At 49.6% G+C, this 72,089-nt stretch overlaps 1 long non-coding RNA gene across 2 annotated transcripts; it reads right to left on the minus strand.

Moving 5' to 3' along the window:
- Positions 1–6,222: 6,222 nt before the first annotated feature.
- LOC140428806 (uncharacterized) lies at positions 6,223–48,335 on the minus strand. 2 transcript variants are annotated; one of them, XR_011948891.1, is made up of 3 exons: positions 48,201–48,335; positions 11,075–11,181; positions 6,223–7,543 (listed from the first exon to the last, which is right to left on the minus strand). It is a non-coding gene; the product is annotated as an uncharacterized lncRNA (long non-coding RNA). The 2 variants fall into 2 exon arrangements; XR_011948892.1 differs by lacking the exon at positions 48,201–48,335 and adding an exon at positions 12,002–12,132.
- Between the last annotated feature and the right edge of the window lie 23,754 nt (positions 48,336–72,089).

Below are 72,089 nucleotides of genomic sequence, written 5' to 3' on the forward strand. Positions count from 1 at the left end.
GCGGGTTTCCCTCTGACGGTTACAGCGAGCCATTCAAACCCCCGTTGACTTTGGCAGGATCTACAAATCCTGCCGGTGGGAGAGGACAGAAATTCCTGCCCACTGGTACATGGGTAGACTTATTGGTGGTAGACTCAGCACAAGTAATCGGAAGGTAACATCTTCGGACTTAAGACCATATGACATAGTGTCATGTGAGGGTACCTTTAAGACATGGATGTTTAATCAATGTACCTTTAAGAAAACAGTGATGTCAGAGAGTGGGTGGAGCTGGGCTTCAGATCAGCCATTTTGCAGTTTTAAGTTTTTGCAGTTTAGTTTTGCAGGTTTGAAAAGAGCTTGTGTGTGTCTGTGTGTTTCCAGAGAGCTGCATGAAGAAAGCAAGGTGAAGTCAACCAAGCTAATATGTCTCTGCCACTCTACAGAAAATATATATAGCCTTTAACCTGATGTGCTTCTGTTTAAAGGTATTAAGTCTCATGGAAGTTTGAAGGAACACTTTAAGGAATTATTTACTGTTGCAATATTTTCTGAGTTATCTTTGAAGTAAGGGGTGTTAAGAGATCCAATGTTTATTTAAGATGTTAAGTTGAGTTCATGGAATAAACAGTGTTTTGTGTTTAAAAACCCATGTTCCATAATTGTAATCCCACACCTAGGGAACAGCCGTGTGCTAGGAAAAGCAACAAATACATTAAAGGGGGAGGTTGGTTGAACTCCATGATACATTTTGGGGTTCTGAAAATGGTTCGCCCATAACACATAGAAGCAGAATAAGGCCACTTGGCCCATCGAGTCTGCTCCTCCATTCAATTATGGCTGATATTTTTCTCATCCCCATTCTCCTGCCTTCTCCCCATAACCCCTGATCCCCTTACTTCTGGACATTGAGCGAGGTCTGGGAGAAAATATTCAAGGAATTTCTAAGATTGTTGTAGATGCGCCAAAGATGCAGCTACATCTTTTGTGGGCCTTTTGCATTCTCCGAAATAGTTAGAGGCATCTCATAGCCATCATCAGCTCCAGTACATCACCAAGGGCCACAGCCCAAAGAGGTAAATTCTCTTTATTCTCAAATCTGAGAAGGAATACTAAGGAAACCAATGCACATGTGGAAAATAAACACAGTAAATTAGTTTCTCTCCATGCAACCCATATCAGGCTCATCACAGGCACAGAGATATGCAAGGACACAGACTGGGATCAGTACAATGACACAATTATTGTATGAGAAATGTTGCCAGTAATTGAAGCATCACATTTTTTCCGTCTTCTCTGTAAAAAAATTAAAAACGGCATTAATTTATGATGAAGCCATACTGTTAATACGCAGTGTAGCTGCAAGAATGGACAATATGGTTCGCAGAGCAACAGTAATGCCACAGAATAGAATCAAAGAAAAAGAAAATCACCTACTCCAGCAACTGTTGTGCTGGCGTGATGCCTCTTGACACATGGGCAGATGTTCTTCCCCTCCCTTTTCTGTGTCTTAGTGCCTCTTGATCATTAAGCATCTGCCTGCTGATAGCTCAACTAACAGCAATACCTTCACCATCTTAGCCTTCTCAGGATCATCATTGAGGGAGACATCAGTCTTCCCCAGGAATCTGAAAAACTAATTTAACATATCAAAAGCCATTAGCACTATGGGATGGCTTGTAGTGAACTTTGCACGGCTGCAGAGACTGCAATGGCACATGAGCAATAGTTATCAAACTGGCAGTATCTAGCCATTTCTCCCCTTTGAATAGCTGAGCAAAGGTCAATCATCGCAGAATGTATTACTCGCGGTTCCACAGGTATGCTGATAAGCATGTAAAATATGGAGTCCGTAGTCACGGGCCAACTGTACATTCAGTGAATGAAAGATTTCCAATTTATACATGGTATGCTGCCCAAATAGTCATATAGGTATGAACTATTAATCCTTCAACCCTGGTGACCATGCTAGTTGCTAAAACCAATTCTGCCTCTAAAACTGATGGAGTTGATCAGTGCCAAATCTCATATATCGCTGCACAAAGTCAAGCGTTTTCTCTGCACCGACAGACCAGGAGTGCGAACCGTGTAGCAGAAATTCCCTGTGATGTCCCATTGTTGTACACGGAAGGACTAAGTATCAATCTGAGTGCCATATTGGGAACAATGCCCACTGAAGACTTACCTTGGAGTACTTTATTCAGAAAAATGCTTCCCTGAAAAGCCTTGGCCCTCGCAATAAATAATCCCTCTGTTACAACATTGACTGCACTTCAGAAGTAATCCATTGGCTGTAAAGCGCTTTTGGAGAGCAGGGGGGAGGGACTCTCCGGCCTCCCAGCCACATGTTTCTTGGCAGCAGGAGATGCCATGCCGTTCGCTGGTAGCAGGACTCTCTGCTCCCGCCACTGACAAAGGGAAATCCCATTGTAGTCACCCCATACCCCATGCCACCTGAAAACATGCCGGTAGGGGTGCACTGTTGGCGGGACCAGAGAATCCCGCCTCCAGTGAACGGCTGGAGAATTCCCGCCCAGAGGTTTTGAAAGGTGCAATATAAATGCAAATCTTTCTTTTATTCATTTGGTATAGTCATGGCTCTGGAGTTGCACTCAGAGTCTCTGGGTTCAAGTCCCACTCAGAAGATTTGAGCACATAATCCAGACTGACACTCCAGTGGGGGTGTTGTACACAGAGCTACCATCTTTTAGATGAGGCATTAAACTGAGGTCCTGTCTTCCCTGTCAGATGGACATAAAACATCCCATGACACTAGAGCAGGGAAGTTTGTCAAATGTCCTGGCCAATACTTACTGCTTAATCACCATAAAGCAGATTATCTTAACATTACGTCTTTGATATTTGTGGGAGCTTTTTTCCCGAATCAGCTGTCATTCTTACCTATATTACAAAAGTGACTACATTTCAAACAGTACTTCAATGGCAGCGTAATAACCCTCATGCGAACCATGGGGACGAGACAATTGATCGCCCTGTTGAGCTCGTGGAATACAAGCTTCTCCGCTGATGGCCCGGATTGAGACCGGCATGATCGGTAGTCCTGGTTTGGACCTATATGCTGTACAAAGCACTACAGCCTTTGTTTTTGACTGGAACATAAACCTATGTTTGGATCACCTTCTCGGGACACCTGAAGAGTTAAGAGGCAGCAATTGCCCTAGAATATCCTGAGGTCGTGAGAAATGCTATAAAACTGCTGGTATTTCTTTTTTTTCTTGAGAAATGGACGAGAATAATGGGTACAAAATTGGAGAGAAAAGAACCACAAATCTCTGTTCATTTCCCTGAATCATAGTAATCAGTGTGAAATAACATGCTGATGATGGACGACTGTTTATGTGGAGCACCGAATGACTGCCATCACGTGCAATGAATCTCCTAAACATCTTGAATGTGAGTAGAACCCACCATAATTGGGGATAGATCATGGGACATGCAGTTGTAGACACCATTCTACAGCAAATTATAGCAGGTGATCTTATGAGGAGTGGTTGAGTAGGCTGGGTTGTTACTCATTGAAGTGTAGAAGAATGAGAGGCGACCTTATTAAGACATGTAGGATCATCAGGGGGCTTGGCAGGATAGATGTTGAAAGGTTGTTTCCCCTTGTTGGAGAGTCTAGGACCAGACGGCACAATCTCAGAGTAAGGGGTCACGCATTTAAGACAGAGATGAGGAGGAATTTCTTATCTCAGAGGGTAATGAATCTGTGGATTCTTTACCTCCGAGATTTGTAGAGGTTGGGTCATTAAGTATGTTCAAAGCTAAGATCGACAGATTTTTAATCAGGAACGGAATAAAGGGTTATGGAGATAAGGTGACAAAGTGGAGTTGAAGATTATCACATTAGATCAGTCATGATCTCATTGAATGGCAGAGCAGACGCGATGGGCTGGATCACCTACTTTTGCTTCTACATTTTATGGACTTATAGATGACACCAGCAAGCCAGGGCACTTCTCCTTAGTGTTAGTTCCTCTTAGCAAGTGAGGAGCTATTGGGAATCACAAGACATTAGAAGGACTGTATGCAAAAATATAAGATTAAGAAGAAATGAAAGATAGCCAGTATTGATTTGTCAATTAAGTAGAATATTACTGAGAAAAGAAACACACTGTTGAAGATTTTCCAGAATACCAAATTTCAAAGGGACCAGCAATTTATACTGCACAAAAAAGAATATTGATTGATCAGCAAGTCAACTCTGATTGCTCAATGCATTGCAATGGAGAATGCATCAGGGAACTACTGTTGCCCATGCTTTTATTTAAATCAAAAAAGGCGCGTGCCTGGACATATTTCTTTTATTTGTAGATGACATGTCTGAACTAGATAGCACTTACATAACAATCCCAAGTGCATTAAGAATTACACTAACAACCAATTTAAGATTGTTAGTTGAGCTTGCAATGTGACTCACATGTACTTGCTAAAAGATACATATATTCATATGCACGGGAACTTCTGGGAATCAGAGAATGCTGGTCATTTGATTGGTTTACAGCTTTCGGAGGCAACACTTCCTCCCAGACAGGAACAGAAGTCTCACTCTGAGCCAATTGACAGAAATGTAAAATCAGCTCGGGCTTCCCATGCAAGGGGAGGCCAGCCTGTCCTCAATGTTTAAGCCCGGGGGTGGGGCTATTGCGTCCATGTAATATTCCACACATAGTGTGAGACTGGAGTCTCACATTGGGGAATAGTTGTAGGTACACTTTACTAAAGAGCATTCCTGAACCAAGTGCTTTTTGCAATGATTCAGCTGTATCTCTGGGTGGGACTTTCCAGTCCAGCCAACGGGGGGCATCGTTCGAAATGTTCCCGTGCATGACCAGAAAATCCCAGCCTCTGATCCTATTTCTTCAGAAGATATTTCTATCTCTATTTCAAATATTTACTCACCAGTTAATTTCAAATGGATGAAGGTCTCCAAAAATGTAATTAGTAATAATTTTATCTTTCTTTTTATGTTCGCAAACAACTGTTTGTTGGTTTTGCATCTTCACGCTTGCATTTTCCTCCTTTTGGGGAAGCAGAGGAAGTTTTGAAAGCACGAGCAGGCTGATCATCAACCTGTTGAACGACATTATTAACAATTTGTTCCTCACCCAACAGGAATATTGAGGGGGCGGCAGGAGTGCTATCTACTGCCTTTACAAGCAATGACACACGGGTATAAATCATGTTGATTGGTGTCAATATGAACTCAAAGACAATAATATGCTCTACCTCTCCTTTTGCCCACAAAAGGTCTTTTTTAGAGAGACAAAAATTATTTTTACGTTGATTTTGTTAGGTTGCACGTTTTTTAATGGCCCATCACCATAAATAAATGAAAGCTGTATATTGGCGAGTGTGAGGCAACAATTGGGATCCTTTTTCTGTACACATCTACTTCTGTAGGGGCTGTTGTTAGGTCTTGGTTAAACTCAAAAAGAAATGGGCACAACATTTATTCTACTCTGTAATTAGTCTTACAACACCAGGTTAAAGTCCAACAGGTTTGTTTCGATGTCACTAGCTTTCGGAGCGCTGCTCCTTCCTCAGGTGAATGAAGAGGTATGTTCCTCTATGGTATGGAACATACCTCTTCATTCACCTGAGGAAGGAGCAGCACTCCGAAAGCTAGTGACATCGAAACAAACCTGTTGGACTTTAACCTGGTGTTGTAAGACTTTGTACTGTGCTCACCCCAGTCCAACGCCGGCATCTCCACATCATCACTCTGTACTTAGGAAGAGGAATGTGGACCTCTAATATTCAACATTAACATGTAGAGTCATTTTGAAACAACATCTGTCTCTGGCATAGCATGGACATCAAACAACATCAACTCTTTGTGGTGTAGTTGTGGAGAATCAGCATTCACAAAATGTGCCAAAATGCTTTGCTCCTCAAAGGAGTTCTGGGGCTGGAGAGTGTACGGTACTGATAGTAGTTAAATCCTTTGAACCGTCATCTCCAATAACTCAGATAATGTACAAACAGAGCTCGGAATAAGTAAAAGGTTCCAATTCGAAAGAATCCCTTGGAGTGCATTTGGTGTTGGCAGGCTTTTGATGTTCATGGTGTGTTCCTCACATTAGGCAGTAGGGCCGTGTGCAATAAATTAGCTATCAGCATTTCCTTTATTGATGTGCATGTGAATTTAATACAAAACGCAAGGCAGAATAATAATGCTCCAGAATGAAATATTTATTTTCTTCACATACAGTCAGCACCTTCAAGTTCTTCAAGATAAACCAAATCCTTTAGCTCAGTGGAGTTTGGAGCTCATTACGCAGAAAAATAAAATACTTTTTTGTGTTAGACCAATGGCACAAAATGATGGGGACACAGAATTCTTTTTTTCTTAGAAACTCAGATGAAGGACCAAGGCAAAACTAAAATTGGAAATAGTAGAAAAGTTGATGAGGATACTCACAAAAAGAGAGAATGAATGACATCTAGCTTGGGCCATAACAGATAGTTCTTTTCTTATTCGTTCATGGGATGTGGACATTGTCAATCCCTGATTTGGAGTCACATATAGGCCAGACCAGTTAAGGACGGCAGATTTCCTTCCCTAAGGGGCTTCAGTGAATTAGATCAGTTTTTACAACAATGGTTTCATGATCAGCATTAGATTTTTAATCCCAGATTTTCATTGAATTCAATTTTCACCATATGCAATGGTGGGATTTAAACCTACTCTGGGTGTCTGGTTTACTAGTCCAGTGACAATACCACCATGGCATTGTCACCCCCTTATCGTAGAAGGAGCAAAAGGGAGAGTGCAGCTTCCTTGCGATTGTTGTATCTGTGGAGAGGGCATGTTGGTCAAAATCAAATAAATGAATGCTTTCAATTCCCTCTTTTTTTAAGTACTGTTATAACCCATAAGTATCTTACAGAGTGGGAACAATTAACGTCCCCGTGAACTTTGCAGAATATGAGTTCCCCGTTAAAGGGACGGGGGGACCTCTAAACAGTGTACGGTTGGATCATATATAAAGTCGGCCAGTTAGGCACGGGCATGGCAGACTCAGTTGGGATCTTCCGTGTGATGTATATAATAATTATTGTAAATAAAACTACGTTTCTTTGAACTGCATAGTGCGGACTCCTTCGTAGCCTTATAAAAAAAACATAGAACAATAAATTCTGTAGAAATGTTTGGAAATAGCACTAATCACTCCAATGACTTCTCTGTTAGTGGGCTGGGACAAAAGATGTTGTACATGGACTGGGGTGGGCGGCAAGGTTTTTCTTTTATATTTTTTGGCTGGCACAGACACGATAGGCTGAATGGTCTCTTTCTGTGTCATCATCTTTCTATGGTCCGAGGAGTACAGCTTGCCAAGATAGAATCTTGGCAGTGTGCAAAAAGATGGATGAACGCGCAGTTTTGCTTGGTTACATTTAAAGTCCAGCATGATTTATGCAGAACATTCCTCGGGAAATGAGTCAGGGTCGCTGATAACCAAATAATCTGTTTAAGGAATGGATAGTCCAGCCTTTTCTCATCATTTCCTTTTAATGTATATTGCTTTGATTCATTGTTCTGAGTTAGACATAAAGAAAGAAAAACTGTTACATTCACATAGTGCCTTTCAGAACCACATGCACTCAATGTGCTTCACCTTCGATAAATGACTGTTATAATGTAGAAAAACACAGCAACTAACTTGTGAACAACAATGGGGTAGATGTGCAGATTTTTTGGTACTGCTGCTCAAAGTATAAATTCTGGCCAGGACAATGGTGCTCATCTCCAAATATTACCGTGAGACCTCTTACATAGAACATAGAACATACGGTGCAGAAGGAGGCCATTCGGCCCATCGAGTCTGCTCCGACCCACTTAAGCCCTCACTTGGACCCTATCCCCATAACCTAATAACCCCTCCTAACCTTTTTTTTTGGACACTAAGGGCAATTTATCATGGCCAATCCACCTAACCTGCACGTCTTTGGACTATGGAAGGAAACTGGAGCACCCAGAGGAAACCCACGCTGACACAGGGAGAACGTGCAGACTCCGCACAGTGACCCAGCAGGGAATTGAACCTAGGACCCTGGTGCTGTGAAGCCACAGTGCTATTAACTTGTGCTACCGTGCTGCCCATCCACCTGAGTGGGCAGATGGGGTATGAATTTGATACCACATTGAGCTCTGTGATGCAGAAGTCTCTCAGTGCTGGACCTAAATTTCAGCCTAGATTATAAACGCAAGCCTTGGGAGTTCCTGAATCAACAAGCTTCCTATTCTGAGGTGAGAGGTTATCAAACTGACAGCTGGAGAAGCCTAGATGCAGAGGAAAAGTCTTTATACTCCACAATGAAATAACACCAATGAAATAGTAGTGAATGTTGACTATTGGTTTCATGTAATAAAAGTCAGGGGCGGGATTCTCCGACCCGGTGCTGGGTTGGACAATCGCTGAGGGGGGCACGAATCCCGCAACGCTGCTCCGACGCCTGGCCGCTGATTCTCCGCCGACCGGAGAAACGGCCCCAATGGCACCGGTGCGGTGGCCGCGGTGCCGTTCGGGGGCTGCGGCAATTCTCCTCTCTCGATGGGACGAGTGCCCGCCGAGTTCGTCCGAGTCCCGCCGGCGTCGTTCGCATGTGGTCCTACCCGGCGGGACCTTGGCGTTCATGCTGCGTGGGCCGTCTTGGTGGGGGGTGGATCCAGCTCTGGGGGGGGGCCTTCACGGTGGCCAGGCCTGCGATCGGGGCCTACCGATCGGCGGACGGGCTATTCCCGGGGGGGGGGGGGGAGGGGGGAGCCTATGTTCCTCTGCGCGGGCGCCTGCAGGGCACCACCATGTTGCCCGGGGGCCGGCGCGGAGAAGGCAACCCACGCGCATGTGCAGACTCACGCCGCCCGTGCTGGTGCCCATATCGGCAGCCGGACCTACGTGAAGTGCTCCAGTGCTGTGCTGGCCCCCTGTGCGGCGCAGGATCGCTACTCCTAGGGGCCAGGTGACACCGTCGTAAAACGCTCCGGCGTTTACAACGGCATCAACACTTAGCCCCATCATCAGTGAATCCCGCCCAAGTTCTCCGATGTGATTTCCAAAAAAATATTTTGCTGGGACTGCTTAAATTAATTTCATTCAAATTTATTCTTTATATCTGTAAAAGCAAAACATTGACGTTTGAGATCTGCGTTCGGAAGTCATTTTTGCCATTGCTATAAAAGTATTTATTTTGTTCATGGTATGTGGGTACCTTGAAAGGGCTAGCATTTATTGTTCATTATTAATCGCTCTTGAACAGAGTGGTTTGTTGAGCCATTTCAGACTGCAGTTAAGAGTGAACCACATTGCTGTGGATCTAGGGTCACATGTCGGCCAGACAAGGCAGATTTCCTTCCTGGAAAGGCATTAGCTAAACTCAGTTCATGGTCATCATTAGAATTGATGTGGAGATGCCGGTGTTGGACTGGGTGGGCACAGTAAGAAGTCTTACAACACTAGGTTAAAGTCCAGCAGGTTTGTTTCAAAACACTAGCTTTCGGAGTGCAGCTCCTTCATCAGGTGAATGAAGAGGTGGGTTCCACAAACATATATATAGACAAATTCAATGATGCAAGATATTAATTTGGGTGGTGTTCTCACGTGTAATGGTGGTACCCATGTCGATGATCTGTCACATCTTTCAGAGGTTGTCACGGCATGGTTATGTGGTGTCACGGTCGCTGTTCTACTTAAGGCTGGGTAGTTTGCTGCAAACAATGGTCTGTTTGAGGTTGCGCGATTGTTTGAAGACAATTAGTGGGGGCATGGGGATGACCTTGGCAAGATGTTCATCTTCATCGATGACATGTTAAAGGCTGCGATGAAGATGTCATACTTTCTCCGCTCTGGGGAAGTACTGGACAACGAAGGGTTGCATCTCGTGCTTGTCTTCTGAGGAGGTCGGTGCAATTTTTTCTAGGGCGTGTTGGAACTGTCGATCGATGAGTCAAGTGCCATATCAAGTTCTTACGAGGGCATCTTTCAGTGTCTGTAGGTGTCTGTTACATTCCTCCTCGTCTGAGCAGATCCTGTGTATATGGAGAGCTTGTCCATAGGGGATGGCATTTTTAATATGTTTTGGGTGGAAGTTGAGCATCATGAGGATATCCGTGGGCTTGCAGTGAAGCGAAGTGCTGAGGTGACCGTCGTTGATGGAGTTGAGTGTGTCCGAGAATGCAACCGATTCTGGAGAGTAGTCCATGGTGAGTCTGATGGTGGGATGGAACTTATTATCGCACAATTACATCAATAAGTTCCATTACACGTGAGAACACCACTCACCGGGTACGCAGTACATTGTCATGCGACTCGGCCAACGTTGTCTACCTCATACGCTGCAGGAAAGGATGTTCCGAGGTGTGGTACATTGGCGAGATCATGCAGAAGCTGCGAGAACGAATGAACGGACATCACGTGACAATTGTCAGGCAGGCATGTTCCCTCCTAGTCGGGGACCACTTCATCAGTCAAGGGCATTCAGCCTCTGATCTTCGGTAAGCGTTCTCCAAGGCAGCCTTCAGGACGCACGACAACGCAGAATCGGCCGAGCAGAAACTGATAGCCAAGTTCCGCACGCATGAGTACGGCCTCAACCGGGACCTTGGATTCATGTCTTATTAGATTCACCCCCCACCATCTGGCCTGGGCTTGCGAAATCCTACCAACTGTCCTGGCTTGAGACAATTCACACCTCTTTAACCTGTGATTATCCCTCTCTCCAGTCGCACCGTCTGGGCCTGTAAAGACTTAATTAGCTGCAAAGGCTCGCATTCAAAGTATCATCTTGCATTATTGAATTTGTCTGTATATATTTTTGTGGAAACCAACTCTTCATTCACCTGATGAAAGAGCTACGCTCTGAAAGCTAGTGATTCGAAACAAATCTGTTGGATTTTAACCTGGTGTTGTATGACTTCTTATCATTAGAATTCTAATTCCAGATTTTTACAGAACTCAAATTTGCCATGGTGGGATTCAATCCCAGGTCCCCAGAGCAGTCCCCTGGTCTACTGGATTACAAGCCCAATGACAATACCAGTACACCACCACCAGACGTAGCTTATACTTACATTTTAAGTGTCAATACTCCATGACTATACAACAGTCTTGTACAATCAATAAATCCAGGTGGCATTATGTGAATGTCTGGCATTGCACCCACAAGTGAGCAAAGACTCTGTAAATCATAGAGCAAAGGGAGAAAAAAAATCGTAAAATATGATTTTGGCTTTTGTTCCAATTGGATTGCTGGAAGCTGAGGTTTCTGCTCTTGCAAAACTTATTTTTGTTACATTAAAAGCAGATTTCAGTTAACGGAAGACAAGAGAGTTGAAATTTCAATTGAAAGTATTGTTAAGAAACTGTTTTTAAATCGTTGCGCAAGACAACGGTTGTTGCAATGAACCAAATTACAAAAGCAGACCTCAGACACGCATAATTTCAATTACAATTTAAAGTTTTGCAGGGTGGATAACGATTTCACCACTGGTGAGGGAACAGTAAAAGCTCAGGCAATCATTTTTGAAATGAGTGAAAATGGTCTTGGCAACAGACTAGAGATGGAATAGAATAGTTAATTTGATATTGAGGGTGCAGCAGGGTGGTGCAGTTGCTAGCACTGCTGCTACACAACGCCGAGGCTCGGGGTTTGATCCTGGCCCCGGGTCACTGTCAGTGAAGCGTTTGCACATTCTCCCCATGTCTACATGGGTCTCACCCCCACAACCCAAAGATGTGCAGGGTCGATGGATTTGCCACGCAAAATTGCCCTTTCATCAAAAAATAATAATATTGAGACTTTGAGAGGAAGTTTTAACTCAATCCATTGGCAGGATTGGAATGCTGGATTTTCACCTTGTCTGATTTAACCTCCATTGATGTCAATGGAGAATAGTATTGGCAGGGTGCAAAACTGCTGATTCAATGGGTTTGGTAAGTAATGTTACAATTATTCCCTCAGTCTCTGGAAAATGAAAGGTAGTCAATTGTCTGCTCACCTGATCAGGGTATCATGCACAACACATTTGGCCCTAAATGGAGAAACAACTTTACTCCAACCAGAGCAGGACACTGCAATAAGAATTCTCAGATTGGTATGGTTGCAGACTGCTGTTAAAGGGGTATCTTCTTTCTGAAGAAATTGGTTGGAATATTTGAGAATAATTAAAAACATACCAGGCATGCCATAGAAAGGTGAAATAGGTTATTGAATGTTTTCTATATCATAATGTGTCAGAATATGTTTTTGCCTCTTCAATCGTACCAAATATGAAAGCATTTTGCCAAATTTGTTTTCCTAAATTGGCCCTTCAGGCTCAATCTTTGTACTGTTAACATGAGAGTTAATTGCTCTGGTTGAATGAACAACACATCAGCCCAAGTAGCAACCTTGAGAAAAAAAATCGAATGAAAGCCAAGCATTAATCTAGTGGACTCCAAATTTCACAACGCAGTGTTACTGAAACACACATGCACACACACAAGCCCACACCCACACACACAAACAAGAACCATACTGTGGCACTATGATAAATCAATGGGTGATAATTAATATGCTTTTCATCGAAAAAAGAAAGACTTGCATTTATTTAGAGCTCTTCCAATTCACCGGACATCTCAAAGTGCTTCCCAGTAAATGGAACACTTTTGAAGAGTAGTCATTATTGTAATGCAGGAAACGTAGGAGTGTTATTAAAATTTAGTATCCACAATATTTTTCTAGATTATATGTAAGTTTAAAGACAGCAATGTTTAGTGCACCATAATATTTCTTATGACTTTCTGTTAAATGGCAGGGTGCAAAACATATGATGATTTTTGAACATAGAAATGCAGCATGGTTTATTAACATGGATCAACAACGCAGACCAATGAAGCTGGGGTTAAACTAAGAGTATTGGGAAACTGTTTCCAATCTGGTGACTTTCGGGTTTCAGATAGGAGAATGAGCGGGCAATAGCCAACCTGCTCTTAGGAAGCAGAGGGACTGGATTCTCCCAAAATGAGACTATGTCCCCCATGCCGGCATAAAAACGGTGGAGTTTTACCCCTGAAATTCCTTGGAATTTAGAATTTGTTAGACAAAATCATAGCCCTACAGGGGGCTAGCAGGGACCCGGAATGGATCTCACAGTTTTTTCTGCAAATATGGGTCCGGATCAGAAGCCATGCATGTGCACGGCAGCGACATCCAGCGGCTGCGCCGTGCTCCATGAAATGAAATGAAATTAAATGAAATCAAAATCGCTTATTGTCATGGCGGACCCGACCGCGGCGCCAGACAAAAAAAATTATCCCCGATTGGCCTCGCACAAAGCATTTAACCCCACACATTTAATTGCCAGCCGCCCACAAGGTCCCCCTTGGTCTCTAGTAATGGGCACCCGGCCGCGTGCTTGGCGGCGACGCCGAATTTTGGTGCCCAGAGAATCGCCTAACCGGCGCCGGGCCCGATTACGGCGCAAAGCTGGATTCTCCGCCACGGTGCCGGCCGCGATTTCGGCGTGCGGCTGCAGGGAATCCAGTCCCTTAAATATGCAAATGTAGCTAGTAGGCTCTCAGTTAACTTGTTTTGCAGGTCTCACAGCCACTAGTCACGGTCTAAGCCTCTGGAAATACCAAAAGCTGAAGCAAGCTAAAGATATTTTCAAGGAGAAGGTAAATGCCTTTACAGCGCTGTTTGTGAGCCAGGAGAAACAGGAGCACACTCACATAAGAACATAAGAACTAGAAGCAGGAGTAGGCCATCTGGCCCCTCGAGCTTGCTCCACCTTTCAATGAGATCATGGCTGATCTTTTGTGGACTCAGTTCCACTTTCCGGCCCGAACACCATAACCCTTAATCCCTTTATTCTTCAAAAAACTATCGATCTTTATCTTGAAAACATTTAATGAAGGAGCCTCTACTGCTTCACTGGGCAAGGAATTCCATAGATTCACAACCCTTTGGGTGAAGAAGTTCCTCCTAAGCTCAGCCCTAAATCTACTTCTACTTATTGTGAGGCTATGCCCCCTAGTTCTGCTTTCACCCTCCAGTGGAAACAACCTGCCCGCATCTATCCTGTCTATTCCCTTCATAATCTTATATGTTTCTATAAGATCCCCCCTCATCCTTCTAAATTCCAACGAGTACAGTCCCAGTTTACTCAACCTCTCTTCGTAATCCAACCCCTTCAGCTCTGGGATTAACCTAGTGAATCTCCTCTGCACACCCTCCAGTGCCAATACATCCTTTCTCAAGTAAGGAGACCAAAACTGAACACAATATTCCAGGTGTGGCTTCACCAACACCCTATACAATTTCAGCAGAACCTCCCTAGTCTTAAATTCCATCCCTCTAGCAATGAAGGACAAAATTCCATTTGCCTTCTTAATCACCTGTTGCACCTGTAAACCAACTTTTTGCGACTCATGCACAAGCACACCCAGGTCTCTCTGCACAGCAGCATGTTTTAATATTTTATCATTTAAATAATAATCCCTTTTGCTGTTATTCCTACCAAAATGGATAACCACACATTTATCAACATTGTATTCCATCTGCCAGACCCTAGCCCATTCACTTAGCCTCTGCAGACTTCCAGTATCCTCTGCACTTTTTGCTTTACCACTTATCTTAGTGTCGTCTGCAAACTTGGACACATTGCCCTTGGTCCCCAACTCCAAATCATCTATGTAAATTGTGAACAGTCGTGGGCCCAACACTGATCCCGGAGGGACACCACTAGCTACTGATTGCCAACCAGAGAAACACCCATTACCCCCCACTCTTTGCTTTCTATTAATTAACCAATCCTCTATCCATGCTACTACTTTCCCCTTAATGCCATGCATCTTTATCTTATGCAACAACCTTTTTGTGGTACCTTGTCAAAGGCTTTCTGGAAATCCAGATATACCACATCCATTGGCTCCCCATTATCTACCGCACTGTTAATGTCCTCAAAAAATTCCACTAAATTAGTTAGGCACGACCTGCCCTTTATGAACCCATGCTGCGTCTGCCCAATGGGACAATTTCCATCCAGATGCCTCGCTATTTCTTCCTTGATAATAGATTCCAGCATCTTCCCTACTACCGAAGTTAAGCTCACTGGCCTATAATTACCCGCTTTCTGCCTACCTCCTTTTTTAAACAGTGGTGTCACGTTTGCTAATTTCCAATCCGCCGGGACCACCCCAGAGTCTAGTGAAGTTTGGTAAATTATCACTAGTGCATTTGCAATTTCCCTAGCCATCTCTTTTAGCACTCTGGGATGCATTCCATCAGGCCCAGGAGACTTGTCTACCTTTAGCCCCATTAGCTTGCCCATCACTACCTCCTTGGTGATAACAAAGAACAAAGAACAAAGAAATGTACAGCACAGGAACAGGCCCTTCGGCCCTCCAAGCCCGTGCCGACCATACTGCCCGACTAAACTACAATCTTCTACACTTCCTGGGTCCGTATCCTTCTATTCCCATCCTATTCATATATTTGTCAAGATGCCCCTTAAATGTCCCTATCGTCCCTGCCTCCACTACCTCCTCCGGTAGTGAGTTCCAGGCACCCACTACCCTCTGCGTAAAAAACTTGCCTCGTACATCTACTCTAAACTTTGCCCCTCTCACCTTAAACCTATGCCCCCTAGTAATTGACCCCTCTACCCTGGGGAAAAGCCTCTGACTATCCACTCTGTCAATGCCCCTCATAATTTTGTATACCTCTATCAGGTCGCCCCTCAACCTCCTTCGTTCCAGTGAGAACAAACCGAGTTTATTCAACCGCTCCTCATAGCTTATGCCCTCCATACCAGGCAACATTCTGGTAAATCTCTTCTGCACCCTCTCTAAAGCCTCCACATCCTTCTGGTAGTGTGGCGACCAGAATTGAACACTATACTCCAAGTGTGGCCTAACTAAGGTTCTATACAGCTGCAACATGACTTGCCAATTCTTATACTCAATGCCCCGGCCAATGAAGGCAAGCATGCCGTATGCCTTCTTGACTACCTTCTCCACCTGTGTAGCCCCTTTCAGTGATCTGTGGACCTGTACTCCTAGATCTCTTTGACTTTCAATACTCTTGAGGGTTCTACCATTCACTGTATATTCCCTACCTGCATTAGCCCTTCCAAAATGCATTACCTCACATTTGTCCAGGTTAAACTCCATCTGCCATCTCTCCGCCCAAGTCTCCAGACAATCTAAATCCTGCTGTATCCTCAGACAGTCCTCATCGCTATCCGCAATTCCACCAACCTTTGTGTCGTCTGCAAACTTACTAATCAGACCAGTTACATTTTCCTCCAAATCATTTATATATACTACAAAGAGCAAAGGTCCCAGCACTGATCCCTGTGGAACACCACTGGTCACAGCCCTCCAATTAGAAAAGCATCCCTCCATTGCTACCCTCTGCCTTCTATGGCCTAGCCAGTTCTGTATCCACCTTGCCAGTTCACCCCTGATCCCGTGTGACTTCACCTTTTGTACTAGTCTACCATGAGGGACCTTGTCAAAGGCCTTACTGAAGTCCATATAGACAACATCTACTGCCCTACCTGCATCAATCATCTTAGTGACCTCCTCGAAAAACTCTATCAAGTTAGTGAGACACGACCTCCCCTTCACAAAACCGTGCTGCCTCTCACTAATACGTCCATTTGCTTCCAAATGGGAGTAGATCCTGTCTCGAAGAATTCTCTCCAGTAATTTCCCTACCACTGAAGTAAGGCTCACCGGCCTGTAGTTCCCGGGATTATCCCTGCCACCCTTCTTAAACAGAGGAACAACATTGGCTATTCTCCAGTCCTCCGGGACATCCCCTGAAGACAGCGAGGATCCAAAGATTTCTGTCAAGGCCTCAGCAATTTCCTCTCCAGCCTCCTTCAGTATTCTGGGGTAGATCCCATCCGGCCCTGGGGACTTATCTACCTTAATATTTTTTAAGACACCCAACACCTCGTCTTTTTGGATCACAATGTGACCCAGGCTATCTACACCCCCTTCTCCAGACTCAACATCTACCAATTCCTTCTCTTTGGTGAATACTGATGCAAAGTATTCATTTAGTACCTCGCCCATTTCCTCTGGCTCCACACATAGATTCCCTTGCCTATCCTTCAGTGGGCCAACCCTTTCCCTGGCTACCCTCTTGCTTTTTATGTAAGTGTAAAAAGCCTTGGGATTTTCCTTAACCCTATTTGCCAATGCCTTTTCATGACCCCTTCTAGCCCTCCTGACTCCTTGCTTAAGTTCCTTCCTACTTTCCTTATATGCCACACAGGCTTCGTCTGTTCCCAGCCTTTTAGCCCTGACAAATGCCTCCTTTTTCTTTTTGACGAGGCCTACAATATCACTAGTCATCCAAGGTTCCCGAAAATTGCCGTATTTATCTTTCTTCCTCACAGGAACATGCCTGTCCTGTATTCCTTTCAACTGACACTTAAAAGCCTCCCACATGTCAGATGTTGATTTGCCCTCAAACATCCGCCCCCAATCTATGTTCTTCAGTTCCCGCCTAATATTGTTATAATTAGCCTTCCCCCAATTTAGCACATTCATCCTCGGACCACTCTTATCCTTGTCCACCAGTACTTTAAAACTTACTGAATTGTGGTCACTGTTACCGAAATGCTCCCCTACTGAAACATCTACCACCTGGCCGGGCTCATTCCCCAATACCAGGTCCAGTACCGCCCCTTCCCTAGTTGGACTGTTTACATATTGTTTTAAGAAGCCCTCCTGGATGCTCCTTACAAACTCTGCCCCGTCTAAGCCCCTGGCACTAAGTGAGTCCCAGTCAATATTGGGGAAGTTGAAGTCTCCCATCACCACAACCCTGTTGTTTTTACTCTTTTCCAAAATCTGTCTACCTATCTGCTCCTCTATCTCCCGCTGGCTGTTGGGAGGCCTGTAGTATACCCCCAACATTGTGACTGCACCCTTCTTATTCCTGATCTCTACCCATATAGCCTCACTGCCCTCTGAGGTGTCCTCTCGCTGTATAGCTGTGATACTCTCCTGAACAAGTAGCGCAACTCCGCCTCCCCTTTTACATCCCCCTCTATCCCGCCTGAAACATCTAAATCCTGGAACGTTTAGCTGCCAATCCTGCCCTTCCCTCAACCAGGTCTCTGTAATGGCAACAACATCATAGTTCCAAGTAGTAATCCAAGCTCTAAGTTCATCTGCCTTACCCGTAATGCTCCTTGCATTAAAACATATGCACTTCAGGCCACCAGACCCGCTGTGTTCAGCAACTTCTCCCCGTCTGCGCTGCCTCAGAGCCACACTGTCCCTATTCCCTAGTTCTCCCTCAATGCTCTCACCTTCTGACCTATTGCTCCCGTGCCCACCCCCCTGCCATAACAATCCTCTCAAGGTCCTCACCTGTCATAGCCTCATTCCCATCAGTCACTGGCATGGTATTTGTGTCTTCCACTGTGAAGACCGACCCAAAAAATCTGTTCAGTTCCTCAGCCATTTCTTCATCTCCTATTATTAAATCTCCCTTCTCATCCTCTAAAGACCAATATTTACCTTAGCCACTCTTTTTTGTTTTATGCATTTGTAGAAACTTTTACTATCTGTTTTTATATTCTGAGCAAGTTTTCATAGAATTTACAGTGCAGAAGGAGGCCATTTGGCCCATCGAGTCTGCACCGGCTCTTGGAAAGAGCAACCTACCCAAGCCCACACCTCCACCCAATCCCCACAACCTAGTAACCCCACCCAACACTAAGGGCAATTTTGGACACTAAGGGCAATTTATCATGGCCAATCCACCTAACCTGCACATCTTTGGACTGTGGGAGGAAACCGGAGTACCCGGAGGAAACCCACGCACACACGGGGAGGATGTGCAGACTCCGCACAGACAGTGACCCAAGCCGGGAATCGAACCTGGGACCCTGGAGTTGTGAAGCAATTATGCTAACCACTATGCTACCGTGCTGCCCTCATTTACTCTCAGAATCTATCTTACTCTTCTTTATAGCTTTTTTAGTAGCTTTCTGTTGCCCCCTAAAGATTTCCCAGTCCTCTAGTCTCCCACTGATCTTTGCTACTTTGTATGTTTTTTCCTTCAATTTGATACTCTCCCTTATTTCCTTAGATATCCACGGTCGATTTTCCCTCTTTTTACCGTCCTTCCTCTTTGTTGGTATAAACCTTTGCTGAGCACTGTAAAAAATCACTTGGAAGGTTCTCCACTGTTCCTCAACTGTTTCACTATAAAGTCTTTGCTCCCAGTCTACCTTAGCTCGTTCCTCTCTCATCCCATTGTAATCTCCTTTGTTTAAGCACAAAACACTAGTGTTTGATTTTACCTTCTCACCCTCCATCTGTATTTTAAATTCCACCATATTGTGATCGCTCCTTCCGAGAGGATCCCTGACTATGAGATCCTGAATCAATCCTGTCTCATTACACAGGACCAGATCTAGGACCGCTTGTTCCCTCGTAGGTTCCATTACATACTGTTCTAGGAAACTATCGTGGATACATTCTATCAACTCCTCCTCAAGGCTGCCTTGACCGACCTGGTTAAACCACATGTAGATTAAAATCCCCCATGATAACTGCTGGACCATTTCTACATGCATCTGTTATTTCTTTGTTTATTGCCTGCCCCACCATAATGTTACTATTTGGTGGCCTATAGATTACTCCTATCAGTGACTTTTTCGCCTTACTATTCCTGATTTCCACCCAAATGGATTCAATCTTATCCTCCATAACACCGATGTCATCCCTTACTGTTGCCCGGATGTCATCCTTAAATAACAGAGCTACACCACCTCCCTTACCATCCACTCTGTCCTTCCGAAAAGTTTGATACCCTCGGATATTTAATTCTCAGTTGTGACCATCCTTTAACCATGTTTCAGTAATGGCCACTAAATCATAGTCATTCACGATGATTTGCGCCATCAACTCATTTACCTTATTCCGAATACTACGAGCATTCAGGTAAAGTACACTTGTGTTGGCTTTTTTACCTCTGTTCTGAATCTTAACACCTCGATCAGTAACCTCTCCTAAGTTATATTTCCTCTTAACCTTTCTCATAATTTTCCTTGTCGTTGAACCCATATCTTCAAGTAACAACCTGCCGCGTCGCTTACTTCCCGTTGTATTTCTTTTAGTATTCCTGGTCCTATTCACTGAGCTCCCCTCAGTCACTGTACCTTGTACTGTCACCCGTTTTGATTTTTGACTATGGCTTCTCTGCCTTACACTTTCCCCCTTACTGCCTTTTATTTCTGTCCCTGTTTTACTACCTTCCAACTTCCTGCATCGGTTCCCATCCCCCTGCCACATTAGTTTAAACTCTCCCCAACAGCTCTAGCAAACACCCCCCCTAGGACATCGGTTCCAGTCCTGCCCAGGTGCAGACCGTCCGGTTTGTACTGGTCCGACCTCCCCAGAACCGGCTCCAATGTCCCAGGAATTTGAATCCCTCCCTCTTGCGCCATCTCTCGAGCCACGCATTCATCCTCTCTATCCTGACATTCCTACTCTGACTAGCTCGTGGCACTTGTAGCAATCCTGAGATTACTACCTTTGAGGTCCTACTTTTTAGTTTAACTCCTAGCTCCCTAAATTCAGTTTGTAGGACCTCGTCCTGTTTTTTACCTATATCGTTGGTGCCTATGTGCACCATGACAGCTGGCTGTTTACCCTCCCCCCCCCACAGAATGTCCTGCAGCCGCTCCAACACATCCTTGACCCTTGCACCAGGGAGGCAACATACCATCCTGGAGTCTCGATTGCGTCCGCAGAACCGTCTGTCTATTCCCCTTACAATTGAGTCCCCTATCACTATAGCCCTGCCATTCTTCTTCCTGCCCAGCTGCGTAGCACAGCCAGCCACGGTGCCATGAACCTGGCTGCTGCTGCCTTCCCCTGGTGAGCCATCTCCCTCAACAGTATCCAAAGCGGTCTCTCTGTTTTGCAGGGAGATGACCGCAGAGGACACCTGCACTGCCTTCCTACTCTTGCTCTGTCTTTTGGTCACCCATTTTCTATCTCACTCAGTACCTTTCACCTGCGGTGTGACCAACTCGCTAAACGTGCTATCCACGACGTCCTCAGCATCGCGGATGCTCCAAAGTGAGTCCATCCGCAGCTCCAGAGCCGTCAAGCGGTCTAACAGGAGCTGCAACTGGACACACTTCTTGTACATGAAGGAGCCAGGGACAGTGGACGTGTCCCTGAGCTCCCACATCGCACACGAGGAGCATGACATGGGTCTGAGATCTCCTGCCATGTCTTAAACCTTCGGTTAACTTCAACAACTACAATTTCAACATAAAAAACAACAAAGAAAAAATAAATAAATATACCAATGAAAAGAAACAGAAACACTACTTACCAGGGATAAAAAGCACTTCCTCCCCACCCAGCTTCGAATTCCCACCTAGATTCAAATTCCCAAACTCACTCTTAGCTGTGTCTCACTCGTGGCTCTGTCTTCTCTGGCTCACTGGGAGAACTCTGGGAGTGACTTTACAAGTTGCTCTTTTTAAACTGTCCTGAATTGACTCCCCTCCCCCACCTGCTTTTAGATCAAGGTAGATTTAAGTGACTGACACTTAACTGCCAACCAGTTATGTGAGTGGGTGGGGCAGCCCTTGTTAACCCACACTGCACAATACTAGCTTAATTTAAATTAATTTAAACTCCTGAAATTTAAAAGGAGCTGCCTTACTGATTTAATTCAATTCCCACCTAGATTCAAATTCCCAAACTCACTCTTAGCTGTGTCTCACTCCTGGCTCTGTCTTCTCTGGCTCACTGGGAGAACTCACGTACTTCCAAGCTCCCATTCTCCTATCTCAGGGTTGTGGATCGGACCCATCTGGTCTGGCAGCCTGCTCCAAAGCGCTCACGGCCTAACTGGAGGTCAAGCCTATCAATAAGGCTGACTTACATAGTGCTCAATGGTTTAATTTATCTGTGTTTGAATATGTTAGTATATTTTGCCTGATTGATTAACCCTGAGAGCTAGAGTAAGTTAAAGTGTCCATAGAAACATCTGAGAAACCAGGGGCGGGATTCTCCAATAATGGGGCAATGTCCCCACGCCCACGAGAAAAGGTCGCGAAATACTCCAGACTTTTGTCTAGAAATTCCGGAGTGATTTTCCATTTTTAAGGGGGCTAGCAGGACCCCGGAGTAGTCCTCACAGGTCCGGTTGCCGATACGGAGCCCTGCACTTCCGGCCGCGGGTCCCCAAACGCGCGCGGTGGTTGCCTGAAGGGCTGGCCCCCGCGATATGGCGGACCCACACAGTGGGCCGGCGCCAAAGAAGTAGGACCCCCCCCCCAGATTGTGCGCACATGCCGATCGGTGGCCCTCGATCGCGGGCCTGGCCTTCGTGGAGGCCCCCCCAGTGACAGATCCACCCCGCCTCCCACCAGGGCAGCCACCGCAGCTGAGACTCCGAGGTCCCGCCGGGTGGAACCATACGTGAACGACGCCGGCGGGAATTTGGCTGGTAGTCTGTGGAGAATTGCCGCGGGGGCCTCTTTCAACGGCCCCCGACCGGCGCAGCGTCGTCCACACGCACGCGACTGGCGGCGATTCGCCGGTCGCCATTCTCTGTTCCCGCGCTGAGCGCAATTTCGGCGTGGAGGCTCGGAGAATTCCGTCCCAGAGCTATGAACAGAGCTGTGAACATGTGTGTAGAAATCCTGTGATTGCTGAGATATTTTAAAGGAAGCTAAATAAACCTGTTGTTGGCTTAGAACTAGTATCATCACTTCATTGCACTGTGCTGAATCAGATACATAAAATACACTACAAACATGCAAATACACAAAAACCTCTAGGCGGAGTCAGAAGAGGCAAGGTGGGACATTAAATCCCAACGGCATGCGGGAAACCGAGCTTTCCCACTGAAGCTTCACACACATACCTACGTAACCTGTCCTAGTAAATATCCAGGCCACAGTTTGCAGGTATTGTCAGGTTAGCTTTACTGCTTTCATCGTTTTGATTTTTAATGCTTTTCAGGTGCTGAGGATTCTTGTAATAATGTGTAATAATCCATGTACTATAACGTGATTTATTTTTAAACTTGCCGTCGGGCTGTGGGAAATTCTGGCGAGGCTGCAGTTATTGTCCATCTCTAATTACTTGGAAATGATGTTGGTGAATGCTTCAGCTGAAAGCGCTGATATCTTTGCAGTGATGATGCTCACACAATGACGACAGGTAGGGAATTTCAATATTACCAAGCCAGCAACAGCAAAGAAATGGTAATTTCTATATATCCAAATCAGGGGCGAAATTCTCCATTATCGGCGGAAAGTCCGCCGATCGGCGCAAAAAACGGCGCAAATCCCACTTGCGTCACGTCATAAAACTGGGCCGATAGTCTGCGGCCCGAAATGGGCTAGCAGCGACGTAACGGGATCCGCGCTTGCGCAGTGGTTCACGCCGTGCAGCGTCATACGCTGTCACCCACACCCGACCGGAACAGCCGACCGCAACACCCGACTTGATGGCTGGCCGTCGCTCAGCCCCGAGGTTCGAGTCACGCGATGTGGAGGCGCTCCTGGACGCGGTGGAGCAGAGGAGGGACGCCCTGTATCCCGGGCACGGCCGCAGAGTTGCCCCACGCCACAGCCGCCGTCTGTGGAGGGAGGTGGCAGAGGCCGTCACCGCTGTGGCCCTAACACCACGGACAGCCACCCAGTGCCACAAGAAGGTGAACGACCTCGTCAGAGCAGGCAGGGTGAGCCTCCCCATATCCCCCCTCCCCCATATCCCCCATATCCCCACCTCCCCCATATCCCCCCCTCCCCCATATCCCCCCTCCCCCATATCCCCCCTCCCCATATCCCCCATATCCCCCCTCCCCCATATCCCCCCTCCCCCATATCCCACCTCCCCCATATCCCCCCTCCCCCATATCCCCCATATCCCCCCTCCCCCATATTCCCCCCTCCCCCATATCCCCCATATCCCCCCTCCCCCATATCCCCCATATCCCCCTCCCCCATATCCCCCATATCCCCCCCTCCCCCATATCCCCCATATCCCCCCTCCCCCATATCCCCCCCTCCCCCATATCCCCCCTCCCCCATATCCCCCTCCCCCATATCCCCCATATCCCCCCCTCCCCCATATCCCCCCTCCCCCATATCCCCCCTCCCCCATATTCCCCCCTCCCCCATATCCCCCATATCCCCCCTCCCCGATATCCCCCCCTCCCCCATATCCCCCCTCCCCATATCCCCCTCCCCCATATCCCCCCTCCCCCATACCCCCCCTCCCCCATATCCCCCCTCCCCCATATCCGCCCTCCCCCATATCCCCCCTCCCCCATATCCCCCCCTCCCCCATATCCCCAAGTGAATCCAGCCCTAACCTTAACCTCTGCAATGCACGCGCAACCGATGGCGTGCATTCATATACCTGCCTAACACTGTTGCCTTTTACCCCTGCCACCACCCCCCCCCACAGGAGAAGCGCGCACACAACAATAGGGAGCATGTGAGGACTGGAGGAGGGCCCGTTGATGAGAGGCCACTGACCGTACACGAGGAAAGGGCCCTGGAACTGGCTGGCGGACCTGAGGACCGGGAGGTTGCTGATGCAGAGGTCGGGGCCCCACGAGCAAGTGAGCCACCAACAGCCCGTCCCCATATCCCCCCTCCCCTATATCCCCCTCCCCCGTATCACCTGATCACTGCCTGATGTCTAACCATGCATGCTTCATTGTGTATCGCAGGACCAAACGTCCAGGCACCCATCCCCGCAGATGCAGACCGCCCGCAGGATGCCCCTCGGAGACCACAGGAGACGGAAAGACCCGCACCCTCCAGCATGCGACGCCCGCAGGATGCCCCTCGGAGACCACGGGAGACGGAGAGACCCGAACCCTCCAGCATGCGACGCCCGCAGGATGCCCCTCGGAGACCACGGGAGACGGAGAGACCCGAACCCTCCAGCATGCGACGCCCGCAGGATGCCCCTCGGAGACCACGGGAGACGGAGAGACCCGAACCCTCCAGCATGCGACGCCCGCAGGATGCCCCTCGCACACCACGGGAGACGGAGAGACCTGGAGCAACAGGGAGACGACACCCCCGTCACGTGCGGGAGCGACCACCCAGCGATGAGGGGGGCAGCCACAGGCCCCCGTCACATCCGAGCCAGGACACCACTACCCAGGACACCACTATCCAGGACACCCCTACCCGGGACACCACTACCCAGGACACCCCTACCCGGGACACCACTACCCGGGACAGCACTACCCGGGACAGCACTACCCGGGAAGACGAAATACCGGACAGTGACTCAGAGTGGATGGGTGGAGACGAACCCCCACCCCAAAGTGCCGTGGACTCAGAGTGGGACGAAGAGCACGACACAACGCCACTGCTGTCACCAACACCCTCCACCATCGCAGAAACACTCACCACGGTTGGGCACTTTAGTGATGAGGCGTCTGGTACACTCACTGGTGCGCACAACACAGCCGTCCCGGTACAGCAGGTGGAGGTAGGAGCAGCAGAGGGACCGGGCGGTCGGAGGGCAGCCCAGGCCAAGCGAACATCTGCCGCCCAGATGGATCCCGGGTTCCTGCAGTTACCACACCCACACATAGATCCGATGCAACCACCGACACGGAGACGAGCGAATAGGGTGACGGGTGGCTTGCGGCGGCTGCGGTCGCAGGTGGAGGAGTCCACCCGCGTCCAGGAGCTGGGAGTGGTCCCGGTCATGCGTGCCACCCAGGCTGACACCGCACGGGTGGCGTCCGCGGTGGAGTGCGACGGTGTCAGACATGGGGAACGGTTTGCGAGGCCTGGGGCCTTCCGTGCAGGCGGCGTCTGTGGCCCAGGAAATGGCTGCCCTCTCAGGAGGCCATGAGCCAGTGCCAGCGCCAGATGGCAGAGGCGCTCAATTCCATAGCCCAGTCTCAGCAGGCCATGGCCCAGTCTCAGCAGGCCATGGCCCAGTCTCAGCAGGCCATGGCCCAGTCTCAGCAGGCCATAGCCCAGTCTCTGCAGGCCATGGCCCAGTCTCAGCAGGCCATGGCCCAGTCTCAGCAGGCCAACCTCCACCCCGGCACGGACCCCCCCAACCTCCACCCCGGCACGGACCCCCTCCCCAACCCCCAACCTCCACCCCGGCACGGACCCCCCCCCCCCCCCCACCTCCACCCCGGCACGGACCCCCTCCCCAACCCCCAACCTCCACCCCGGCACGGACCCCCCCCCAACCTCCACCCCGGCACGGACCCCCTCCCCAACCCCCAACCTCCACCCCGGCACGGACCCCCCCCCAACCTCCACCCCGGCACGGACCCCCTCCCCAACCCCCAACCTCCACCCCGGCACGGACCCCCCCCCCCCAACCTCCACCCCGGCACGGACCCCCCCCCCACCCCCGCCGCACACACACACAAGCCGAGACACACCTCTCCTCACGCAATCAGTCTGCGGCCACGCCATTTCCTGCCCAGAGCCAACCCCCCAGGCCGTCACTCACCTCCTCGCTGGTCGGCGTGAGCCTGGAGCACCGGGTCACGCCGATGAAAAGGAGGTTTGATTGACGTCGACGTGAACGGTCATCACGTCGACGGGACTTCGGCCCATCCGGAAGGGAGAATATTGGCAGGCCGAAAATCGGCTGCCTTGCGCAGACCCGTGACATTCTCCGCGGCAGCGGCGCCATTAACGCCCCGCCGACTTTTCTCCCTTCGGAGACTTCGGCGGGGGCGGGGGCGGGATTCACGGCGGCCAACGGCCATTCTCCGACCCGGCGGGGGGTCGGAGTATGACGCCCCTGATGTCTCGTGAGGAATCGGAGAATCACGGGAGGCATGGAGGCTGTCAGGGGGCTCACGAGACGGCATTCCCGGAGATTCGCGTCCCTTGTTTGCTTACCGTTTGTTGTTGGTCCCATGCGCTATGTTTGCAGTATGTATTTTCTACAAAATACCGAAGCACTCATTATAATTAGTCTGACAGGACCTCTCTCTGCTAGCAAGAAAAGCAGAAATGTTGTGGGAACAATTTTGTGCAAATTCTCTTTTCTGGGGCGTCATTCTCCGACCCCCCGCCGGGTCGGAGAATGGCCGTTGGCCGCCGTGAATCCCGCCCCCGCCCCCGCCGAAGTCTCCGAAGGGAGAAAAGTCGGCGGGGCGTTAATGGCGCCGCTGCCGCGGAGAATGTCACGGGTCTGCGCAAGGCAGCCGATTTTCGGCCTGCCGATATTCTCCCTTCCGGATGGGCCGAAGTCCCGTCGACGTGATGACCGTTCACGTCGACGTCAATCAAACCTCCTTTTCATCGGCGTGACCCGGTGCTCCAGGCTCACGCCGACCAGCGAGGAGGTGAGTGACGGCCTAGGGGGTTGGCTCTGGGCAGGAAATGGCGTGGCCGAAGACTGATTGCGTGAGGAGAGGTGTGTCTCGGCTTGTGTGTGTGTGCGGCGGGGGTGGGGGGGGGGGGGTCCGTGCCGGGGTGGGAGGTTGGGGGGGGGTCCGTGCCGGGGTGGAGGTTGGGGGTTGGGGAGGGGGTCCGTGCCGGGGTGGAGGTTGGGGGGGGGGGTCCGTGCCGGGGTGGAGGTTGGGGGTTGGGGAGGGGGTCCGTGCCGGGGTGGAGGTTGGGGGGGGGGTCCGTGCCGGGGTGGAGGTTGGGGGTTGGGGGAACGGGTCCGTGCCGCGGTGGAGGTTGGGGGGGGGGGGGTCCGTGCCGGGGTGGAGGTTGGGGGTTGGGGAGGGGGTCCGTGCCGGGGTGGAGGTTGGGGGGGTCCGTGCCGGGGTGGAGGTTGGGGAGGGGGTCCGTGCCGGGGTGGAGGTTGGGGGGGGGGGGGGCCATGCCGGGGTGGAGGTTGGGGGTTGGGGAGGGGGTCCGTGCCGGGGTGGATGATGGGAGGGCAAATGAGTTGGTCCACCTGGCCAGGTGCCAGCCTCCAACAGTTGGACCCATGCGGTCCATGCCACCTGGCTGGGGGGAGGAGGGGATATGGGCAATGATGACATGTCGTCGTTCCCCTCCCCCCCACCAGGCCGTCATGTTTTCAGACCATCCAGCGATGTTGGCCGCCGTGGTGGCAGCCGCTCATGTCTATGTTGCCCTGGATGAGGAGGAGGAGGAGGAGGAGGAGGAGCGTGCCAGAGAGGCGGCGCAGGCTGCCGCAGAGGGGCAGGCGGCAGCCGCCCAGGCTGGAGGGACACCTGACCGACAGGACGAGGAGGGGGAGGAGGACGTCGCAGCCCCACAGCAACGGAGGCACCCGAGGGCGCCCCGTGTGTACCGGCCCCGGCAGTCATACCAGGACCTCACGGACCGGGAATGCAGGAGGAGACTCCGGATGAGCCGGGAAACCGTGGCACACATCTGCCACCTGCTGGCACACCTGTCACCACGTGGCACTGGCGGGGGACACCCTCTCCCCGTGTCCGTCAAGGTTACGGTGGCCCTGAACTTTTATGCAACGGGGTCATTCCAGGCACCGAGTGGGGACCTGTCCGGCATATCGCAGACATCGGTGCATCGGTGCATCCGGGCAGTGACAGATGCCCTTTATGCCATGGCGCACCGCTACATCCGCTTCCCCGTGGACCGGGCCAGCCAAGATGCCCGGGCCGTGGGCTTCTCTGCCGTTGCCGGGTTCCCCATGGTCCAGGGCGCGATCGATGGGATGCACGTCGCCGTGCGGCCACCTGCAGAGAACAGGGCCGTGTTCACTAATAGGAAGGGGACCTATTCAATGAACGTACAGGTGGTCTGCGACCACCGCATGATGATCCTGCACGTCTGCGCCCGTCACCCAGGCAGTGTACACGACTCATTCGTGTTGTCGCGGTCATCCATCCCCGGCATGTACGAGGGACGCCATCCCCGGCTGAGGGGCTGGTTGCTGGGCGACAGGGGCTACCCATTGCGATCGTGGCTGATGACGCCTATACGGAGGCCACGCAATGAGGCGGAGAACCGCTACAATGATGCCCATGTAGCGACAAGGGGAGTGATCGAGAGGTGCTTTGGCGTGCTGAAGATGCGTTTCAGGTGCCTGGACCTCTCTGGGGGCGCCCTCCAGTATCGGTCAGATAGGGTCGGCCGCATCATTGTGGTGTGCTGCGTCCTGCACAACATAGCCCAGCAGAGGGGCGATGTGCCGCAGGCAGAGGAGGGCGGAGTGGAGGAGCAGCAGGAAGAGGCCCAGTCCTCCCCAGATGAGGGGGATGGGGGCAATGCAATGGTCAGGGCAGACGGGGTAGACACAGGCTGGTGGCTGTCCACCGTTACCGGCTGGCCCAGCGGGCACGGGACAGACTGATAGACGCCCGCTTCACTGACTAGATGGGCGTGGGAATCGGGTAGTATGGCCACAGACCGCACACCATGACAACAGCCAACCACCCACACCCCCCACCCATCCACCCACCCAGCACCCTCACCCCCCTCCCCAACCCCACACACCCCATCCGCATGCACACCACCCCCCCACCCCCAATTGCCGATCCACCGGCGGCACAACGGGCCGGGCTCACCCAGTTGCGGGTGGACGCGTGTCTATCGCAGGCCATGGAGAATGATGACAACCCGCCTCCGATGAGCTCCTGGCTCTACATCGTTGGACTATGTCTGACCCATGGCCACAGTACCACCATCCACCCGGACCATCCCTGCATGCGGCTGTGACACTGCAGCGCACGGTCCCGTCCTCTGCCCGGGGGATGTTGATGGCGGCCCAGGGGGAAGGGGGCAGACTCACCTGGGGCTGAGGTAAGACCACCCCTCACACACACACTTGCGCTCAACGTACATGACACCCCCGCACACTTTGGACAGAGCACAAAGGCAGCTTCGGTAGGTGTAACATTGACTTTAATAACCAAAGGAGTTCATGCACGTGCCCTAGCGCCTAAAACTCATCTGTGCCCTGCACCCGTGCCAACTTACTCAGTGTCTAATTGTTTGGCCTTACGGGCCCTTTGACTACGTCTACGTGGTTCCCCAGACGGTACAGCAGAACTGGAGGTGGACTCCTGTGATTCCTGCCCTCTGACACTGGATCCCTTTGGCGGCCGTTTCCTGGGGCGTCCTGGCCTAGATGGGCCAGGCTGCGGCCCGGGCGACTGGGATGGCGAGCTGCCAGCCTGTCCTGCCCGTTGCCCACCCGATGCACCTGGGACGGAAGGGGGGGAGTCCGAGGTGTCGCGGTGTACCGGGACCTCCCCTACAGAGGGAGCCGGGACGGACCACACCACCTCCTCCTCCCTCGGGGTGCCCGATGGCCCCCAGGCCTCTACATGGGTGGGGGATGCGAACGGACTGGCCATCCGACGCGCCCCCGACATCTGGCGCTGCCAGTCCTGGAGGCCCGTGCTGGTATCGACAGGGGTCTGCAGGTTTGCAGCCATGGAGCCCAGGGGGTTGTCGAACCCTGTCTGCGACAGTGCGACGCCAGCTCGCACATGGCCACTGGCGCCGATGCCCTCAGCGATGGCCTGCTGAGACTGGGCCATGGCCTGCAGAGACTGGGCCATGGCCTGCAGAAACTGGGCTATGGCCTGCTGAGACTGGGCCATGGCCTGCTGAGACTGGGCCATGGCCTGCTGAGACTGGGCTATGGCATTGAGCGCCTCTGCCATCTGGCGCTGGCACTGGCTCATGGCCTCCTGTGAGAGGGCAGCCATTTCCTGGGCCACAGACGCCGCCTGCACGGAAGGCCCCAGGCCTCGCAAACCGTTCCCCATGTCTGACACCGTCGCACCCATTGCCTCCACCGCGGACGCCACCCGTGCGGTGTCAGCCTGGGTGGCACGCATGACCGGGACCACTCCCAGCTCCTGGACGCGGGTAGACTCCTCCACCTGCGACCGCAGCCGCCGCAAGCCACCCGTCACCCTATTCGCTCGTCTCCGTGTCGGTGGTTGCATCGGATCTATGTGTGGGTGTGGTAACTGCAGGAACCCGGGATCCATCTGGGCGGCAGATGTTCGCTTGGCCTGGGCTGCCCTCCGACCGCCCGGTCCCTCTGCTGCTCCTACCTCCACCTGCTGTACCGGGACGGCTGTGTTGTGCGCACCAGTGAGTGTACCAGACGCCTCATCACTAAAGTGCCCAACCGTGGTGAGTGTTTCTGCGATGGTGGAGGGTGTTGGTGACAGCAGTGGCGTTGTGTCGTGCTCTTCGTCCCACTCTGAGTCCACGGCACTTTGGGGTGGGGGTTCGTCTCCACCCATCCACTCTGAGTCACTGTCCGGTATTTCGTCTTCCCGGGTAGGGGTGTCCTAGGTAGTGCTGTCCCGGGTAGTGCGGTCCCGGGTAGTGCTGTCCCGGGTAGTGGTGTCCCGGGTAGGGGTGTCCTGGGTAGTGGTGTCCCGGGTAGGGGTGTCCTGGATAGTGGTGTCCTGGGTAGTGGTGTCCTGGCTCGGATGTGACGGGGGCCTGTGGCTGGCCCCCTCATCGCTGGGTGGTCGCTCTCGCACGTGACGGGGGTGTCGTCTCCCTGTTGCTCCAGGTCTCTCCGTCTCCCGTGGTGTGCGAGGGGCATCCTGCGGGCGTCGCATGCTGGAGGGTTCGGGTCTCTCCGTCTCCCGTGGTCTCCGAGGGGCATCCTGCGGGCGTCGCATGCTGGAGGGTTCGGGTCTCTCCGTCTCCCGTGGTCTCCGAGGGGCATCCTGCGGGCGTCGCATGCTGGAGGGTTCGGGTCTCTCCGTCTCCCGTGGTCTCCGAGGGGCATCCTGCGGGCGTCGCATGCTGGAGGGTTCGGGTCTCTCCGTCTCCCGTGGTCTCCGAGGGGCATCCTGCGGGCGTCGCATGCTGGAGGGTTCGGGTCTCTCCGTCTCCCGTGGTCTCCGAGGGGCATCCTGCGGGCGTCGCATGCTGGAGGGTGCGGGTCTCTCCGTCTCCTGTGGTCTCCGAGGGGCATCCTGCGGGCGGTCTGCATCTGCGGGGATGGGTGCCTGGACGTTTGGTCCTGCGATACACAATGAAGCATGCATGGTTAGACATCAGGCAGTGATCAGGTGATACGGGGGAGGGGGATATAGGGGAGGGGGGATATGGGGACGGGCTGTTGGTGGCTCACTTGCTCGTGGGGCCCCGACCTCTGCATCAGCAACCTCCCGGTCCTCAGGTCCGCCAGCCAGTTCCAGGGCCCTTTCCTCGTGTACGGTCAGTGGCCTCTCATCAGCGGGCCCTCCTCCAGTCCTCACATGCTCCCTATTGTTGTGTGCGCGCTTCTCCTGTGGGGGGGGGTGGTGGCAGGGGTAAAAGGCAACAGTGTTAGGCAGGTATATGAATGCACGCCATCGGTTGCGCGTGCATTGCAGAGGTTAAGGTTAGGGCTGGATTCACTTGGGGATATGGGGGATATGGGGGAGGGGGGGATATGGGGGAGGGGGGATATGGGGGATATGGGGAGGGGGGATATGGGGGATATGGGGGAGGGGGGATATGGGGGAGGGGGGATATGGGGGAGGGGGGATATGGGGGATATGGGGGAGGGGGGATATGGGGGATATGGGGGAGGGGGGATATGGGGGAGGGGGGGATATGGGGGAGGGGGGATATGGGGGATATGGGGGAGGGGGGATATGGGGGAGGGGGGAATATGGGGGATATGGGGGAGGGGGGGATATGGGGGAGGGGGGATATGGGGGATATGGGGGAGGGGGGATATGGGGGATATGGGGGAGGGGGGATATGGGGGATATGGGGGATATGGGGGAGGGGGGAATATGGGGGAGGGGGGATATGGGGGATATGGGGGAGGGGGGATATGGGGGAGGGGGGATATGGGGGAGGGGGGATATGGGGGATATGGGGGAGGGGGGATATGGGGGAGGGGGGGATATGGGGGAGGTGGGGATATGGGGGATATGGGGGAGGGGGGTATGGGGAGGCTCACCCTGCCTGCTCTGACGAGGTCGTTCACCTTCTTGTGGCACTGGGTGCCTGTCCGTGGTGTTAGGGCCACAGCGGTGACGGCCTCTGCCACCTCCCTCCACAGACGCCGGCTGTGGCGTGGGGCAACTCTGCGGCCGTGCCCGGGATACAGGGCGTCCCTCCTCTGCTCCACCGCGTCCAGGAGCGCCTCCACATCGCGTGACTCGAACCTCGGGGCTGAGCGACGGACAGCCATCAAGTCGGGTGTTGCGGTCGGCTGTTCCGGTCGGGTGGGGGGGAGCTGCGCGGCCTTATGAGCCGTCACGCCGTGCAGCGCGTATGACGCTGCACGGCGTGAACCACTGCGCAAGCGCGGATCCCGTTACGTCGCTGCTAGCCCATTTCGGGCCGCAGACTATCGGCCCAGTTTTATGACGTGACGCAAGTGGGATTTGCGCCGTTTTTTGCGCCGATCGGCGGACTTTCCGCCGATAATGGAGAATTTCGCCCCAGATTCGGAAAACCGCCCAAAATGGGCGTGACCAAATGACGCTCACAGAAGTAGGTCGTAAAGCTACTTACGACCTACCAGCGCGGGATCCAATGGCCTCCTTCGATTAATTGTGCTCCCCAGGAAGGCTGCAGCTGGGCACAATCGGTGCTGGTCCAAACAAACTTGGACCAGCGCAACGGCACCCGGGGGTCTCCTGAGCCATCAGAGACCCCTGGGTGGTCAGCGTAAGTGTAGCATGGCTCCCTGGAACATGGGCAGCTTGGCACTGAATTTGCCCGAGGGCCAGGGGACAAGGGGGGTCCATACTCATGAAATGGGGGGGGGGGGATTTGAAGGATGGGAAAGTGGAGGCCAGGTAAGTATGGGTCGCCGGGAACTTAGGGGGTGATGGGTGGGGGTCCTGGAAAGGAGGGGATGCTGTAAGGGGGCCTGTACGTGGGGGGTGTGGGGTAGTGCCCGTGTGTGTGAGGGGTGACATTGCCGCTGGGTGGAGGGTGTGGGGGTCACACAAATTCGCTTGGAGATGGGGCACTCTTTAAAAATGGTGACCCAATCTCTGAGTTCAGCTCCCCAGTGCTGAACTGTGGCCTAAACCGGTGAGAAACTTCGCAGTGCCTAAAAAAGTGACTATGGGCTGGATTCTTCGATTTTGAGGCTTTGTCCGGAGCATGTGTCTAGTCTTACGAGCAAAATGCTCTGCCCGGGGGAGGGCTAGCAGCAATGCCTCATAAAGCATCTGGCTTTACCTGCAGATACGGATGGAGAATTGCCAGATCCGTGGCCGCGCATGCGCACGCCGGCGACCTTCAGCGGTTGCACCAAACAGCATGGTGCCAGCCACGCATGGACCCTGCCTGCCAGATAGTACCTCCCTGTAACCCCCTTCGCCAACCCCAGACCACCCCCCACCAGTCCCCCCAGTCCCCGCTGAAGCCCTCCGGCCAGTGGAATGGCTCCACCCTCTCCCCCCCCCCCGACTGTGGTGGCGCTGAACACAGACCGCAGCCACCACGCGTGGTCCCTGAAAACTGTCAGCACAAGTGCCGAACGCCGTCGGGGAGTCGCACCATCGGGGGTGGAGCATCAGGGGAGAGCCTCAGACTGTCCCAATGGCGTGTGGTATACTCAGCGAGCGGTGACGCTGTTTTTTCAGGGTCGGCGCCCCCGATTTCAGCGTAAAAACGGATTCTCCAGCCAATTGCCGAATGTGATTTCAGTGTCCGCAATTGGAGAATCCTGCCCTAAGTGGATTGAATAGCAGCGGGGAACCTGCCGGCAGAGCCGACAAGAACCTCCCTGAAAAGCCCGCCACAACTTGGAAATATTTGGGGAGAATTGGGCCCAATAGCTTGGTAGCCTGCTTTTTAGTGATGGTGGCTGTGCTGTATTTTAATGATGATATAAAGTATCATGTAAACATGTTATGGTTTAATTTATTTACACTGGCTGCATGAGAACCTATCTCCAAAGGTAGAAAACTTAAAGACGTCAAGAGCAGAGTTGTGCTTCTTTTGGCTAAGCAAATTAACTAAATCGACAAACTCAGGAATAAATTAAAAGATAGTCCCTTAAATGGATACCACATAAAGTAAACTGAATCTCAAAGGAAACTTAAAATGTCAAAACAAAATATGATTGAAGGGGTCAGTAAAACACCCATAGTCCCTGTGGTGCCCACTGGGCATGGAACGTCTCGATTGTGCTCCCTTTGCAGAGACATCCAGCAGCAAAACAGCAGAGAAGAGGGGTAGACAGTTGGGACAGGCTCACCATCCACTGCCTGCACATATTAACGGCCCGCTCCTCCCACCCCACCTCCCTCCGCACATGGTATGTGAAGATCAGGAGCATGGGGTGCAGTGCAGCCAATAAGAAAGTAGCAGATTTTTCAGAAAACTAAAATGGTGGTGCAGCCTAGGGAAACCTATACATGCATGGTCCATGGGCTACAAGGTAGCACAGTGGTTAGCACTGTTGCTTTACAGAGCAAGGTATTAGGATTCGATTCCCGGCTTGGGTCACTGTCTGTGTGGAGTCTGCACGGTCTCCCCGTGTCTGCATGAGTTTCATCTGGGTGCTCCGGTTTCCTCCCACAGTCCAAAGATGTGCAGGTTGATTGTAGCCATCTGGGATGGCCACGTCCCGATTACAAAATGGCCACTTTGCAAAGAATGCAGGGAAAATTGGACAATACCGAAAAAGCAAGCAGGTGCAAGGTCCGTCTGTTGATTAGAGCTGTAGCTCTCAGACAAGACCGATACTGCAGAACCATTTACATACTAATGAGCCATCCCCGGGAACAAAAAGGCAACATTTAGGTAAACAATGCTAAGACAGACACCCCGGGGCCAGAGGAGACTAAAACAAAGCAAACCAACAGCCACCTAGGACATGCCCAGCAATCAGGGAACCCACCCTTCTATTGGAGGAAAATCGATAAGAACAATTGGGAAACGGCTCAATTAATTGGGGCCAACTTCAAGGCCCACCCAAAAGCGCGCAGAGCCCTTTGGGGTATAAAAAGGACTCCCCAAGAGAGAATCGCTCTCTTGGCCTTGGCTCTCAGTGAGGAGAGGCCTGCCAAAGCTGCTCCAGATTAAGTAAGTTCCAAGTCAACACAGGCTACGAGATAGACGCTCCTAATTGCTATCCTGTAAACAGCTCAACCCAGCAGCCTCAGAACCGAGCAACGGCCATTGTTCCTCTGACTGAGTGGGCACCCGAAGCTAAGTATAGGCTTTTAGCAGTAGGGATAGTTTAGGTTGTAGAGTTTTATGCAAGAGTATATTTGACTGTGTGTGTAAATAAATGAGCATTGAGTTTGAACTTACTAACTGGTGTATCAATTCTTTGATCAGTATTCTGTTTTGAACCTTGTGGCGGTGTCGAAAGATACCTGGCGACTCTTGAGCAAGCGTAATTAAACAGAGCCAAATTAAGAAACAACAGCAACGAGCAACATTTACTGGTGACATCTGACGGGACGCGACGTAGAAGTGGCCTAACCACTCCGAGAGAACCCAAATTTAAATTGAGAATCCAATTGGAAACAGAAAAACCACTGAAAGATTCAAAGTGTGTTAATGCATTGTACTAACAGGGATATAAGGTAAACCTGAGAGATTTTTTTGCGTAAAACTGTCGGGAGTTTTGTAGGCCGGAAATTAGCGTAAGCCGTACCCGTGTTTACATCACCACTTTATCACCCCCTGTTCCAAATTCAGTAGAGAACCTAGATAGAGAAAATGGCAATGAAGGAAATGGAATGCCTTATGAACCCCCAGGAATTCGAGGTGCAGCGACCAGTAGAGTAGGACAGTGTCCCTTTTGGGAAGATGAGATCAGGAAATATCTCAAAGGGAGAGGATGGCCCCTTTGGAGTGAATTCTGCGCCAATGATGAAACAGGTCCCGGGAATATAGGCCATACTTGGTGGGAGAACCTGTCAGAGATGCACAAGAAGAGCTTAGGGAAAGCCGATGGCAATCGTGTCCTGTTTGCCACAATTGCGAGGCACAGAGGAGGTTGTTAGGACACTCTGTAGAGAGATAGAGAGAGAGACAGAAGTAGTGAGATAGACGTGAGCGAAGTAGAGAAGGAGAATAGATATTTGAGAGAGCAGTTAGCAGCAAGGGACACAGAGGTGGATGATGCCAAGCGGGCACACCAGTCTTGTCTCGCACATTTGAGTAGTTTCCAAACGCAATACGATAAGTCCTACCAGGAAATGCAACGTGCGGTCTTGGTAAGACAAGAAACCGAGCAACAAGTTGAGAAATTGCAGAAACAGTGCAATGATTTGACAGCAGCCCTACGAGCACTCCATACTTCCACGACAGAACAAAGGCAGAGCTCAGTAGACCATGCAAAGTGCCGGAAGCAAATTGCAGAATTGCAATCTCTGCTTTCCATTCAAAATGGATTTCAAAGCAAATTCGGACCCCAGTTAGATCAGGAAAACGGCCCTGATTGGTAGGAATTGAACAAGACTGCCCATAGATACGTACATGGGACATGTATGCAGGAAAACCCCCAGAAAAGGAAAGCGCACCAACCCCCAACCAAACAAGCAGAACCCCCATGAACCCTGTAACCACACACCGCAGGGCCACAGCAGAAGGAGACACAGATTTCCTTTATACAACCCCGTTAACCGTGACCCAATTATGGGACGCCCGTGGAAAAATTACACCGTTCCTTCCCACATCAAACACCCACCAATTTTTCGCGAAAGTCAAACAACAGGCTATCATGTACGGCCTGGACGAAAAGGAGCAAGTGAAGCTCACAGTTTTAAGCCTCGACCCTTCAGTCGTGGCAGCCCTTCCCGACCCACAGAATGTAGGAGGAGGCACCCTCCAAGAGATGCACACAGCGATCCTTGATGCGATCGGCTATAACAGAGGAGACCCTGTAGAAGGCCTAAACAAGTGTAGGCAAAAGAAAACAAAGCACCCCACAGCATTTGCTGGACGCTTGTGGATACACTTCACCGCAGTTTTCGGAGAGTTAGCCCGCGCCCATTTGTCTGCAGATAATATGGCCAAATGGACTCTAATCCTTGTCTCTCATGCGACAGGCGCAGGACAGAAAGCTTGCGCAAATTATGACCCCTCAGATGAGGCCCACAATGAAAAATGGGTTTTGAAAAGGTTGTCCCGCACCTGGGAGCAAGCAGTCCAAAGCAAAACCGCATTTATAAAACCAGATGAAGAGCAGGCAGAGGTGAACCCAGTTAAAGCACACCAGAGCCCCATGTGGGTAAATGAGGGCAGGAACAGCCCACCCCAGTCCAAAGCTCAAGAATGTTACAACTGTGGACAGTTAGGACTCTTTGCACGAGAGTGCAACGCGCCCCAAAAGCAGCAGAGAAACCAACAGACAGGCACCCTAAACAGGAATAGGGCAAAGCCGATCCATAGCATTAGCACACGTTCAGAGAATGCAGACATGAACGGCACCGACTGACGGTGTTTGGGCTCCCCAACTTGGGTCTGCGATGTGGTGATGTGCATCACTGTGGATACACGGGGGGTTAATGTAAATACATGTAGGCTAGCTAGACACTAGAGGGAGCATCAGAGACATCACACACACACACACACACACACACAACCAATAAATCAGTTAGATAGGACACGACCAATGGACATTCACGATACACACAGAGGTGACACAGCCACAGGACGGCATTACACCAACCCATATATAAAGGACACCGCACACATGATCTGCCTCTTTCCAGTGGAGACAGTCGGTAAGTACAGACACAGGGTTGATTCAATATCACACCCACCACGTGGATTGCAGCAACTGGTTAGTCAGTCTGGGTAGTTATTGTAGGATTAGCAGTCATGTCGAACCCGAGTAATAGAAGTGTAAATAGTTTAATAAACGTGTTGAAGTTATCTCCACGTCTGAACCTTCCTTTGTCAAGTACACCACAAGGAAGCCGCTTATGCTACACCTAGGGCATAACAAATCATGGTACCAGCAGCGAACTGTTTCAATTCAGATAGCCATACCTCAGCGTTCAGTGACAACCAGCAAAGATACCCAGGCAAGATGTTCGAGATTCGGGTTCCGCAGCAGCTCCAGTGCCACGTCGATCTCCGCGAAAACTGGCGGGCATTCCGGCAAAAGTTTGAAATCTTCCTGGTAGCAACCGACGTACAACCCATGGCCGATGCTGCAAAAACAGAGCTTCTGCTCACCATCACCGGTGCCAGAGCAGAAGATATCTTTAAAAAATTCAAGTTCTCCAAAGGGCAAAATAGGAGCTACTTCCAAGCAGTCCTGGACAAATTTGGCAAATACTGTGAGGAAAACACACTCCAACCAGCAAGAAAAGGTAAGAGAAGCGCCACTACTCACCACGAGGCCGAGATCCCAGAGCAGAGAACAATTTTGATTGGCGGCCATCTTTCTAAAGGGACTGCACTTGCGCAGTTGCGCGGGAAGCGCACACAACGGGAAGGTCCGTTTGTGCATGCACGAGACGCCGCGCATGCGCAATCACGAAAATGGACCCTGGTACAGGAACAGCGGTTTCAAACGCTTCCTACGTATGATGTCACATGCATCATGCATCAGAGTTCCCGGACCATGCCCATTTAAAGGGGAAAAGTCCCAAATCAAAGAAAAAAATCTTTTAAAGCCGTAAAACATCCTTCACCTGGAATGACAGCACGATGCCTCAAATTGAAACAGGACATGAAATTAACCTCCGAAGAACCCTGCAACAAGCAGTTACCTACGCCCAAACCGATGATTCTGACCTTGAATACTTCGAAACCAACCTTTACATTTTCTCTGGACCACCCAAGCCCAATGCCAGCTCCGACACAAAACGTGATGATGTGGTCTTGGAAGACAACGACTCAGACGAACCTTTCACATTGGGAGGCTACCCCAGTACCAAATCTGATCCGCAACTAGACGTGTTGCACATTGACGACCCCGACGACGAGTTCTTCGGATTTGAGGATCTTCAGCCCAGCAGTTATGACATCCCGACTCGTGGGTGCAGGATTATGCTGCGGCCTGAAACCAAGAGACAGAGAGCGGCACAAGCCCACAGAGAGCGGTCTGCTGCCACACACACCGCTCAGGGTTCCCGACTCTACGAAAGAAGGCACCGCAGTCCTTGCATGAACAAGAAGTGACTCCAGCGTCACAACCCTCCACAGCAAGCTCGTGGACAGACTCCACAATTGCAGAAACGCAAGACTCCAGAGCGCAGTCCTTGTACCCACAAGACGTGACTCCAGTGTTACAAGCCTCCGCAGCGAGCTCGTGGACAGCCTCCAAGATAGAAGCAACGCAAGACTCCGACGCGCAGTCCTTGCAGGAACAAGACCATGACAGTCTAGCAAACTCCTCTGACCAACTAACGGCAGACGATGCAAGTCTACCATGCTTAAGTAAACAGCAAGAAGACTATGACAGTCTACCAGTCTGGTAGTCTGCGAGCAGCAATGCTGTTCCCAATTCGACAAGCATCAACGGTTCTCAGCAGGATCACCCTTCCTGCACAGCATGTGGCCAGAACCAGTATGTACAGTCTTATCCAACTTCAACATATGGCACATCCATGACCTCGAATGATACTGTTGATGGTACCTCTTCAACGTCAACACCTTATCAGCTACAAGATGCCATCTGACAGCACCATCACAAACATCGAAAAAGAAAGGGACTCCAAATCAGACAGCAAAGTGATTTGACCACTTCTTGGTTCCTGTGGCACAGGGACGTTGATGGCGTTCATAACCAAGAGAGACATTTGACCATGATGATTGATGGTTTTTGGACTCACACAAATGATTTGGATTTATTGTTTAATCACTATTCCCATGACTTGTATATACACCTTAACTTATCTACCTGTTTTTTGTTCAATTTTCTTAAAGTGTACAGAAAATATGTAACATATTACAAAGGGGGGATGTGGTGATGTGCATCATTGTGGGTACATGGGGGGTTAATGTAAATGCATGTAGGCTAGCTAGACACTAGAGGGAGCACCAGAGACATCACACACCCACTCAACCAATAGATCAGTTAGATAGGACACAGCCAATGGACATTCACGATACACACAGAGGTGACACGACCACAGGAGGGCATTACACCAACCCATATATAAAGGACACCACACACATGATCTGCCTCTTTCCAGTGGAGACAGTCAGTGAGTACAGACACAGAGTTGATTCAATATCACTCCCACCACGTGGATTGCAGCAACTGATTAGTCAGTCTGGGTAGCTATAGTAGGATTAGCAGTAGTGTCGAACCCGAGTAATCGAAGTGTAAATCGTTAATAAACGTGTTGAAACTATCGCTACGTCTGAACCTTCCTTTGAGAAGTGCACCACAAGGAAGCCGCTTATGCTACACTTAGAGCATAACAAATCATGCAACACCCTTTGGGACAAGTCCGGTAGACCGGTAGTAGCAGGCAAAGTTTGGGGACACCCCGTAGAATTTCTTTGGGACACAGGAGGGTCCTGCACCACACTCAATTCCTCCATGATGTTTCAGCGCGACACGTGACCCACAACAGACGCCATCACACTCAGCGGCTTTACAGGTCATTTACAAAAGGGACACATCACAGCCCCTGTAGTGATACAAATAGGTAACATTACAACTAAGCACCCCGTAGTTTAGGTTGATCTGCCCCAGACAGCAGAACTTAGGAAGCAGTGATCATAATATGGTAGAATTCAATCTCCAATTTGAAAGAAAGAAGGTAGAATCAGATGTTAAGGTGTTTCAGTTAAATAAAGGTAACTACAGGGGCATGAGGGAGGAACTGACGAAAATCGACTGGGAGCAGAGCCGAGTGGGAAAGACAGTAGAACAGCAATGGCAGGAGTTTCTGGTAGTAATTGAGGACACAGTACAGAGGTTCATCCCAAAGAAACGAAAGGTTATCAGAGGGGGGATTAGGCAGCCATGGCTGACAAAGGAAGTTAGGGAATGCATCAAAGCAAAAGAGAAAGCCTATAATGTGGCAAAGAGTAGTGGGAAGTCAGAAGATTGGGAAGGTTACAAAAAGAAACAGAGGATAACAAAGAGATAAATAAGGAAAGAGAGGATCAATTATGAAGGTAGGCTAGCCAGTAACATTAGGAATGATAGTAAAAGTTTATTTAAATACATGAAAAACAAACGGGAGGCAAAAGTAGACATTGGGCCGCTCCAAAATGACGCTGGTAATCTAGTGATGGGAGACAAGGAAATAGCTGAGGAACTAAATAAGTACTTTGCGTCAGTCCTCACAGTAGAAGACATGAGTAATATCCCAACAATTCAGGAGAGTCAGGGGGCAGAGTTGAATATGGTAGCCATCACAAAGGAGAAAGTACTAGAGAAACTAAGAGGTCTAAAAATTTATACATCTCCGGGCCCAGATGGGCTACATCCTCGAGTTCTAAAGGAGATAGCTGAAGAAATAGTGGAGGCGTTAGTTATGATCTTTCAAAAGTCACTGGAGTCAGGAAAAGTCCCAGAGGATTGGAAAATCGCTGTTGTAACCCCCCTGTTCAAGAAGGGAACAAGGAAAAAGATGGAAAATGATAGGCCAATTAGCCAAACCTCGTTTGTTGGCAAGATTCTAGAATCCATCGTTAAGGATGAGATTTCTAAATTCTTGGAAGTGCAGGGTCGGATTAGGACAAGTCAGCATGAATTTAGTAAGGGGTGGTCTTGCCTGACAAACCTGTTAGAGTTCTTTGAAGAGATAACAAATAGGTTAGACCAAGGAGAGCCAATGGATGTTATCTATCTTGACTTCCAAAAGGCCTTTGATAAGGTGCCTCACGGGAGACTGCTGAGTAAAATAAGGGCCCATGGTATTCGAGGCAAGGTACTAACATGGATTGACGATTGGCTGTCAGGCAGAAGGCAGAGAGTTGGGATAAAAGGTTATTTTTCGGAATGGCAACCGATGACGAGTAGTGTCCCGCAGGGTTCAGTGTTGGGGCCACAGCTGTTCTCTTTATATATTAACGATCTAGATGACAGGACTGGGGGCATTCTGGCTAAGTTTGCCGATGATACAAAGATAGGTAGAGGGGCAGGTAGTATTGAGGAGGTGGGGAGGCTGCAGAAAGATTTAGACTGTTTAGGAGAGTGGTCCAAGAAATGGCTGATGAAATTCAACGTGGGCAAGTGCGAGGTCTTGCACTTTGGAAAAAAGAACAGAGGCATGGACAATTTTCTAAACGGTGACAAAATTCATAATGCTGAAGTGCAAAGGGACTTGGGAGTCCTAGTCCAGGATTCTCTAAAGGTAAACTTGCAGTTTGAGTCCGTAATTAAGAAAGCAAATGCAATGTTCTCATTTATCTCAAGAGGCTTGTAATATAAAAGCAGGGATGTACTTCTGAAGCTTTATAAAGCACTAGTTAGGCCCCATTTAGAATACTGTGAGCAATTTTGGGCCCCACACCTCAGGAAGGACATACTGGCACTGGAGCGGGTCCAGCAGAGATTCACATGGATGATCCCAGGAATGGTAGGCCTGACATACGATGAACGTCTGAGGATCCTGGGATTATATCCATTGGAGTTTAGGAGGTTGAGGGGAGATCTAATAGAAACTTACAAGATAATGAATGGCTTAGATAGGGTGGACGTGGGGAAGTTGTTTCCATTAGCAGGGAGACTAGGACCCGGGGCACAGCCTTAGAATAAAAGGGAGTCACTTTAGAACAGAGATGACGAGAAATTTCTTCAGCCAGAGAGTGGTGGGTCTGTGGAATTCATTGCCACAGAGGGCGGTGGAGGCCGGGACGTTGAGTGTCTTTAAGACAGAAGTTGATAAATTCTTGATTTCTCGAGGAATTAAGGGCTATGGAGAGAGAGCGGGTAAATGGAGTTGAAATCAGCCATGATTGAATGGTGGAGTGGACTCGATGGGCTGAATGGCCTTACTTCCGCTCCTATGTCTTATGGTCTTATGGTCTTATATCCTAGGGATCAATTTTTGAGCTCCCACAACCTTTCTTTTGACCAGGTTAACAAGTGCGTATGGAAAATGGCAAAGGCAGAACGAGCCCCCGCCACGCTCACAGTAGGAGAGTACGTAAACAGGATTAGTTCAGCAGGAGACTTCTGGTTCGACCCTCGAGCCATTAATGCAGACAAACAGGTTAGGGCAGTCCTGCCGGAACACAAAGCGGCATTTACACAGCACAAGCACAAGCAAATTGGCTGGCTTTGTGAACATTACAGGTCCCGACCCTAAACCCCTGAGTACGGATTTCCCCAGGAAGCAGAGGTAGAAATCTAAGTAATAGAGAGTTTGTTGGATCAAGGTGTACTCAGATCAGTAGCCTCCACAAACAACGCACCAATTTGGCCCGTCAGGAAACCAGATGGATCATGGCGACTGACCATTGTTTACAGGGAACTGAACAAAGTAACCCTAGCAGCAGCCCCCACCGTAGCCATGAGTCCCGAGACCATGATCAAACAGGGACCCCAGTCAAAATTATTTTCGGTTTTGAACATTAGCAACGGCTTTTGGTCCTTCTATTGGCTAAAGCGTGCCAGTATAAATTCGCCTTTACATTCCAGGGACAACAATACACGTGGATGTGCCTTCCACAAAGCTTCCACAACTCCACCTCCATTTTCCACCGACAGCTGGCAAATGGATTAGCAAAATTTTCCCGCCTCGTTTAAGTGAGGTTACTGGGTTATGGGGATAGGGTGGAGTTGTAGGCTTAAGTAGGGTGCTCTTTCCAAGGGCCGGTGCAGACTCAATGGGCCGAATGGCTGTAAATTCTATGATGCTATGACTCCATAAGGCTGCACAAGACACATGCAACTTGGGAGTCTGTAAACCAATGCAAGCTATGCATGGGACTAGCTTGGCTCGTACAATGCCCTCCATCCCAAGTCCCTGATGGCTATGGGGTGGACTCCCACATAGAGAGCCTTCCACCAGGCACCTCTGCCGCCGGATGCCAACATGCACCGCAGGATAAGGCATGGGAGCGAAAGATGTACATCGACAGCCTAAACAGGAAACACCTCCGTGCCATGGTGAAGGGCATTAAGGGCATTTCCACGAGGTGACATATTGTAGGGCACCGGCACCCTTGGGGGCTTCGGACTTGGGGCCAATGTGAAATTCCATCCGAGCATGGGAACAGTCAGACAGGATTCCGCCGCACACCCGAGTGTCATCGATAGCTGTGTGCCATTGGGGCTGAGCATTATTGTTTTCAACCGTTGGATAGCGTCGGCCTCAAACTGATGAATTGCAAGTCCCTCAGCATGCCCTTCTTCTCTTTGTACACTGACCACAGGGCTGGGTCCTCATTGGGCTGACCGAGACGTGGCTGCAACACCTCCTTGTCCAATTTCTCAGTCCTGGATTTCTACCTCTTTTCCAAGCCCTTTCGCAAACTCCTGACAGAAGACTCGGAAGTGAGTCGTGCCCAACTCTCACCTCAAGGAGGGGAAGCCTTCCCACTGTCTTTTCCAACCACCCAGGAATGACAGAACGAGTCCTGGAACCGTGTGTCCTCGCACCAACAGGTTGTTAAAGTAGTAGTACGCAGATCCCATCCGAGCAGAGGACGGAACCCCCAAGTCTGGCGGTGGTCCAAGGGTGGCACCTGTTGCACAGAGGCCGGCGGAACGCAGGATATATACAACTTATAAATGTAAAGGTCATTGCTTCAGGACACTCCGACTCCAGGAAACACAAAAGTGAAAACACTGGAGTCAGGATGGAGATGTTACCAGATGTCCACCATGTCAAAGGACCTGATAATGTCCCTCAACTTCCCCATTGATGCTGAACAGTGCACGGAACTGTCATGGTCCCTGGCTTCAAGGATACAATTAAACTCTGACCCTCCCTCTCCCGTGGGGCCAACAAGAGAGCGACCCCGCTGGAATTGGAGGTCAGGTGACTCATGCCTTGCCATTCCAGGAGCCATGGAACTTTTGTCTCCCGGAATGGTGGTGGTTTCCCGGCCTTGAGGATTGAAAAGCTCTGGAACCTGCACTGTGCTTCACTGCTGTTGATGTTAAGGCTGACTAGGGTTAGCCTCATTGTCAGAACTCCATGCAACCATCACAGGCACCCAGTGTACAGTGTGGAGGGAAAAGATTTTCTCATGTTCCCTCTCCCTCAGGATTCCACCGAAAAAACTCTGGAACCACCGCTTAGCATTCCGGTCCAGTCCAGGATCATTCCTGGTCATGTGGGTGGACCATAATATCAGCGGAATTGAATGCTACCCATCCCCTCCAGGAGGCCGCCACCGACTTTTGACGCTTCCTCCAGAATGAGTGTTGGTTAGGGCCATCAGTCAGCTCAACCACTGTCGCAATCCCACTCCAGGACCATCAGCAGAGGGGTATTTTCCGATCTCCTCTGAAGATACCGGGTTGCCATGTGGCTGTGACTCATGGTTTTGCCTTGCTCCCAGTGCCAAATGGTCCGGTGTCCCGAGAAACAATTCCTGTTGGAACACTGGTGTTAAAGTAGGGGAGTGGGCATCGCTGCCCAGCAACCTATGAACAGGGGTCCACCACTGTCATCAGAAGGGTTAGTGGGCAATTCCAGGCCACAGCAGGACACAGGAGGGGATACACCTTCAGGGGTTACATCCAAGCCATGACCAGAGACACCCGGCTCAGATAACTGTGGCTGGGTGTCCCTCCTCTCACACACCATCTGAGAGCGGAAAGATTATTTTGGGGAGGAGATGCCATGCCTTTTACACCGGACGAGGGGTGGAAATGTACCCCAAAGTCTCTCCACCCCCCCCCAACTCTCCAAGGGGCCTCTTATGGTGGAGGTGGGTTGACGGGGCCAAGAAGACCTCCATATTCCTGAGAGCTTCCTTATCCACTACCCCGGTGCTCCACCCTCAGGGGGATTTGGTGAGTCAATTTGTTTCAGTAATATGATGGGCTCGGGGCCACGCAGGGTGTGGTGCAAGGGGATCATGTGCTGCTGCATGAACCCATGGTCTTCTCTGTTTGGGCCACGTGGTTCTTCATTGGGCCAAGGATTGGACGTGGGGATTGGCTCAACCTTTATAGGCTCAGGGTCAGGCCTGGGAGTGACTAATACACATGCGTTCACCCCAGCTTTTATCACTCTCTTCTTGGCCCTTTTGCTCAAAGAGCAGCTACCCACTCCACCCCCCCCCCCTCAATGGTCTGCATAGCGGTGACCCTTAGTCCAGAAGGGAAGGGGGGCGAAATGCAGTGCCAACCATGATCACCTTGGTAGTGCTGGCGACCTTGGTGTTGGGCAATGATCCTGCAAGTGCCTGACCTCCTAACAGAGATAATACTGCAGGCGGTCTGTAGACAGAAAAACCTTGTAATGTCTGCCTTTGTGCTGGACAGTAAATGAGGCCCGTCCAGGCTAAGTTAATAAAATCCGGCTGTTGGAAAGAGTAAATGTGGTGGAGGCTCAGCTCTCTAATGTTACTCTCTGCACTGATAAACCACCAGAAACATCCTACCCACGGTGATCCCTTTGGCCAGGACCATGTGCATCGCCCGCTGGGTCTTCATGGAAAACCCCACCTTGCCGTACATAAACAAAGCTGTGATTATGGCTAAGGGGGTGACAACCCTGGCCATAGCTTCATTGGTCATTTGGGAGTGGGAGTACCTCTTCACCCCAAGATCTTTTGTGAGTGGGGCTGGAGTGGTGACATGAGCACAGGAGCAGCGGGGGCAGCAGAAGCAGCTGCTTTCGGGTAAGTTTTTATGGAAGGCCCCACCACCGGTGGTGGTATTGTCACAACAGGGCCCTTGGAAGACCCCACTACCGCAATTATGTTTCCACCATGGAGGTACTATCTACACCCACCCGAAACTCTTGCATTGGTTGAAAGTATTTATACACCAGGGGAGTGAGGTAAAAGGTGGTATAAACTACCCCCCCTCCCCCAACCCCCATGAGCATTGAGTAGGGAGGAGTGGAAAGATGGAGGAAACAATCCGGGAGATTGGGAGAAGATGCAAAGTGCGCAGGATGTGTGGGTACCATTGGCTAAGAGATAAGCTATCTATCTTGTTGTGGTTGCTCTTCTGAAGAGTGGAGGGAGGAAGCTGCTTTCATCAGGCAGTTAGTATAGATGTTCTCCTTCTCTTCTTCATAAGACAGCACGAGCTACCTGGACTGAAGGTTCTTACACGTACCCCGTACCCCCCATCCCCGTCCCCGTCCCCTCACAAGTTTTTAAAAATTATTTTCTTCTCCCTTCAAAGCGCTCAGAGTTCTTCAGAGACACTCCCCACCACACACACACACACAAAACTCCAGACACCCACCTCTGGTTCTAATAATGAAGTCTATTTTTTCACCCAGGGTCCAAGCTCCTCTATCTCCCCTCCAACTCTTCAGGCCTTTGGGTCTTTAAGCCTCAGGCCTCACAGGCCCAAGCCCCTGCAACCCCAGTCGCAGTAGGCTCTCGATCAGACAGCAGCAGGGGCAGGCTTTCTTGCAAATAAATAAGGAAACAGGGACAGACTGCTACCAGAGCCAAGTATGCTGTTCTGCTAAGAGGCCAAAGTGAAACTGAGGCTGGATCACTTCCATTCTGGTGATGACATACTGCTATCTCTTAAAGACATATTACAACAGGTTGGGGGATAAATATTAACCAGGACACCAAGGAGCTCTGCTCTGCTCTTTTTTGAATAATGTCGTGGAATTTTTTACCTTCATCTGATTGGTATTAGTTCAACGGCATTTTTAGTGTCTATGAATGGACGGGTCACATTGTCAATATTGTAAAAGCCAAAGTTACCAAGAATTATGGTTCATTTATTCTGTATATTTCAGCTAGGTTTTGCTCCAGGTTATAAATCAAATGCAATGGTTGTATCTAGATATTAATGAAATTAACAGCATGAGAGCAGATTTAACACTGTTGAATTGAGAAAGTCACTGAGGAACGCTGAAGTAATGAGTAACCTTGGCTGGGATTCCCCATTGCGAGTCTGCTCACTATCGCTGCCAGCAAGAACAAAGAATTTGGCACTCAGCCAAAAGTCCATTCACTGCAGCGGGACTGGAGAATCCCACCAGCATGAATAGACAGAGGGCGGGATTCTCTGATCCTGGGGCTAAGTGTTGACGGCGTCGTAAAACGCTCCGGTGTTTTACAACGGCGTCAACAGGCCCCTAGGATCAGCGATCATGCACCGCACAGGGGGCCAGCACGACACTTGAGGGCCTCACGCTGCTGAGCTGCTTATACGGGCATCAGAACGGGCGCCGTGGGTCATAGCGTGCACGCTATGGCCGGCGTAGGTTCGCGCATGCGCATGCATTTCCTTCTCCACGCCGGCCCCGACGCAACATGGCGGATAGCTACAGGGGTCCGGTGCGGAGGAACATCGGCACCCATCAGGATAAGCCCGCCGGCCGATCGGTAGGCCCCGATTGCGGGCCAAGCCACCATGGAGGCCCCCCTCCCCCCAGGGTTGGATTCCCCCTCCCCTCCGCCAGGCTGCCTCCCCGCAACATGAACGGCGAGAGCCCGCCAGGTAGGACCATACGGGAATGGCGTCGGCGGGACTCGGCCTAACTCGGCGGGCACTCGCCCATAGTGTGGGGGAGAATCGCTGGGGCGGGGGCAATGTTGAGAGGCCCCTGACTGGCACCGCGGTAACCGCGCCGCGCCAAAGGCGCCGATTCTCTGGTGACCGGAGAATTGGCGGACCGGCGTCAGAGCGGCGTCGCGTGAATCGCACCCCCGCCCCTGCGATTCCCTGACCCGGCACGGGGTCGGAGAGTTCCACCCCATGTTCCTGAAAAGCCCCCCCCTTTTATTCCACCCGGTTCTGCTTGTTACATCTTTCATTGTTACATTGAAAGAACATTTAACCCGCAGCAACAAAGAAAGTACACTGAAGGTAACTATCTGAATAAATATGTAAAACAAATCGCAAAGTTGAACTAAAAACAAGACCTTCAAACTGTGTATGTCAGGTGCTGGTAAGAGCTGAAGAATTGAAGCTTAAGGCGGGACTATTTGTGATAAACCCACCAGAGTCTTGTGCAGGAATCAGGCCAGTAAAAATGTTAAATTCCAGGATCAGGGCTGTATTGTTTTCACAGGGAGGCAGAAGCTCCTTCTGCTGGTAGAAAGGCAGAAGTGCACTGACCTGAGCATCCTGTGTACAGCACCATATGGTGGCCAGTGACAAGAACTACATGGATCTGAACACCCCGGATCTAGCTCCATCTGGTGGCTGAAGAGTGGAAATGCATCAACCTGGACATCTTAGGTGATGAGAGAGAGAGAGAAGGAGAGAGAGAGACTCCAGGGTCCTTACTCACTGTCTGCTTAACAGAACTGAACAAAAGATGGCACTGTGCAGAAGACCCACCTTCTACCCTGAAAGTTTCTGACTGGCTTCACCAACCAGAAGCCCTGATAGGAGAAGACTGTAAATTCCTCATAGACCTGGCTGCTTGCCAAGTCGATAAAATGGCAACACAGATACCGCCACAGAACCTAAAGGAGATTTTTTTTGGACCAGCCCATCAAAAGGGGAGGGGGTTAATTTACAATTACCCCTCAAACAATACTACTCAATATAATAATCTAATAATAATCGTTATTAGTGTCACAAGTCGGCTTACATTACACTTCACTGAAGTTACTGTGAAAATCGTCAAATCGCCACACTCCAGCGCCTGTTCGGGTACACTGAAGGAGAATTCGGAATGTCCAATTCACCTAACAAGCTTGTCTTTCAGAACTTGTTGGAGGAATCTGGAACACTCGGAGGAAACCCACATAGACACGGGGAGAATGTGTAGACCCCGCACAGACAGTGACCCAAGCCAGGAATCGAACCCGGGTTCCTGGCGCTGTGTATTGAGCAGTAATGGGTAATTGTAAGTTATTTTCTGTTGTGATGTTAATGATTTTGTTAGGATATTGTCTGCCTGCCCTGTGTGCCTTTTAATGCCCGTGTTCCTGCCTGTTCTGATTTACATTATTTGGGGTAGCTGCTACAAAGTTACTGCAACCATTGGGATTTCTGTTTAAATTGTAGCCTTTGGATACTGGAACCCCCCCCCCCCCCCCCCACTTTCTGATGGGCTGGTCCAGAAATATCTGCTTTAGGTTCTGTCACAGAATCTGTGATCTTGTTCATTCGACTTGGCCCTTAATTGCTATCTTTATTCCCACTTATACAACAAGGAAAGAAACTATATCAGCACTCAATCCACTTCAAATACCATTAGCACTCAGGAATGTTTGCTCTACAGAGATGTTCTTTGAGAAAGAGAGATCTATTTACTCTGCTTTAAAAACAAGATCTCTGATTCTTGTCAGACCCATGCAGAGACTCTAGTTGTATGCCTTCAGAAGCTTTTTCTCAGCTTCTTCTCAGACAAGTCTGCACCACTGTAAAGATTGTTAATCTCTTTATAACTGAACTGCAGAGAGCAAACTGTCTGACTTGCAGTCACCGCTTCATCCAGAACTGCACTGACCTGCTTTTCCGACAAAATGCCGGATACCTTAGCTCCACCCAGTAACTACATCATCTTACCAAGCTAAAATCTAATAAACTCCATATGGAATCCCCTTAATCAAAACAAAACTCCATGAGCCCAAGCGTTTTATGATGGTTTAATTGTACCCCTGGCTCTCAAACTTTCAAACAAGATTGTTTTAAAAACACTGCGGCAGCAGTCTACACATACACTAACCCAGTCTTTTAACCGTTACTGCAACAAACACATATAATACAATGGCCGGGATTCTCCGGCCCCTCACCGGGTTGGAGAATCCCCAGGGGGACCCGAGAATCGCGCCCCCAGCCCTGAAGCCGGCTTACCTATTCTCCGGTGCCGATTCTCGGGTGCCTGCGCCTCCCCCCCCCCCAGCGATTCTCCGGGCTCCGATGGGCCGAGTGGCCGCCAGGTTCAGCCGTGTCCCGCCGGCGTGGGTTACTCAGGTCCCACACGGCGGAACCTGGAAGGTGTGTCTGCCGGGGCCGTCCTGGAGGGGGGGTGGGGGGATACGACCCCAGGGGGGTGCCCCCACGGTGGCCTGGCCCGCAATCGGGGCCTACCGATCGGCGGGCGGGCTGGTTCCATGGGGGCCTGTGTTCCTCTGCCCCAGGCCCCTGTAGTGCTCCGCCATATTGCCCGGGGGCCAATGCGGAGACGGGAACCCACGCACATGTGCGGAATTATGCCGGCAGTTCTGCGCCGGCTGGAGCTGCGGGGACCACTCCGGCGCCACCCTAGCCCCCTAGGAAGGGATGCGTTCCTCAATATTGGGGACCGTTGACGCCGGAGTGGCTGGCGCCGCTTTTCACGCCAGCGTCAGAACTTGGCCGCAGGATTGGAGACTCCCAGCCAATATGTCTGAAATTCCTGTATTCATCACGATCTGTAGGGGAAATAATGCACTCATTTTTGACCAGTGGTGGATTGTGGGAGAAAACTCGCATAGATAAATGGAGAACATGCAAACTCCACACAGTCACCCAAAGCCAGAATTGAACCCGGGTCCCTGGCACTGTGAGGCAGCAGTGCTAACCATTGTGCCAGCATGTTAATTTATATTAATTGTTTATTTGCATTTACCAGTCACAAATTAACATGATTTGATACTTTAATACAATTACCCAATCAATATTCATACAAGTACAATGATTATACTATCATGTTTACACTTTAGCCATGACCTTCAATACTGAGTTACAATGGACAAAGTAGCATTTTAATTCTTATTCAGAAAACTCCCACCTTGCTCAGTTCCCACAGGGCCTTGCAGCTGCATCCCTATAATACAATTTGGCATAACCGTTGTCATTAACCCTTACTTTCCCCTTTAATGGAGTCTCAAACACAGTTATGAGAAGCACAATTACAGAATGCAAGCGTGAATGCATTAAACTCTGCGAGGAGAAAATTGATCAGCACAGAGAACCAACTTTCATGTACAAAAGATGCATTTGATTGAAAAATAGGCACCAATGAGAACATTGCAATTTTGCTCACCGGAAGAACACGTGAAAGAAGACTTGAAGCACTCAAATAATGAATTGTAGAAACAAATTCACCAAAAATGTATCAATTCAAACTTAATGAACTTCAAGCATCAGAAATATCTCATATGCATCATACAAAATGCGAGAACAAGAGAAAGAATTGCTGATACATTAGAACAGCTGCTTGAAAGCACAATTATCAACGAAAACTAATGAACTTCTTGAACTTTGGTTTAATCCGAATAAAATAACGGCAGAAATGTGCAGTATGAAAGGGGAAGTTCAGACTTTAAAAGCAGAAAAGGACAATTCTACAGAACAGATTGAAGATCTAATGAATTAATTGACATAGTGTAAGGAGCAGTCAGTGACCATGAAGAAAGATTCTGAAAGAACTGAATCCTCAGGTGAAATTGCATGAATGTTAAAAATATATATAAAAATATCATAGAACATAGAACATAGAACATAGAAAATACAGCACAGAACAGGCCCTTCGGCCCACGATGTTGTGCCGAACCTTTGTCCTAGATTAATCATAGATTATCATCGAACCCACAGCGCAGAAGGAGGCCACTCGGCCCCCCGAGTCTGCACCAGCCCCCGGAAAGAGCACCCCACCCAAATTCAACACCTCCACCCAACACCAAGGGCAATTTGGACATTAAGGGCAATTTATCATTGGCCAATTCACCTAACCCGCACATCTTTGGACTGTGGGAGGAAACCGGAGCACCCGGAGGAAACCCACGCAGACACGGGGAGGACGTGCAGACTCCGCACAGACAATGACCCAAGCCGGAATCGAACCTGGGACCATGGAGCTGTGAAGCAATTGTGCTATCCACAATGCTACCGTGCTGCCCTTAAGAACAAATAAATCAATATATCATTTTCCCGTAATCCATGTACCTATCCAATAGCTGCTTGAAGGTCCCTAATGTTTCCGACTCAACTACTTCCACAGGCAGTGCATTCCATGCCCCCACTACTCTCTGGGTAAAGAACCTACCTCTGATATCCCTCCTATATCTTCCACCTTTCACCTTAAATTTATGTCCCCTTGTAATGGTGTGTTCCACCCGGGGAAAAAGTCTCTGACTGTCTACTCGATCTATTCCCCTGATCATCTTATAAACCTCTATCAAGTCGCCCCTCATCCTTCTCCGCTCTAATGAGAAAAGGCCTAGCACCCTCAACCTTTCCTCGTAAGACCTACTCTCCATTCCAGGCAACATCCTGGTAAATCTTCTTTGCACCTTTTCCAGAGCTTCCACATCCTTCCTAAAATGAGGCGACCAGAACTGTACAAAGTACTCCAAATGTGGCCTTACCAAAGTTTTGTACAGCTGCATCATCACCTCACGTCTCTTAAATTCAATCCCTCTGTTAATGAACGCGAGCACACCATAGGCCTTCTTCACAGCTCTATCCACTTGAGTGGCAACTTTCAAAGATGAATGAACATAGACCCCAAGATCTCTCTGCTCCTCCACATTGCCAAGAACTCTACCGTTAACCCTGTATTCCGCATTCATATTTGTCCTTCCAAAATGGACAACCTCACACTTTTCAGGGTTAAACTCCATCTGCCACTTCTCAGCCCAGCTCTGCATCCTATCTATGTCTCTTTGCAGCCGACAACAGCCCTCCTTACTATCCACAACTCCACCAATCTTTGTATTGTCTGCAAATTTACTGACCCACCCTTCAACTCCCTCATCCAAGTCATTAATGAAAATCACAAACAGCAGAGGACCCAGAACTGATCCCTGCGGTACGCCACTGGTAACTGGGATCCAGGCTGAATATTTGCCATCCACCACCACTCTCTGACTTCTATCGGTTAGCCAGTTCGTTATCCAACTGGCCAAATTTCCCACTATCCCATGCCTCCTTACTTTGTGCAGAAGCCTGCATCGTAGCGAGCTACACAATGAAGGAAGAGGATGAAATGCTATGGGGATATGCATAGCGTTTGTCTAACCTGGAAAAAAAACTGGATAAATGAACAACTATGTATCACCACAACTGCCAAAAATCACCAAAGAGGTTCAATACCAAGGAATAGGAAAAGAAAATGAAAAGATACTCAGATGTCACAGCAACCTCCAAATCAGCAGAATGTATCTTCCAGGCCAGAGCTTACCATCCCTGTGATGGAGATAAGGAAAGGTTATAAGATCTCCAGACCACCTGAACCTATGAACCCAGTGACATGTAGGGGGTAACTGGGGTATTAGTATCAATGTAAATGCATGTGGCAGACTGGAATAATTTCAAATGCATTCGCTAAAGACTTAGCGGAGGTGAAGAATAAGGGTCTGGCACATATAATGTTAATGTGAGACTGAATACAGTACTGCTCACACAGTATGTAAGAGAACACATGACATATACCGAGGAATCAGTCTGGTGTTCGACAGAGTCGTGTGCAGAAGGAAGCATGGCGACAGCTCCTAGCATGAAGCCTTTGCTGTGTATATATACATAGTTGTAGTAGTTAATAAATACATACAGTTAATCTATTTAAGACTATGAAAACTTCATTAAGACCTTCTGAATGATAACCAACACCCTACAACACTCCCACAATGAACCATGGATTTCACTAGCACAGACACACACGATCCAAATTACTTAATATTTTCAAATCAGGGATTAACTGTTATAGGTAATTCGTTGAAAATCAGAACAAAGAGAGAGCACATTTTATTCAGCTAAAAATGTTTTCCTTGCTTCACCATTTGAAATGCAGAAAATCTAAGTAATCCCAAAGAGCATGCGGAAAAGCATGGAGTTTGGTCACTGAATGGCAGAACAGGCTCAAGAGGCTAAATGTCCCAATATTCCAATGCTCTAAGATCATTCAAGATTAGATCACTAATTTTTCAGAATGCAAATTCCATCAGGAACAGCCAAAATCAAGTGTGCAACTTCCAGTCCTTAAAACCCTTAAGGAGGACAATATTTCTGTGTCAATAAAGGAGACGGTGTAAAGGAGAAAACGCACCAGCTGAGAAACATCAGGTTGAATTAGAAGAGCTGACAACTCAATTGATTATAATCAGGATGTAAGATTAAACAAGGGTACTGTTGCCAAATGTGTTGTGTGTTGCTCTGAAGTGTTCCATGGCAGACACAAGCTAGGGGCAGCACGGTAGCAATGGTTAGCACAATTGCTTCACAGCTCCAAGGTCCCAGGTTCGATTCCCGGCTTGGTTCACTGTCTGTGTGGAGTTTGCACGTTCGTCCCGTGTCTATGTGGGTTTCCTCTGGGTGCTCCGGTTTCCTCCCACAGTCCAAACATGTGTGTGGATTGGCCATGCTAAAATGCCCTTAGGTAAGGTGGGGTTACTGAGTTACGGGCATAGGGTGAAGGTGTGGGCTTAAGTGGGATGCTCTTTCCAAGAGCCGGTGCAGACTAGATGCGCCGAATGGCCTCCTTCTGCACTGTGAATTCTATGATTCTATGAAAACCAGATGGGGAATTAAGCTGTGAGATGTGGGAACTGAGCTTGCAATTGGATATAGCCCAGTTATGTGACTGGCCTAAAACGTTGCAGTTGAAGTAAAACATGGCAAAGTGTGCAAGTTTTCATTTAGAATTGATTTTTTTTTAAAGGTGAGAGAATTCTCGATGATGGCCCTGGTACATGAGCCACAGAAATTTAACACACAGTACATCAAGCAATTAAGAAGGTAAATTATATCTTGGCATTTAATATAAGGGGTCTGAAATGTGAGAGTAAGCAACTCCTGCTGTAATTATATGGCATGAACATCCCTGGAGTTTTTGTACAGCTTGGATGCCCTTAAGAAAGGATACATTTGCCTCAGAGGGGATTGTTTAGGTATTTAGCCATATTCCATGAGGGGCCATAGGCTTGCTTTCTCTCTGTTCGACAAATGGCTATAAAGCGTGAGGAACGCTCCTCCGCATCAAGCCTGGGACAAAGCAAGGAGGCAGGCCTCTATCAACTAACCACAGCCAGTATGTGGATTGACCCTGTATTGTTGACACCACACTCTAGCCATCTAGGTTTGCAACAAAAGTCACTAGAATGATGCCTGGTATGGGAAGATTGTCCTAAAAGGAGAAATTGGGTAGAATGGGCTTATATTCTCTGGCGGTTAGAGGGATGAAAGTTGATCCTATTGAAACACATAAAATCCTTTGAGTGCTTGATCGGAGAAATACCAAGAAGGTGCTTTTCCCAGCTAGGTAGTCAAGAACGATGGTCATTATATTTGTGTCAGCCATTTAGGCCTGAGAGGAAGAGAAAGCTCTTGATTCAGAGGGTTATGATTTCTTGCCCCAGAAGGTGGAAAAGAAAATGGATGCTCAGGCAATGAGTATATTCAAGACTGAAATCAATAGATGTTTTTGACACGAGGAGAATGTAGGGATATGGGGATTGGACAGGAAAGTGGAGGTGATGTAGAAGTTCAGCTATGATCTTAATGTATGGCACATCAGGCTCAATGGGTCATGTAGCCTACTTCTACTTCCATTTCTTAAATTCCTATGCTGCTGTCATCTGCCACCAGAATACACAAAAACAAATATATATATATATAAAAATATATTACGAAGTCTTACAACACCAGGTTAAAGTCCAACAGGTTTGTTTCGATGTCACTAGCTTTCGGAGCGCTGCTCCTTCCTCAGGTGAATGAAGAGGTCTGTTCCAGAAACACATATATAGACAAATTCAAAGATGCCAAACAATGCTTGGAATGCGAGCATTAGCAGGTGATTAAATCCTTACAGATCCAGAGATGGGGTAACCCCAGGTTAAAGAGGTGTGAATTGTATCAAGCCAGGACAGTTGGTAGGATTTCGCAGGCCAGATGGTGGGGGATGAATGTAATGCGACATGAATCCCAGGTCCCGGTTGAGGCCGCACTCATGTGTGTGGAACTTGGCTATAAGTTTCTGCTCGGCGATTCTGCGTTGTCGCGGGTCCTGAAGGCCGCCTTGGAGAACGCTTACCCGGAGATCAGAGGCTGAATGCCCTTGACTGCTGAAGTGTTCCCCGACTGGAAGGGAACATTCCTGCCTGGTGATTGTTGCGCGATGTCCGTTCATTCGTTGTCGCAGCGTCTGCATGGTCTCGCCAATGTACCACCCTTCGGGACATCCTTTCCTGCAGCGTATGAGGTAGACAACGTTGGCCGAGTCGCACGAGTATGTACCGCGTACCTGGTGGGTGGTGTTCTCACGTGTAATAGTGGTATCCATGTCGATGATCTGGCACGTCTTGCAGAGATTGCCATGACAGGGTTGTGTGGTGTCGTGGTCACTGTTCTGAAGACTGGGTAGTTTGCTGCAAACAATGGTTCGTTTGAGGTTGCGCGGTTGTTTGAAGGCAAGTAGTGGGGGTGTGGGAATGACCTTGGCAAGATGTTCATCGTCATCAATGACGTGTTGAAGGCTGTGAAGAAGATGACGTAGTTTCTCCGCTCCGGGGAAGTACTGGACGACGAAGGGTATTCTGTCGGTTGTGTCCCATGTTTGTCTTCTGAGGAGGTCGGTGCGGTTTTTCGCTGTGGCGCGTTGGAACTGTCGCTCGATGAGTCGAGTGCCATATCCTGTTCGTACGAGGGCATCTTTCAACGTCTGTAGATGTCTGTTACGCTCCTCCTCGTCTGAGCAGATCCTGTGTATACGGAGCGCTTGTCCATAGGGGATGGCTTCTTTAATGTGTTTAGGGTGGAAGCTGGAGAAGTGGAGCATCATGAGGTTATCTGTGGGTTTGCGGTAAAGCGAAGTGCTGAGGTGACCGTCCTTGATGGAGACGAGTGTGTCCAAGAATGCGACCGATTTGGGAGAGTAGTCCATGGTGAGTCTGATGGTTGGATGGAACTTATTAATGTCATCGTGTAGTTGTTTCAGTGATTCTTCGCCGTGGGTCCAAAGGAAAAAAATGTCATCGATGTATCTGGTGTATAACGTCGGTTGAAGGTCCTGTGCGGTGAGTAGGTCTTGTTCAAACTTGTGCATGAAGATGTTGGCGTATTGGGGTGCGAATTTGGTCCCCATGGCTGTTCCGTGCGTCTGGATGAAGAACTTGTTGTCGAAGGTGAAGACGTTGTGATCCAGAATGAAGCGGATGAGTTGCAGAATTGCGTCTGGAGATTGGCAGTTGTCGGTGTTGAGTACTGAGGCTGTTGCAGCAATGCCGTCGTCATGGGGGATGCTGGTGTAGAGTGCCGAGATGTCCATTGTGACGAGGATCTGTAAGGATTTAATCACCTGCTAATGGTCGCATTCCTAGCATTGTTTGGCATCTTTGAATTTGTCTATATATGTGTTTCTGGAACAGACCTCTTCATTCACCTGAGGAAGGAGCAGCGCTCCGAAAGCTAGTGACATCGAAACAAACCTGTTGGACTTTAACCTGGTGTTGTAAGACTTCGTACTGTGCTCACCCCAGTCCAACGCCGGCATCTCCACATCATAAAAATATATGGCACTTTGAAATTACAATACAAATAAGTGTTGCTGCCTTTTGAAGAATTTCTAAGAAACAAAAGCTTCCATTCAACTTGTCTGAAACTGTTAATCAAAATGTATAACACATCCGCTGAATGCAAAAAGAACTAATCGGAGATCAGCAGCAGCAAATATAATGGTGTGAGATGTGCTCAAGGCGACTGGAATAGAATTTTTACTGCAGGACAAACTGACACAGCAGGGAGTTGATACGTGTGAATTAGTGTGACAAGTGTAGAGGAAGCAAATTAAAAGGACACTGGGGCAACACACTGACTTTGAAAGGACACTTTTTTTTGGTGCCAGAACTTGCAAAGGTTTGTTCTCGATGATAACAATTTTAAGGAAATGGGGTTATTGATGCGATAAATTGTTGCTGCTAAAAATCTCCCTTCACAAAGTGAGGGAGGGGCCATGAAAAGAAGAAAATGGACAGAGGAAGCCTAATGTTGAACCAAGGAATCTACACCAAATCTGAAAATAAAATGCTACCAAAAATGATTAGCGCAAATTGGCACTGGGCAAAGATTTTCGAGATTGACCGGAATACAGAAAGAGCAGGTTAACTCACATTCCTAGCCACGTACTGACAAGAATACCTCAGACCTATTGAAAAGTGACAACCCTTTAGGGGTGTCACGGTGGCACAGTGGTTAACACTGCTGCCTCACAGCTCCAGGTTCTCGAGTTCAATTCCAGCCGCAGGTGACTGTCTGTGTGGAGTTTGCACATCCTCCCCGTGTCTGCGTGGGTTTCCTCCAGGTGCTCCATTCCTCCCATGTTCCAAAGATGTGCAGGTTAGGTGGATTGGCCATGCTAAAAAAAAATTCCCCTTAGAGTCCAAAAGGTTAGGTGGGGTTACGGGGATAGGGTGCAGTCGTGGGCTTAGGTGGGGTGCTCTTTCCATGGGCCAGTGGGCTGAATGGCCTCCTTCTGTACTGTAAATTCTACGATTCTATGAAACGCTTACATTTATGAGACCACTAAAGAAATACACACCTCAGCTTCAAACCCCCTGGGTCATGCCTAGAAACCGGTTGAAGCTGAGGGAGTGGGCAGGAACCAATAGCATTTAGTTCTGTTTGAAGGATGTTATCGATGAGCTGTCACTCAATGCTAGAACAGAAATCCCAGAAATAGAGTGCAAAATTCATTAGGCCCCTAAAAACAGGCATGGGGATCGTGATGTGCAATTAATCCCATGCCCATTGACTATAGCACAGACAGCACACCAGCTTTGTGTTACCTATTTATTTCAATAATTTCAGCACCCAGTCAGCACTAACAGTGCTGTTGATTAGCTAGACGTGTCACAGAGGGCCAAGATCATTAATGGTTAGCATCAATAACAGCTATCCTATGCTGTTTAAGGCTAACGTGCCCCTTTTAAAGGGGAGTAATATTGTGGCTGGATCAGGTGCTGGCAGTCACACAGAAAGTGAATCTGTGCTGGGAAACATTGAAGGATAGTACACGATAGGAGAGACTACGTCCCAAGGTATCTGGGTCATGCATTAGAGACCTTAGTGTGGAAGTGGAAATGAGAGACTTTCTGTATCCACAGTGGGCAGGAGTTCATCTGGACATTTGGCTAAACTGCAGTGGGACAAAATAGCTGTGGAGGTCAATGCCAAAAGTCAAGCCTTGAAGATCTGGATACAGTGTCAAAAGGAGTTCACTGGCCTCACACAAATGGTCAAGGTCAGTGAATTGATCTTCAAATGCCATGTCCTACCAACTGCAGCAATAACCTCAGACATCGCCTCATTCACAACACACTCACCACTCACCTATCAACAACCTCTATCAATCAGGACTCACACTGAACATTCACATGTTCCCCTGCATCCTCACACACTAGTCACTGTTACAAGCCTTACACCAACATCTCACAGCTTGCGCTCACTGCCAGTTATTCAACTTTGAAAGTAGCATCACCCAAATAATTATATTGTACCAAACTCACTGACGTATATTTCTCTCAATACAACTGGGGCAGCAGGACTGAACCTGCAGAAGCCAGGCACATCTGCATGTCCTAACCCCATGAAGCAGTATCTGATGTCCAATCTCACAACCTCATTGAAGTAAAAGCTGCAGGTACTCATACTCAGTCATGCAAACTCAGACTGTTACCATGATGACTGTCAATCTCACTGCTCCCACAGCAGTCCAGCAATCTGTCCTACAACGGATTATGGCAGTGGCTCCATGGGACATAAGCTTGCTGATCCCCATTTCTCAAACAGTCAACTTTCATGCTACCTCCACTGCCACTGTTCCAGTGGCCATCAGCCAGCCCAGCCGCTGCCACTAATTCTAAGATGGTGCAGCCTGAGGTTAAGTCTTCTAGGCCCGGAGCTGCTCAATGGCACCCTCCAAGACCATCTACTGTTTACTCATGTTACGACACCCTGGGCTAGTGCGCAGTCAATTCCAGCCCTACTTGACCCGGAGTCGCAACAGCAATGAATTTAGATTTATTCAAATATCCGAGTTCTTTGGTTGAGTCCAATAAACTACAGTCACCAGGTTTGTAACTTTAAAACACAAATAACCTTTTATTGTGAACAGTGGGATGGAATCTCCACTGCCTGCTGCTTGACGCGGGTTCCTGATCTGGCAGAGAATCGAGCGCCGGGCTAAAAACGGGATCGGTGCCCCGATGCTCTGGTATCCACTGCCGGCAGTGGCAGTGTGCTGCCAGAAAGATTTGCACACATTTGCATCTGATTAACAGGCTGGAAGCCAAATTCTTCAGGGGCCCATGATGCACCAGGCCTCTCAGGTCGGATTCACATGGGCATGGATTAATGCAGGTATTTGTAAGCATAACCCTGACATGGTGGACCTCGCGATAGGTCAAAGGGGCCAGTGCATTACAGAGATGCCCCCAAAGCCCATCAGAGGACCCCCACAATGCAAATCCTGACCCCAGCCTGACCTCCCCCCATCGGAACCCCAGCTCCCCATCAGACCACCCACAGGATCCCCCAACAGAGACCCCATCAGATTCCTAACAGAAACCGCCCCCCCCCCCCCCCCCCCCCCCCGCCCCCAGACACACAGAGGCCCCACTAGCAGACACTCAATAAAGATCCCCAACAGAGACTCCCATCAGGTCCCCACCAGAAACCTCCAACAGAGACCCCTCCATCAGACCCTTGCCTGCCCCCCACTCCCCCATAAGACCTCCCCATTAGAGACCCCTGCCTGCAAGCAGAATAACGGTCCAGGCAATAGGTTGAAAATTCACTGCATTTTCACTGACATCCCAACATCTGCTGCCTCAGAGAAAAGTGTTCAAAGCAGCATCTGTTACAAGGGTCAGAGGCTTTGTGGAAAACCCAGTACACTTCAAAGAACAAAGAACAGTACAGCACAGAAACAGGCACTTCGGCCCTCCAAGCTTGCGCCAATCATGATGCCTGTCTAAACCAGAATCTTCTGCACTTCCTGGGTCCGTTTCCCTCTATTCCCATCCTATTCTTTGTCAAGATTCCTCTTAAACATTGCTTTTGTACCTGCTTCCGCCACCTCTCTCGGCAGCGAATGCCAGGCACTCATCACCCTCTTTGTAAAAACCTTGCCTCTAAACATCTCCTCTAAACTTTGTCCCTCACTCCTTAAACCTATGTCCCTGAGTAATTGACTTTTCCACCCTGGGAAAAAGCTTCTGACTATCCATGCCTCTCATAATATTGTAGACCTCTATCGTTCCAGTGAAAACAATCCGAGTTTATCCACCCTGTCCTCATAGCTAATATCCTCCAGACCAGGAAACACCCTGTCAACCTCTTCTGTACCCTCTCCAAAGCCTCCACATGCTTCTGATAGTGTGGCAAACAGAATTGTACACTATATTGCAAGCGTGGCCTAACTAAGATTCTGTACAGCTGCAGCATGACTTGCCAATTTTTATACTCAATACCTGGACCAAGGTTGGCAAGCATGCCATAGGCCTCCTTGACTACCTGCTCTACCTGCGTTGCCACTTTCAGTGATCTGTGGACCTGCATGCCCAGATCGCTCTGCCTCTCAATACTCCTAAGGGTTCTGCCACTTACTGTATACTTCCCACCTTACAAAATGCATTACTTCACATTTTTCCAGATTAAACTGCATCTGCCATCTCTCTGCCCAGGTTTCCAACCGATCTATATCCTGCTGTATCCTCTGACTGTCCTTATCACTATCCACAATTCCACCAACGTTTGTGTCATCCACAAACTTATTAATCAAACCAGTTACATTTCCCTCAAATCATTTGTTTATATCACAAACAGCAAAGGTCCCAGTACTGATCCCTGTGGAACATCGCTAGTCACCGCCTTCCATTCAGAAAAGCACCGTTACACTGCTACCCTCTGTCTTCTATGACCGAGCCTGTTCTGCATACTTTTTGAAAGCTCACCTCTGATTCCATGTGACTTCACCTTTTGTACCAGTCCATCATGAGGAACATTGTTAAAGGTTTTACTGAAGTCCATTTAGACAACATGCACTGTCCTACCTTCATCAATCTTCTTTGTCACTTCCTCAAAAAAAAACAATCAAGTTAGTGAGACGCGATCTCCTCTTCACAAAACCAAGTTGCCTCTCACTAATAAATCCATTTGTTTCCAAATGGGAGTAAATCCTGTCCCGAAGAATCCTCTCCAATAATTTCCCTACCACTGAAGTGAGGCTTACCGGCCTGTAATTTCCTGGATTATCCTTGCTACCCTTCTTAAACAAAGGAACAATATTGGCTATTCTCCAGTCCTCCAGGACCTCACCTGTAGCCAATGAGGATACAAAGATTTCTGTCAATGCCCCATAATTTGCTCCCTTGCCTCCCTCATTAGTCTGGTGCAGATCCCATCAGGCACTGGGGTCTTATCTACCTTAATGTTTTTGAAGACGCCCAACACCTACTTTTTGATATCGGCCTGACCCACACCAGGCAATACATTTGCCAGTGATTGACACTTTTATCCTCCAGAGACAGCTACTTGATGGATTGTTTATTGATGTTTCCTTTCATGCTTGAATGCATCTCCATTTGATGCTTTGATGCTAACCACAATGTTTATAAGCACTCTTGCTACGATTGGCAGGTCCTCATCACATAAAAAACTATGATTTGAGTTCCTTTTCAGAACAGGAAGCATTTATCTGCCATTGATATGGTGGTCAATTATAGCACGTGTGAGGGGGTCTGATGGGTGGGTCAGGTCACCCTCATGTGTGCATGCTGTGGGGGAGTGACCCGTACTTCCTGTGGTGGTGGTGGTGGGGAGGATGCCCCTTCTTGTCAGTGGGGGAGAGGGGCAACCGCCGCCTGACCTCAGTATTGGGTCGCCGCTCACAATGGCAGCCTGATACCAGGATTCCAACAGAAGTTTGCATGGAAAGGGAGAGGGAATTGCTCCTGGGTGCTGCTCCTAGCACCAGCAGAGACCAGGAGCTATTCTACTCCAGTGGAAGCATTTAGTCTCCAGAATGGAAAATCCAGCTCAGTATCTTTAATTAAAAAACAGAAAATATAGCCGATTTAGTCGTGAACGGGGATTCTCCGGCTGATCGCCGAACGCGATTTCGGCGTCGGCAGCCGGAGAATCCCACCCAATGTCTTTCTGAAGTTCAGGCTTCCAGTTGTTACTTCCTTTCGTCCAGACTTGGTCTTCTCAGGCAAGGTTCTCTATCTTCCCTGCAGCCTGAGCATCATTTTGGCTTCACAGTAAAGGATATGCTAGACACTCTCTGCTTTAAAAACAATGGGCGGGATTCTCCGACCCCCGCTGTTCCGGAGAATCACCGGGGGGGGGGGGGGGGCGGCGTGAATCATGCCCCACTGCCCCGACGCCGGCTGCCGGATTCTCCAGCGCCAGTTTTTCGGCACGGGGCGGGAATCGCGTCGCGCCGGTCGGGTGCCGTTGGCAGCGGGCCCCCCGGCGATTCTCCACTCCACGATGGGCCGAGTGGCCGCCCGTTTTCGCCCGGTCCCGCCGGCATAAATCAAACCAGGTCTGTACCGGCGGGACCTGGCTCTGTGGGCGGCCTGCGGAGTCCTCGGGGGATTGCGGGGGGATCTGGCCCCGGGGGGGCCCCCATGGTGGCCTGACCCGTGATCGGAACCCACCGATCCATGGGCGAGCCTGTGCCGTGGGGGCACTCTTTCCCTCCGCGCCACCCGTTGTAACGGTCAGCCATGGCCGGCACGGAGAAGAACACCCCTGCGCATGACCTGGGATGACGCCAGTACACGCAGGTGCTCCCGTGCATGCGCCAACTTGCGCCGGCTAGCGGAGGCCCTTTGGCGCCAGTTGGCGCAACGTCAAACCCGCCGCCGTCGTTTGGCACAGTGCCAACCCTGCCGGCGCTGGCCTAGCCTATGAAGGTGCGGAGGATTCCGCAATTCCGGGCGGCCCGATGCTGGAGTGGTTCATGCTACTTCTCGGCGCCGGTACAGCCCGCCCCGCCGGTTAGGGCAGAATCCCACCCAAGAGATCCGTTTTGTTTACTTCAATCCCTGAACAGCACCAAACTGCTGATTTTGATCAAATTAAAAGATCTTCTGCTTCCACCAACAGACAGCAGGCAGCATAGAGAGAAAAACCGTTCCCTTCACTTCTGAGATCTGATCACTTCTGGAAGCCTGTTTATGAGTAGATTATAATTTAGGAAGAATGCTACAGGTATCTCTGTTGATCAGAAATTTGTTGGATGTTTGAAATCAAATCAAAGGATGGAAGTTGTCAAATTCTTGTTTCTATTATTTTAATGGAAAAGTCCAACCATTTAAATTAAACTCTGAAAGATCGAAGACTGATATTTGGTACAAATGGCCTTAGAAGAATAACATTACAAGTAACTATCACTACCCTCAGATATCTCAATTAATTTAAATGTTTTAGTTCCTTTAATATTGAATCATTAAAGATAGCGGAGGACTGCGAGTGTGACGAAGGAATATAATGAATGGTTTTCAAGCAACTGGAAATTTTAAATGTCAGGGTTAAATAAGTAGAAGCTGCTCAAATTGTAGGGTCGATGATCAGATTAATTCATGCTGAAGTTCCAACAGTTGATCCTGATAGCCTGCTGTTGCGCTATTAGGATTGATGAGTCGGTGATAGAACAAAGACAAGAAGAGAATCTTTTAGAGATGAGCTGGTCGATTTTATAAATCAGTACTCCTAACACAAGTCGTAAATCAGAAATTCAGATGCATAGGTTTTCTCCAACCGGGCAAGGAATCATGTAAGGCATGCTGACCATAATATCCGAGTTCCCAACAATAACTCAAAATCAGTGCTAATTTATAAAATTTAACATTCAGAACAACAGGAAATGTCAGGGATCGAGAAAGAAAAACAAAGAGTAAACACGACGGAGTCAATTAGCAAAGTGTAAAGTCTGAAAGGATCCACCAACAAATATTTACCTTACTTTTACTTTCAAAATTCCTACTGTCTCGGCTGTATTATACCAAGAGATACTCCACTTATTACTGATTTATTTTTGTTGGTCATAGTATTAATACAGTGTTGAAGCTCACAAGTGAGTTTACTCAACCTTGTGTTGTTGAGTTTCAGGTTCACTGATAAATCTCATTCCTGTATGTCTGTAGCAGTCTTCCAAAGTCATAAGCTAATCATGAACAGTGTCTGGATTTTGATGAACCTCATCCCTGTTTTGCTGACACACGCCGGGTGGGAGAATCAGCGGGGTGCCGCACGAATCCCGCCACGCCGCCCCGGCACCCACACGCAATTCTCCCACTCCCCCAAACCGGCGTGGCGAGAATCACGGCTTGCCGCTGGGAGAATCCCAGCTTGCCGTTGGTAATGGGCGAGCGGCGATTCTCCGGTCCGGATGGGCCGAGCGGCCTGCCCAACACGACAGGTTCCCGCTGGCGACATCCACACCTGAGGCGAAATTCTCCCGAAACGGCGCGATGTCCGCCGACTGGCGCCCAAAACGGCGCCAATCAGACGGGCATCATGCTGCCCCAAAGGTGCGGAATGCTCCGCCAGCTGGCGGAAACGGCCTTTGTTGCCCCGCCAGCTGGCGCGGAAATGACATCCCCGGGCGGCGCATGCGCGGGAGCGTCAGCGGCCGCTGACAGTTTTCGGCCCATCCGGGCCGGAGAATCGAGCGGGGGGGCCCGCCAACCGGCGCGGCGCGATTCCCGCCCCCGCCGAATCTCCGGTGCCGGAGACTTCGGCAACCGGCGGGGGCGGGATTCACGCCAGCCCCCGGCAATTCTCCGACCCGGCGGGGGGTCGGAGAATGACGCCCCAGGTCGCTGCCGGCGGGAACAGCGCAGGAACGCTGGGGGGGGGGGCCTGTGGGGGTGGGAGGGGGTTCCTGCACCGGGGGGGCCTCAAAAGGGGTCTGGCCCGCGATCGGTGCCCACCGATCGGCAGGCCGGCCTGCCTGAAGGAGGACCTCCTTTCCTCCGCCGCCCCGCAAGATCCATCCGACATCTTCTTGCAGGTTGGCCGCGGGGAGGACGGCAACCGCGCATGCGCGGGTTGGTGCCGGCCAACCCGTGCATGCGCGGGTGACGTCATTTACGTGGCACCGGTTGCGTCAATTGCGCGGCGCCACTTTTACGCGACGCCAAGGCCCGTCGTGCATAAATGACGTGGCGCTGCTCCTAGACCCCCCCAGGGGCAGGAGAATAGGGGTCTGGGAGCAGCCTCCGACGCCGGACTTAAACACTCCGGTTTTCACTATGGCGTCGGGACTTAGTCTCCCGATGGGAGAATTGCGCCCAGGGTTTGCAGAAGCTTGTGAATGTGGATAATTTATTGTACTACACATCATAGTCCCCTTTAGGTCCTGCACATTGATTTCAACCCCATAGGATCTCTGACTGTCACTGATCTCGTCCGTGCATTAGTATGAGTGCATCAGGTTTTAAGAAGTTTGGAATAGATACTTTCTAGTAATCGAAGTATAGAACCTCAGAGAGACTTCAATACTTACCAAATATCCAGTTTCAGCTATGCCCTCAGAAGAAGCTAATTCCAGTCGATATATATCGAGACAGTAATTGTTTTGCATCAAATCAGTATCCATTTGAAAGACACCACTTCCCGTTGCATAAAATTGCTCGTCAAAAACTCTTACATGGAAGTCAGCATATAAATTTCACATCTGACTCAGCTGATTCATCACCTTACTTTGTGCGTGACTCTTTAATATACTTTATTCAAACCAGAGTATTCATAAACATGAATACATAGGGCGCAATCAAACAGCCGAAAAGCAGCTCGCCACGGCACAACGTGGCCGATGGAAGCTGGGAGACCCCATTCCCGGGATCCACTTGGATCACAACACCTCGTGAGATCTAATGCGATCTCCCGAGCAGTTAACAATATCAATCCCAACCATTGTGGGCAGGATCACTTTTTGGCAAATCTGCGTATTAGAGTGAGACAGTCTCGCTCTAATGTGACCTTTTCCAAGGCGCTGAGGCGTTGGGATCTATCCCCTTCACATCGGAGACCTCTGTCAAGCGCTGTTTAGCACCGGTCTCCACAAACAGGGACCAGGCGGAACAGCACTCATGGGGGTCTCCCAGGGGACCGGAAACTCTCAGGTGCATGCCCTTTGGGCAGGGTGGTGCCCTGGCACTGCTGGTGTCACCTTGCATGGTGGCGATCGGGCCAGGGAGAACTGCGCGGATGTTGGTTGGGAGTGTGGGGGGGCCGAGGACACCCTTATAGTTAGTTGGTGCTTGTGGGGAGGGTTGGGGGTCACGCCACGAGCACCAGAGATTGGGACAGCATTTTAAAATGGTATCTCAAACTCTCGCAACACTGTAGAGCTCCAGCGAGCGGTGTTCCTCAGTGCAGAAAATGGGGCTATGTGCGGCGTTGGAAAACGTTCCCCCACACACAATGCCTTCTTCACCTGCACCTATCCACCCCTCTTCATCCTACCATTGCCGGACTTTCTCCACATTCGCCGGCCAGTAATAATACAACAAATTCAGGAGCGCCAGCTCCTCACCCACCGCCTCCTTTGTAAAAACACCTGCCAAATCCGCAGCATCTTGCCAGCCCACAGGAATGCCAAGATTAACCTATCCACCTTACAGAAAAAAGCTTTTGAATATCGGACGGGACTGAAACACAAACTAAAATCTCGGCAGGACGTTCATCTTGACTATCTGCACCCTCCCTGTTAATGATAATGGGAGGGCATCCCACCTCTTAAGATTCCCTTTCACCCCTCCACCAAGCTGGCCAGGTTCCATTTATACCCAAATACCTGTACCTGCTCACGGCCAACTTAAATGGTAGGGGACTCAAATCTGCCCAACTCCCAAGGGCGCTCACTGGAAATATTTCACTTCTGGCCATATTCAATTTGTAGCCGGAAAAAGGCCAAACTTCTCCAATATTGCCATTATCCTATCCATGCATTCCAATGGATTGGAAATGTACAGCAACAAATCATCTGCGTACAGCGAGACTCCGTGATCCCTACTTCCCCTTACAATGACTGACCATTCTCCTGATGTCTGGAGCGCAATAGCCAAAGATTCAATCGCCAGCTGTCATGGGAGTGCCCCTTTAAGAAATGTTTTGTCTTATCAAACGGCTTCAGTGATGTCATTGTGTGGGTGGAGCTGGGCTGTGGCACTGGGTTTTACTTTAGTTTTGATTTGAAAATGAAATGAAATGAAAATCGCTTATTGTCACAAGTAGGCTTCAAATGAAGTTACTGTGAAAAGCCCCTAGTCGCCACATTCTGGCGCCTGTTCGGGGAGGCTGGTACGGGATTTGGGCTGTTTTGTGGCTCTGAGTGTTTTGCTTTTGTTTTCACATTTGGAAGCTGGATTCAGACAGAGAAGTTTTGTCTTGTCTCTCTCTCTCTCTGCATGTTAAAAGGTGCCTCCAGATCACTTGATAATTTAAAAGTGATAACTGTTTTCTGGAAGGAATTCAAACCTACTGTTTTGGTAAAAGGGTACTGAATTATGGGATGTTGTTATTAAATTGAAACAGCTCAGGGGAATTCATTAAGGGTTATATATGGAGTACTGTAGCTGTGTGGGGTAATTATGTTTGTAGTTGATAAACATGCTTACTGTGTGTTTATAAAAATGTTAAATGAATCCATAGAATAAACTTCATTTTTGATTAAAGGTGCTTTAGGCCTCTGTTGAATAAGACCTGAAAGGTAGGCCCTTGTGCTCCTCATAACCAAAATCTATAAACAGTTGTGGGTCAGGTGAACTCCCTGTTGGGAGTTTTCTATAGGCCTCCAAATAGTTCTAGGGATGTAGAGGAAAGGATGGCGAAGATGATTCTGGATAAGAGCGAAAGTAACAGGGTAGTTATTATGGGAGACTTTAACTTTCCAAATATTGACTGGAAAAGATATAGTTCGAGTACATTAGATGGGTCGTTTTTTGTACAATGTGTGCAGGAGGGTTTCCTGACACAATATGTTGACAGGCCAACAAGAGGAGAGGCCACATTGGATTTGGTTTTGGGTAATGAACCAGGCCAGGTGTTAGATTTGGAAGTAGGTGAGCACTTTGGGGACAGTGACCACAATTCGGTGACGTTTACGTTAGTGATGGAAAGGGATAAGTATACCCCGCAGGGCAAGAGTTATAGCTGGGGGAAGGGCAATTATGATGCCATTAGACATGACTTTGGGGGGATAGGTTGGAGAAATAGGCTGCAAGTGTTGGGCACACTGGATATGTGGAGCTGGTTTAAGGAACAGCTACTGCGTGTTCTTGATAAGTACGTACCGGTCAGGCAGGGAGGAAGGCGTCGAGCGAGGGAACCGTGGTTTACCAAAGAAGTGGAATCTCTTGTTAAGAGGAAGAAGGAGGCCTATGTGAAGATGAGGAGTGAAGTTTCAGTTGGGGCGCTTGATAGTTACAAGGTAGCGAGGAAGGATCTAAAGAGAGAGCTAAAACGAGCAAGGAGGGGACATGAGAAGTATTTGGCAGGTAGGATCAAGGAAAACCCAAAAGCTTTCTATAGGTATGTCAGGAATAAAAGAATGACTAGGGTAAGAGTAGGGCCAGTCAAGGACAGGGATGGGAAGTTGTGTGTGGAGTCTGAAGAGATAGGCGAGATACTAAACAAATATGTTTTGTCAGTATTCACTCAGGAAAAAGATAATGTTGTGGAGGAGAATGCTGAGACCCAGGCTATTAGAATAGATGGCATTGAGGTACGTAGGGAAGAGGTGTTGGCAATTCTGGACAGGCTGAAAATAGATAAGTCCCCGGGGCCTGATGGGATTTATCCTAGGATTCTCTGGGAAGCCAGGGAAGAGATTGCTGGGCCTTTGGCTTTGATTTTTATGTCATCATTGGCTACAGGAATAGTGCCAGTGGACTGGAGGATAGCAAATGTGGTCCCTTTGTTCAAGAAGGGGAGTAGAGACAACCCCGGCAACTATAGACCGGTGAGCCTCACGTCTGTTGCGGGTAAAGTCTTGGAGGGGATTATAAGAGACAAGATTTATAATCATCTAGATAGGAATAATATGATTAGGGATAGTCAGCATGGCTTTGTGAAGGGTAGGTCATGCCTCACAAACCTTATTGAGTTCTTTGAGAAGGTGACTGAACAGGTAGACGAGGGTAGAGCAGTTGATGTGGTGTTTATGGATTTCAGTAAAGCGTTTGATAAGGTTCCCCACGGTAGGCTATTGCAGAA

This window comes from Scyliorhinus torazame, chromosome 8 (assembly GCF_047496885.1).
Source record: "Scyliorhinus torazame isolate Kashiwa2021f chromosome 8, sScyTor2.1, whole genome shotgun sequence".
In the NCBI taxonomy this organism is placed as follows: Eukaryota; Metazoa; Chordata; class Chondrichthyes; order Carcharhiniformes; family Scyliorhinidae; genus Scyliorhinus; species Scyliorhinus torazame.